The sequence below is a fragment of the Pseudophryne corroboree genome (assembly GCF_028390025.1).
Source record: "Pseudophryne corroboree isolate aPseCor3 chromosome 11 unlocalized genomic scaffold, aPseCor3.hap2 SUPER_11_unloc_3, whole genome shotgun sequence".
NCBI classification, from domain to species: domain Eukaryota; kingdom Metazoa; phylum Chordata; class Amphibia; order Anura; family Myobatrachidae; genus Pseudophryne; species Pseudophryne corroboree.
In genome coordinates this window covers 603,818-675,116 of record NW_026967479.1, presented here as the reverse complement: position 1 = coordinate 675,116, position 71,299 = coordinate 603,818, and the positions used below count along the sequence as shown (strand labels likewise).

Below are 71,299 nucleotides of genomic sequence, written 5' to 3'. Positions count from 1 at the left end.
CCAGCTTGAATTTCAATGATGCATTGGGGCAACAATTTTGTGAGAAACATCTTCACCCTTAAATAAAGATTTTCTTAATTCCTTACCTGTGTGCTAATTAGATATCACCTTGTTTTCACATTAAACAGACTTCCACATGAGAAAGCAGCAAGGATGCAGTGGCGTTAATGTTTCCTGGTGTCAACCTGTATTATTTCAGTAGACATTGAAATGAGGATGCATCTTGCTGCCTTTCCAATGAAGCAAGTTTAATTTAGTAATAGGTGAAAAACCATCCCTACAAAGGTGTTAATCAGAGACTTGGCTTTGTGGACACTTTTCAGAGAACAAATTTGTTAGCATAAAAATAAAGCCAGAAAATGAAGAGCTGTTTAATCACGCAATTTGATTTTTTTGCCAGCATATTTCTTTTTCTCTGCAACCCACTGCTAAATTGTGCTTCCTAGATGTTTTTATAAAATCACTGAATCAAATCTAACTCTGATTACATCAGAGAAGGCCAGGTACCCTACACCATAACAGGGGGTATGAAATTTGACTTGTCTACTTAAAGATCACCAAAATCTGATAACAAGGTCAATTAGGTCCCTGGGTGGGATTGAACCACCAACCTTTTGGTTAATAGCCATACATACTAACTGATTGCGCCACAGAGACACTTTGCAAAAGTCTATACTGACAAAGGCTAATAAGCATTCATCTAAAACGTTTCCTAGAAAAACTTTAAAAAGTCAATAATCTGGAGAGTTTTTGTAAGATGTTTCTTCCATCAACCAACGAAGAAACACATTGGTACTTTCCCATGATGAGTGAGTGCTTCAGGATCTCTTGAACTTACATGTGCAGCAGAGTACTGCAATGGAAGCATGCTGGGCCCATAACCCAGAGGTAGGCAGATTGAAACTATCCTCTGCTATATGCATTTTTTTTTGTTAATTAAAGTAATCCAAAACTGGGATTGATATTTTGTCTCTTTTATTTTTACTTAAAGTACAATAACTTTTACCATTTTAATTTGTTTTAATAGTATATTGACAGTATTGTTTTCTTTCAAAAATCCACTTCATTTTCTTTACCCTATTATTAAAATGGTAATTGACAAAAACAAACTACATTGTCACCAGAAGAGCAATACAAAATGTACAAGTGATATATTAAAATCATCTTTCCAGCTTGAATTTCAATGATGCATTGGGTCAACGATTTTGTGAGAAACATCTTCACCCTTAAATAAAGATTTTCTTAATTCCTTACCTGTGTGCTAATTAGATATCACCTTGTTTTCACATTAAACAGACTTCCACATGAGAAAGCAGCAAGGATGCAGTGGCGTTAATGTTTCCTGGTGTCAACCTGTATTATTTCAGTAGACATTGAAATGAGGATGCATCTTGCTGCCTTTCCAATGAAGCAAGTTTAATTTAGTAATAGGTGAAAAACCATCCCTACAAAGGTGTTAATCAGAGACTTGGCTTTGTGGACACTTTTCAGAGAACAAATTTGTTAGCATAAAAATAAAGCCAGAAAATGAAGAGCTGTTTAATCGCGCAATTTGATTTTTTTGCCAGCATATTTCTTTTTCTCTGCAACCCACTGCTAAATTGTGCTTCCTAGATGTTTTTATAAAATCACTGAATCAAATCTAACTCTGATTACATCAGAGAAGGCCAGGTACCCTACACCATAACAGGGGGTATGAAATTTGACTTGTCTACTTAAAGATCACCAAAATCTGATAACAAGGTCAATTAGGTCCCTGGGTGGGATTGAACCACCAACCTTTTGGTTAATAGCCATACATACTAACTGATTGCGCCACAGAGACACTTTGCAAAAGTTCATACTGACAAAGGCTAATAAGCATTCATCTAAAACATTTTCTAGAAAAACTTTAAAAAGTCAATAATCTGGAGAGTTTTTGTAAGATGTTTCTTCCATCAACCAACGAAGAAACACATTGGTACTTTCCCATGATGAGTGAGTGCTTCAGGATCTCTTGCACTTACATGTGCAGCAGAGTACTGCAATGGAAGCATGCTGGGCCCATAACCCAGAGGTAGGCAGATTGAAACTATCCTCTGCTATATGCATTTTTTTTTGTTAATTAAAGTAATCCAAAACTGGGATTGATATTTTGGCTCTTTTATTTTTACTTAAAGTACAATAACTTTTACCATTTTAATTTGTTTTAATAGTATATTGACAGTATTGTTTTCTTTCAAAAATCCACTTCATTTTCTTTACCCTATTATTAAAATGGTAATTGACAAAAACAAACTACATTGTCACCAGAAGAGCAATACAAAATGTACAAGTGATATATTAAAATCATCTTTCCAGCTTGAATTTCAATGATGCATTGGGGCAACGATTTTGTGAGAAACATCTTCACCCTTAAATAAAGATTTTCTTAATTCCTTACCTGTGTGCTAATTAGATATCACCTTGTTTTCATATTAAACAGACTTCCACATGAGAAAGCAGCAAGGATGCAGTGGCGTTAATGTTTCCTGGTGTCAACCTGTATTATTTCAGTAGACATTGAAATGAGGATACATCTTGCTGCCTTTCCAATGAAGCAAGTTTAATTTAGTAATAGGTGAAAAACCATCCTTACAAAGGTGTTAATCAGAGACTTGGCTTTGTGGACACTTTTCAGAGAACAAATTTGTTAGCATAAAAATAAAGCCAGAAAATGAAGAGCTGTTTAATCACGCAATTTGATTTTTTTGCCAGCATATTTCTTTTTCTCTGCAACCCACTGCTAAATTGTGCTTCCTAGATGTTTTTATAAAATCACTGAATCAAATCTAACTCTGATTACATCAGAGAAGGCCAGGTACCCTACACCATAACAGGGGGTATGAAATTTGACTTGTCTACTTAAAGATCACCAAAATCTGATAACAAGGTCAATTACGTCCCTGGGTGGGATTGAACCACCAACCTTTTGGTTAATAGCCGTACACACTAACTGATTGCGCCACAGAGACACTTTGCAAAAGTACTTACTGACAAATGCTAATAAGCATTCATCTAAAACGTTTCCTAGAAAAACTTAAAAAAGTCAATAATCTGGAGCGTTTTTGTAAGATGTTTCTTCTATCAACCAACGAAGAAACACATTGGTACTTTCCCATGATGAGTGAGTGCTTCAGGATCTCTTGCACTTACATGTGCAGCAGAGTACAGCAATGGAAGCATGCTGGGCCCATAACCCAGAGGTAGGCAGATTGAAACTATCCTCTGCTATATGCATTTTTTTGTTTGTTAATTAAAGTAATCTAAAACTGGGATTGATATTTTGTCTCTTTTATTTTTACTTAAAGTACAATAACTTTTACCATTTTAATTTGTTTTAATAGTATATTGACAGTATTGTTTTCTTTCAAAAATCCACTTCATTTTCTTTACCCTATTATTAAAATGGTAATTGACAAAAACAAACTACATTGTCACCAGAAGAGCAATACAAAATGTACAAGTGATATATTAAAATCATCTTTCCAGCTTGAATTTCAATGATGCATTGGGGCAACAATTTTGTGAGAAACATCTTCACCCTTAAATAAAGATTTTCTTAATTCCTTACCTGTGTGCTAATTAGATATCACCTTGTTTTCACATTAAACAGACTTCCACATGAGAAAGCAGCAAGGATGCAGTGGCGTTAATGTTTCCTGGTGTCAACCTGTATTATTTCAGTAGACATTGAAATGAGGATGCATCTTGCTGCCTTTCCAATGAAGCAAGTTTAATTTAGTAATAGGTGAAAAACCATCCTTACAAAGGTGTTAATCAGAGACTTGGCTTTGTGGACACTTTTCAGAGAACAAATTTGTTAGCATAAAAATAAAGCCAGAAAATGAAGAGCTGTTTAATCACTCAATTGGATTTTTTTTGCCAGCATATTTTTTTTCTCTGCAACCCACTGCTAAATTGTGCTTCCTAGATGTTTTTTTATAAAATCACTGAATCAAATCTAACTCTGATTACATCAGAGAAGGCCAGGTACCCTACACAATAAGAGGGGGTTTGAAATTTTGACTTGTCTACTTAAATATCACCAAAATCTGATCACAAGGTCAAATACGTTCCTGGGTGGGATTGAACCACCAACCTTTTGGTTAATAGCCTTACACACTAACCAATTGCACCACAGAGACACTTTGCAAAAAGTACATACTGACAAAGGCTAATAAGCATTCATCAAGAACGTTTCCTAGAAAAACTTTAAAAAGTCAATAATCTGGAGAGTTTTTGTAAGATGTTTCTTCCATCAACCAACGAAGAAACACATTGGTACTTTCCCATGATGAGTGAGTGCTTCAGGATCTCTTGCACTTACATGTGCAGCAGAGTACTGCAATGGAAGCATGCTGGGCCCATAACCCAGAGGTAGGCAGATTGAAACTATCCTCTGCTATATGCATTTTTTTTTGTTAATTAAAGTAATCCAAAACTGGGATTGATATTTTGTCTCTTTTATTTTTACTTAAAGTACAATAACTTTTACCATTTTAATTTGTTTTAATAGTATATTGACAGTATTGTTTTCTTTCAAAAATCCACTTCATTTTCTTTACCCTATTATTAAAATGGTAATTGACAAAAACAAACTACATTGTCACCAGAAGAGCAATACAAAATGTACAAGTGATATATTAAAATCATCTTTCCAGCTTGAATTTCAATGATGCATTGGGTCAACAAATTTGTGAGAAACATCTTCACCCTTAAATAAAGATTTTCTTAATTCCTTACCTGTGTGCTAATTAGATATCACCTTGTTTTCACATTAAACAGACTTCCACATGAGAAAGCAGCAAGGAAGCAGTGGCGTTAATGTTTCCTGGTGTCAACTTGTATTATTTCAGTAGACATTGAAATGAGGATGCATCTTGCTGCCTTTCCAATGAAGCAAGTTTAATTTAGTAATAGGTGAAAAAACATCCTTACAAAGGTGTTAATCAGAGACTTGGCTTTGTGGACACTTTTCAGAGAACAAATTTGTTAGCATAAAAATAAAGCCAGAAAATGAAGAGCTGTTTAATCACTCGATTGGATTTTTCTGCCAGCATATTTTTTTTCTCTGCAACCCACTGCTAAATTGTGCTTCCTAGCTGTTTTTTATAAAATCACTGAATCAAATCTAACTCTGATTACATCAGAGAAGGCCATGTACCCTACACCCTAAGAGGGGGTTTGAAATTTTGACTTGTCTACTTAAATATCACCAAAATCTGACCACAAGTTTAATTACGTCCCTGGGTGGGATTGAACCACCAAACTTTTGGTTAATAGCCGAACACACTAACCGATTGCGCCACCGAGACACTTTGCAAACAGTACATACTGACAAAGGCTAATAAGCATACATCTAGAACGTTTCCTAGAAAAACATTAAAAAATCAATAATCTGGAGAGTTTTTGTAAGATGTTTCTTCCATCAACCAATGAATAAACACATTGGTATTTTCCCATGATGAGTGAGTGCTTAAGGATCTCTTGCACTTACACGTGCAGCAGAGTACAGCAATGGAAGCATGCTGGACCAATAACCCAGAGGTAGGCAGATTGAAACTATCCTTTGCTATATGCATTTTTTTTTGTTAATTTAAGTAATCAAAACTGGGATTGATATTTTTGCTCTTTTATTTTTACTTAAAGTACAATAACTTTTACCATTTTAATTTGTTTTAATAGTATATTGACAGTATAGTTTTCTTTCAAAAATCCACTTAATTTTCTTTACCCTATTATTAAAATGGTAATTGACAAAAAAAACTACATTGTCACCAGAAGAGCAATACAAAATGTACAAGTGATATATTAAAATCATCTTTCCAGCTTGAATTTCAATGATGCATTGGGGCAACAATTTTGTGAGAAACATCTTCACCCTTAAATAAAGATTTTCTTAATTCCTTACCTGTGTGCTAATTAGATATCACCTTGTTTTCACATTAAACAGACTTCCACATGAGAAAGCAGCAAGGATGCAGTGGCGTTAATGTTTCCTGGTGTCAACCTGTATTATTTCAGTAGACATTGAAATGAGGATGCATCTTGCTGCCTTTCCAATGAAGCAAGTTTAATTTAGTAATAGGTGAAAAACCATCCCTACAAAGGTGTTAATCAGAGACTTGGCTTTGTGGACACTTTTCAGAGAACAAATTTGTTAGCATAAAAATAAAGCCAGAAAATGAAGAGCTGTTTAATCACGCAATTTGATTTTTTTTGCCAGCATATTTCTTTTTCTCTGCAACCCACTGCTAAATTGTGCTTCCTAGATGTTTTTATAAAATCACTGAATCAAATCTAACTCTGATTACATCAGAGAAGGCCAGGTACCCTACACCATAACAGGGGGTATGAAATTTGACTTGTCTACTTAAAGATCACCAAAATCTGATAACAAGGTCAATTAGGTCCCTGGGTGGGATTGAACCACCAACCTTTTGGTTAATAGCCATACATACTAACTGATTGCGCCACAGAGACACTTTGCAAAAGTCTATACTGACAAAGGCTAATAAGCATTCATCTAAAACATTTTCTAGAAAAACTTTAAAAAGTCAATAATCTGGAGAGTTTTTGTAAGATGTTTCTTCCATCAACCAACGAAGAAACACATTGGTACTTTCCCATGATGAGTGAGTGCTTCAGGATCTCTTGAACTTACATGTGCAGCAGAGTACTGCAATGGAAGCATGCTGGGCCCATAACCCAGAGGTAGGCAGATTGAAACTATCCTCTGCTATATGCATTTTTTTTTGTTAATTAAAGTAATCCAAAACTGGGATTGATATTTTGTCTCTTTTATTTTTACTTAAAGTACAATAACTTTTACCATTTTAATTTGTTTTAATAGTATATTGACAGTATTGTTTTCTTTCAAAAATCCACTTCATTTTCTTTACCCTATTATTAAAATGGTAATTGACAAAAACAAACTACATTGTCACCAGAAGAGCAATACAAAATGTACAAGTGATATATTAAAATCATCTTTCCAGCTTGAATTTCAATGATGCATTGGGGCAACAATTTTGTGAGAAACATCTTCACCCTTAAATAAAGATTTTCTTAATTCCTTACCTGTGTGCTAATTAGATATCACCTTGTTTTCACATTAAACAGACTTCCACATGAGAAAGCAGCAAGGATGCAGTGGCGTTAATGTTTCCTGGTGTCAACCTGTATTATTTCAGTAGACATTGAAATGAGGATGCATCTTGCTGCCTTTCCAATGAAGCAAGTTTAATTTAGTAATAGGTGAAAAACCATCCTTACAAAGGTGTTAATCAGAGACTTGGCTTTGTGGACACTTTTCAGAGAACAAATTTGTTAGCATAAAAATAAAGCCAGAAAATGAAGAGCTGTTTAATCACTCAATTGGATTTTTTTTGCCAGCATATTTTTTTTCTCTGCAACCCACTGCTAAATTGTGCTTCCTAGATGTTTTTTTATAAAATCACTGAATCAAATCTAACTCTGATTACATCAGAGAAGGCCAGGTACCCTACACAATAAGAGGGGGTTTGAAATTTTGACTTGTCTACTTAAATATCACCAAAATCTGATCACAAGGTCAAATACGTTCCTGGGTGGGATTGAACCACCAACCTTTTGGTTAATAGCCTTACACACTAACCAATTGCACCACAGAGACACTTTGCAAAAAGTACATACTGACAAAGGCTAATAAGCATTCATCAAGAACGTTTCCTAGAAAAACTTTAAAAAGTCAATAATCTGGAGAGTTTTTGTAAGATGTTTCTTCCATCAACCAACGAAGAAACACATTGGTACTTTCCCATGATGAGTGAGTGCTTCAGGATCTCTTGCACTTACATGTGCAGCAGAGTACTGCAATGGAAGCATGCTGGGCCCATAACCCAGAGGTAGGCAGATTGAAACTATCCTCTGCTATATGCATTTTTTTTTGTTAATTAAAGTAATCCAAAACTGGGATTGATATTTTGTCTCTTTTATTTTTACTTAAAGTACAATAACTTTTACCATTTTAATTTGTTTTAATAGTATATTGACAGTATTGTTTCTTTCAAAAATCCACTTCATTTTCTTTACCCTATTATTAAAATGGTAATTGACAAAAACAAACTACATTGTCACCAGAAGAGCAATACAAAATGTACAAGTGATATATTAAAATCATCTTTCCAGCTTGAATTTCAATGATGCATTGGGTCAACAAATTTGTGAGAAACATCTTCACCCTTAAATAAAGATTTTCTTAATTCCTTACCTGTGTGCTAATTAGATATCACCTTGTTTTCACATTAAACAGACTTCCACATGAGAAAGCAGCAAGGAAGCAGTGGCGTTAATGTTTCCTGGTGTCAACTTGTATTATTTCAGTAGACATTGAAATGAGGATGCATCTTGCTGCCTTTCCAATGAAGCAAGTTTAATTTAGTAATAGGTGAAAAAACATCCTTACAAAGGTGTTAATCAGAGACTTGGCTTTGTGGACACTTTTCAGAGAACAAATTTGTTAGCATAAAAATAAAGCCAGAAAATGAAGAGCTGTTTAATCACTCGATTGGATTTTTCTGCCAGCATATTTTTTTTCTCTGCAACCCACTGCTAAATTGTGCTTCCTAGCTGTTTTTTATAAAATCACTGAATCAAATCTAACTCTGATTACATCAGAGAAGGCCATGTACCCTACACCCTAAGAGGGGGTTTGAAATTTTGACTTGTCTACTTAAATATCACCAAAATCTGACCACAAGTTTAATTACGTCCCTGGGTGGGATTGAACCACCAAACTTTTGGTTAATAGCCGAACACACTAACCGATTGCGCCACCGAGACACTTTGCAAACAGTACATACTGACAAAGGCTAATAAGCATACATCTAGAACGTTTCCTAGAAAAACATTAAAAAATCAATAATCTGGAGAGTTTTTGTAAGATGTTTCTTCCATCAACCAATGAATAAACACATTGGTATTTTCCCATGATGAGTGAGTGCTTAAGGATCTCTTGCACTTACACGTGCAGCAGAGTACAGCAATGGAAGCATGCTGGACCAATAACCCAGAGGTAGGCAGATTGAAACTATCCTTTGCTATATGCATTTTTTTTTGTTAATTTAAGTAATCAAAACTGGGATTGATATTTTTGCTCTTTTATTTTTACTTAAAGTACAATAACTTTTACCATTTTAATTTGTTTTAATAGTATATTGACAGTATAGTTTTCTTTCAAAAATCCACTTAATTTTCTTTACCCTATTATTAAAATGGTAATTGACAAAAAAAACTACATTGTCACCAGAAGAGCAATACAAAATGTACAAGTGATATATTAAAATAATCTTTCCAGCTTGAATTTCAATGATGCATTGGGGCAACAATTTTGTGAGAAACATCTTCACCCTTAAATAAAGATTTTCTTAATTCCTTACCTGTGTGCTAATTAGATATCACCTTGTTTTCACATTAAACAGACTTCCACATGAGAAAGCAGCAAGGATGCAGTGGCGTTAATGTTTCCTGGTGTCAACCTGTATTATTTCAGTAGACATTGAAATGAGGATGCATCTTGCTGCCTTTCCAATGAAGCAAGTTTAATTTAGTAATAGGTGAAAAACCATCCCTACAAAGGTGTTAATCAGAGACTTGGCTTTGTGGACACTTTTCAGAGAACAAATTTGTTAGCATAAAAATAAAGCCAGAAAATGAAGAGCTGTTTAATCACGCAATTTGATTTTTTTGCCAGCATATTTCTTTTTCTCTGCAACCCACTGCTAAATTGTGCTTCCTAGATGTTTTTATAAAATCACTGAATCAAATCTAACTCTGATTACATCAGAGAAGGCCAGGTACCCTACACCATAACAGGGGGTATGAAATTTGACTTGTCTACTTAAAGATCACCAAAATCTGATAACAAGGTCAATTAGGTCCCTGGGTGGGATTGAACCACCAACCTTTTGGTTAATAGCCATACATACTAACTGATTGCGCCACAGAGACACTTTGCAAAAGTCTATACTGACAAAGGCTAATAAGCATTCATCTAAAACGTTTCCTAGAAAAACTTTAAAAAGTCAATAATCTGGAGAGTTTTTGTAAGATGTTTCTTCCATCAACCAACGAAGAAACACATTGGTACTTTCCCATGATGAGTGAGTGCTTCAGGATCTCTTGAACTTACATGTGCAGCAGAGTACTGCAATGGAAGCATGCTGGGCCCATAACCCAGAGGTAGGCAGATTGAAACTATCCTCTGCTATATGCATTTTTTTTTGTTAATTAAAGTAATCCAAAACTGGGATTGATATTTTGTCTCTTTTATTTTTACTTAAAGTACAATAACTTTTACCATTTTAATTTGTTTTAATAGTATATTGACAGTATTGTTTTCTTTCAAAAATCCACTTCATTTTCTTTACCCTATTATTAAAATGGTAATTGACAAAAACAAACTACATTGTCACCAGAAGAGCAATACAAAATGTACAAGTGATATATTAAAATCATCTTTCCAGCTTGAATTTCAATGATGCATTGGGTCAACGATTTTGTGAGAAACATCTTCACCCTTAAATAAAGATTTTCTTAATTCCTTACCTGTGTGCTAATTAGATATCACCTTGTTTTCACATTAAACAGACTTCCACATGAGAAAGCAGCAAGGATGCAGTGGCGTTAATGTTTCCTGGTGTCAACCTGTATTATTTCAGTAGACATTGAAATGAGGATGCATCTTGCTGCCTTTCCAATGAAGCAAGTTTAATTTTGTAATAGGTGAAAAACCATCCCTACAAAGGTGTTAATCAGAGACTTGGCTTTGTGGACACTTTTCAGAGAACAAATTTGTTAGCATAAAAATAAAGCCAGAAAATGAAGAGCTGTTTAATCGCGCAATTTGATTTTTTTGCCAGCATATTTCTTTTTCTCTGCAACCCACTGCTAAATTGTGCTTCCTAGATGTTTTTATAAAATCACTGAATCAAATCTAACTCTGATTACATCAGAGAAGGCCAGGTACCCTACACCATAACAGGGGGTATGAAATTTGACTTGTCTACTTAAAGATCACCAAAATCTGATAACAAGGTCAATTAGGTCCCTGGGTGGGATTGAACCACCAACCTTTTGGTTAATAGCCATACATACTAACTGATTGCGCCACAGAGACACTTTGCAAAAGTTCATACTGACAAAGGCTAATAAGCATTCATCTAAAACATTTTCTAGAAAAACTTTAAAAAGTCAATAATCTGGAGAGTTTTTGTAAGATGTTTCTTCCATCAACCAACGAAGAAACACATTGGTACTTTCCCATGATGAGTGAGTGCTTCAGGATCTCTTGCACTTACATGTGCAGCAGAGTACTGCAATGGAAGCATGCTGGGCCCATAACCCAGAGGTAGGCAGATTGAAACTATCCTCTGCTATATGCATTTTTTTTTGTTAATTAAAGTAATCCAAAACTGGGATTGATATTTTGGCTCTTTTATTTTTACTTAAAGTACAATAACTTTTACCATTTTAATTTGTTTTAATAGTATATTGACAGTATTGTTTTCTTTCAAAAATCCACTTCATTTTCTTTACCCTATTATTAAAATGGTAATTGACAAAAACAAACTACATTGTCACCAGAAGAGCAATACAAAATGTACAAGTGATATATTAAAATCATCTTTCCAGCTTGAATTTCAATGATGCATTGGGGCAACGATTTTGTGAGAAACATCTTCACCCTTAAATAAAGATTTTCTTAATTCCTTACCTGTGTGCTAATTAGATATCACCTTGTTTTCATATTAAACAGACTTCCACATGAGAAAGCAGCAAGGATGCAGTGGCGTTAATGTTTCCTGGTGTCAACCTGTATTATTTCAGTAGACATTGAAATGAGGATACATCTTGCTGCCTTTCCAATGAAGCAAGTTTAATTTAGTAATAGGTGAAAAACCATCCTTACAAAGGTGTTAATCAGAGACTTGGCTTTGTGGACACTTTTCAGAGAACAAATTTGTTAGCATAAAAATAAAGCCAGAAAATGAAGAGCTGTTTAATCACTCAATTGGATTTTTCTGCCAGCATATTTTTTTTCTCTGCAACCCACTGCTAAATTGTGCTTCCTAGCTGTTTTTTTATAAAATCACTGAATCAAATCTAACTCTGATTACATCAGAGAAGGCCAAGTACCCTACACCATAACAGGGGGTTTGAAATTTTGACTTGTCTACTTAAAGATCACCAAAATCTGATAACAAGGTCAATTAGGTCCCTGGGTGGGATTGAACCACCAACCTTTTGGTTAATAGCCGTACATACTAACTGATTGCGCCACAGAGACACTTTGCAAAAGTCCATACTGACAAAGGCTAATAAGCATTCATCTAAAACGTTTCCTAGCAAAACTTTAAAAAGTCAATAAACTGGAGAGTTTTTGTAAGATGTTTCTTCCATCAACCAACGAAGAAACACATTGGTACTTTCCCATGATGAGTGAGTGCTTCAGGATCTCTTGCACTTACATGTGCAGCAGAGTACTGCAATGGAAGCATGCTGGGCCCATAACCCAGAGGTAGGCAGATTGAAACTATCCTCTGCTATATGCATTTTTTTTTTGTTAATTAAAGTAATCCAAAACTGGGATTGATATTTTGTCTCTTTTATTTTTACTTAAAGTACAATAACTTTTACCATTTTAATTTGTTTTAATAGTATATTGACAGTATTGTTTTCTTTCAAAAATCCACTTCATTTTCTTTACCCTATTATTAAAATGGTAATTGACAAAAACAAACTACATTGTCACCAGAAGAGCAATACAAAATGTACAAGTGATATATTAAATTCATCTTTCCAGCTTGAATTTCAATGATGCATTGGGTCAACAATTTTGTGAGAAACATCTTCACCCTTAAATAAAGATTTTCTTAATTCCTTACCTGTGTGCTAATTAGATATCACCTTGTTTTCACATTAAACAGACTTCCACATGAGAAAGCAGCAAGGATGCAGTGGCGTTAATGTTTCCTGGTGTCAACTTGTATTATTTCAGTAGACATTGAAATGAGGATGCATCTTTCTGCCTTTCCAATGAAGCAAGTTTAATTTAGTAATAGGTGAAAAACCATCCTTACAAAGGTGTTAATCAGAGACTTGGCTTTGTGGACACTTTTCAGAGAACAAATTTGTTAGCATAAAAATAAAGCCAGAAAATGAAGAGCTGTTTAATCACTCAATTGGATTTTTCTGCCAGCATATTTTTTTTCTCTGCAACCCACTGCTAAATTGTGCTTCCTAGCTGTTTTTTATAAAATCACTGAATCAAATCTAACTCTGATTACATCAGAGAAGGCCAGGTACCCTACACAATAAGAGGGGGTTTGAAATTTTGACTTGTCTACTTAAATATCACCAAAATCTAATCACAAGGTCAATTACGTCCCTGGGTGGGATTGAACCACCAACCTTTTGGTTAATAGCCGAACACACTAACCGATTGCGCCACAGAGACACTTTGCAAACAGTACATACTGACAAAGGCTAATAAGCATACATCTAGAACGTTTCCTAGAAAAACATAAAAAAATCAATAATCTGGAGAGTTTTTGTAAGATGTTTCTTCCATCAACCAATGAATAAACACATTGGTACTTTCCCATGATGAGTGAGTGCTTCAGGATCTCTTGAACTTACATGTGCAGCAGAGTACTGCAATGGAAGCATGCTGGGCCCATAACCCAGAGGTAGGCAGATTGAAACTATCCTCTGCTATATGCATTTTTTTTTTGTTAATTAAAGTAATCCAAAACTGGGATTGATATTTTGTCTCTTTTATTTTTACTTAAAGTACAATAACTTTTACCATTTTAATTTGTTTTAATAGTATATTGACAGAATTGTTTTCTTTCAAAAATCCACTTCATTTTCTTTACCCTATTATTAAAATGGTAATTGACAAAAACAAACTACATTGTCACCAGAAGAGCAATACAAAATGTACAAGTGATATATTAAAATCATCTTTCCAGCTTGAATTTCAATGATGCATTGGGTCAACGATTTTGTGAGAAACATCTTCACCCTTAAATAAAGATTTTCTTAATTCCTTACCTGTGTGCTAATTAGATATCACCTTGTTTTCACATTAAACAGACTTCCACATGAGAAAGCAGCAAGGATGCAGTGGCGTTAATGTTTCCTGGTGTCAACCTGTATTATTTCAGTAGACATTGAAATGAGGATGCATCTTGCTGCCTTTCCAATGAAGCAAGTTTAATTTAGTAATAGGTGAAAAACCATCCCTACAAAGGTGTTAATCAGAGACTTGGCTTTGTGGACACTTTTCAGAGAACAAATTTGTTAGCATAAAAATAAAGCCAGAAAATGAAGAGCTGTTTAATCACGCAATTTGATTTTTTTGCCAGCATATTTCTTTTTCTCTGCAACCCACTGCTAAATTGTGCTTCCTAGATGTTTTTATAAAATCACTGAATCAAATCTAACTCTGATTACATCAGAGAAGGCCAGGTACCCTACACCATAACAGGGGGTATGAAATTTGACTTGTCTACTTAAAGATCACCAAAATCTGATAACAAGGTCAATTAGGTCCCTGGGTGGGATTGAACCACCAACCTTTTGGTTAATAGCCATACATACTAACTGATTGCGCCACAGAGACACTTTGCAAAAGTCTATACTGACAAAGGCTAATAAGCATTCATCTAAAACGTTTCCTAGAAAAACTTTAAAAAGTCAATAATCTGGAGAGTTTTTGTAAGATGTTTCTTCCATCAACCAACGAAGAAACACATTGGTACTTTCCCATGATGAGTGAGTGCTTCAGGATCTCTTGAACTTACATGTGCAGCAGAGTACTGCAATGGAAGCATGCTGGGCCCATAACCCAGAGGTAGGCAGATTGAAACTATCCTCTGCTATATGCATTTTTTTTTGTTAATTAAAGTAATCCAAAACTGGGATTGATATTTTGTCTCTTTTATTTTTACTTAAAGTACAATAACTTTTACCATTTTAATTTGTTTTAATAGTATATTGACAGTATTGTTTTCTTTCAAAAATCCACTTCATTTTCTTTACCCTATTATTAAAATGGTAATTGACAAAAACAAACTACATTGTCACCAGAAGAGCAATACAAAATGTACAAGTGATATATTAAAATCATCTTTCCAGCTTGAATTTCAATGATGCATTGGGTCAACGATTTTGTGAGAAACATCTTCACCCTTAAATAAAGATTTTCTTAATTCCTTACCTGTGTGCTAATTAGATATCACCTTGTTTTCACATTAAACAGACTTCCACATGAGAAAGCAGCAAGGATGCAGTGGCGTTAATGTTTCCTGGTGTCAACCTGTATTATTTCAGTAGACATTGAAATGAGGATGCATCTTGCTGCCTTTCCAATGAAGCAAGTTTAATTTTGTAATAGGTGAAAAACCATCCCTACAAAGGTGTTAATCAGAGACTTGGCTTTGTGGACACTTTTCAGAGAACAAATTTGTTAGCATAAAAATAAAGCCAGAAAATGAAGAGCTGTTTAATCGCGCAATTTGATTTTTTTGCCAGCATATTTCTTTTTCTCTGCAACCCACTGCTAAATTGTGCTTCCTAGATGTTTTTATAAAATCACTGAATCAAATCTAACTCTGATTACATCAGAGAAGGCCAGGTACCCTACACCATAACAGGGGGTATGAAATTTGACTTGTCTACTTAAAGATCACCAAAATCTGATAACAAGGTCAATTAGGTCCCTGGGTGGGATTGAACCACCAACCTTTTGGTTAATAGCCATACATACTAACTGATTGCGCCACAGAGACACTTTGCAAAAGTTCATACTGACAAAGGCTAATAAGCATTCATCTAAAACATTTTCTAGAAAAACTTTAAAAAGTCAATAATCTGGAGAGTTTTTGTAAGATGTTTCTTCCATCAACCAACGAAGAAACACATTGGTACTTTCCCATGATGAGTGAGTGCTTCAGGATCTCTTGCACTTACATGTGCAGCAGAGTACTGCAATGGAAGCATGCTGGGCCCATAACCCAGAGGTAGGCAGATTGAAACTATCCTCTGCTATATGCATTTTTTTTTGTTAATTAAAGTAATCCAAAACTGGGATTGATATTTTGGCTCTTTTATTTTTACTTAAAGTACAATAACTTTTACCATTTTAATTTGTTTTAATAGTATATTGACAGTATTGTTTTCTTTCAAAAATCCACTTCATTTTCTTTACCCTATTATTAAAATGGTAATTGACAAAAACAAACTACATTGTCACCAGAAGAGCAATACAAAATGTACAAGTGATATATTAAAATCATCTTTCCAGCTTGAATTTCAATGATGCATTGGGGCAACGATTTTGTGAGAAACATCTTCACCCTTAAATAAAGATTTTCTTAATTCCTTACCTGTGTGCTAATTAGATATCACCTTGTTTTCATATTAAACAGACTTCCACATGAGAAAGCAGCAAGGATGCAGTGGCGTTAATGTTTCCTGGTGTCAACCTGTATTATTTCAGTAGACATTGAAATGAGGATACATCTTGCTGCCTTTCCAATGAAGCAAGTTTAATTTAGTAATAGGTGAAAAACCATCCTTACAAAGGTGTTAATCAGAGACTTGGCTTTGTGGACACTTTTCAGAGAACAAATTTGTTAGCATAAAAATAAAGCCAGAAAATGAAGAGCTGTTTAATCACTCAATTGGATTTTTCTGCCAGCATATTTTTTTTCTCTGCAACCCACTGCTAAATTGTGCTTCCTAGCTGTTTTTTTATAAAATCACTGAATCAAATCTAACTCTGATTACATCAGAGAAGGCCAAGTACCCTACACCATAACAGGGGGTTTGAAATTTTGACTTGTCTACTTAAAGATCACCAAAATCTGATAACAAGGTCAATTAGGTCCCTGGGTGGGATTGAACCACCAACCTTTTGGTTAATAGCCGTACATACTAACTGATTGCGCCACAGAGACACTTTGCAAAAGTCCATACTGACAAAGGCTAATAAGCATTCATCTAAAACGTTTCCTAGCAAAACTTTAAAAAGTCAATAAACTGGAGAGTTTTTGTAAGATGTTTCTTCCATCAACCAACGAAGAAACACATTGGTACTTTCCCATGATGAGTGAGTGCTTCAGGATCTCTTGCACTTACATGTGCAGCAGAGTACTGCAATGGAAGCATGCTGGGCCCATAACCCAGAGGTAGGCAGATTGAAACTATCCTCTGCTATATGCATTTTTTTTTTGTTAATTAAAGTAATCCAAAACTGGGATTGATATTTTGTCTCTTTTATTTTTACTTAAAGTACAATAACTTTTACCATTTTAATTTGTTTTAATAGTATATTGACAGTATTGTTTTCTTTCAAAAATCCACTTCATTTTCTTTACCCTATTATTAAAATGGTAATTGACAAAAACAAACTACATTGTCACCAGAAGAGCAATACAAAATGTACAAGTGATATATTAAATTCATCTTTCCAGCTTGAATTTCAATGATGCATTGGGTCAACAATTTTGTGAGAAACATCTTCACCCTTAAATAAAGATTTTCTTAATTCCTTACCTGTGTGCTAATTAGATATCACCTTGTTTTCACATTAAACAGACTTCCACATGAGAAAGCAGCAAGGATGCAGTGGCGTTAATGTTTCCTGGTGTCAACTTGTATTATTTCAGTAGACATTGAAATGAGGATGCATCTTTCTGCCTTTCCAATGAAGCAAGTTTAATTTAGTAATAGGTGAAAAACCATCCTTACAAAGGTGTTAATCAGAGACTTGGCTTTGTGGACACTTTTCAGAGAACAAATTTGTTAGCATAAAAATAAAGCCAGAAAATGAAGAGCTGTTTAATCACTCAATTGGATTTTTCTGCCAGCATATTTTTTTTCTCTGCAACCCACTGCTAAATTGTGCTTCCTAGCTGTTTTTTATAAAATCACTGAATCAAATCTAACTCTGATTACATCAGAGAAGGCCAGGTACCCTACACAATAAGAGGGGGTTTGAAATTTTGACTTGTCTACTTAAATATCACCAAAATCTAATCACAAGGTCAATTACGTCCCTGGGTGGGATTGAACCACCAACCTTTTGGTTAATAGCCGAACACACTAACCGATTGCGCCACAGAGACACTTTGCAAACAGTACATACTGACAAAGGCTAATAAGCATACATCTAGAACGTTTCCTAGAAAAACATAAAAAAATCAATAATCTGGAGAGTTTTTGTAAGATGTTTCTTCCATCAACCAATGAATAAACACATTGGTACTTTCCCATGATGAGTGAGTGCTTCAGGATCTCTTGAACTTACATGTGCAGCAGAGTACTGCAATGGAAGCATGCTGGGCCCATAACCCAGAGGTAGGCAGATTGAAACTATCCTCTGCTATATGCATTTTTTTTTTGTTAATTAAAGTAATCCAAAACTGGGATTGATATTTTGTCTCTTTTATTTTTACTTAAAGTACAATAACTTTTACCATTTTAATTTGTTTTAATAGTATATTGACAGAATTGTTTTCTTTCAAAAATCCACTTCATTTTCTTTACCCTATTATTAAAATGGTAATTGACAAAAACAAACTACATTGTCACCAGAAGAGCAATACAAAATGTACAAGTGATATATTAAAATCATCTTTCCAGCTTGAATTTCAATGATGCATTGGGTCAACGATTTTGTGAGAAACATCTTCACCCTTAAATAAAGATTTTCTTAATTCCTTACCTGTGTGCTAATTAGATATCACCTTGTTTTCACATTAAACAGACTTCCACATGAGAAAGCAGCAAGGATGCAGTGGCGTTAATGTTTCCTGGTGTCAACCTGTATTATTTCAGTAGACATTGAAATGAGGATGCATCTTGCTGCCTTTCCAATGAAGCAAGTTTAATTTAGTAATAGGTGAAAAACCATCCCTACAAAGGTGTTAATCAGAGACTTGGCTTTGTGGACACTTTTCAGAGAACAAATTTGTTAGCATAAAAATAAAGCCAGAAAATGAAGAGCTGTTTAATCACGCAATTTGATTTTTTTGCCAGCATATTTCTTTTTCTCTGCAACCCACTGCTAAATTGTGCTTCCTAGATGTTTTTATAAAATCACTGAATCAAATCTAACTCTGATTACATCAGAGAAGGCCAGGTACCCTACACCATAACAGGGGGTATGAAATTTGACTTGTCTACTTAAAGATCACCAAAATCTGATAACAAGGTCAATTAGGTCCCTGGGTGGGATTGAACCACCAACCTTTTGGTTAATAGCCATACATACTAACTGATTGCGCCACAGAGACACTTTGCAAAAGTTCATACTGACAAAGGCTAATAAGCATTCATCTAAAACGTTTCCTAGAAAAACTATAAAAAGTCAATAATCTGGAGAGTTTTTGTAAGATGTTTCTTCCATCAACCAACGAAGAAACACATTGGTACTTTCCCATGATGAGTGAGTGCTTCAGGATCTCTTGCACTTACATGTGCAGCAGAGTACTGCAATGGAAGCATGCTGGGCCCATAACCCAGAGGTAGGCAGATTGAAACTATCCTCTGCTATATGCATTTTTTTTTTGTTAATTAAAGTAATCCAAAACTGGGATTGATATTTTGGCTCTTTTATTTTTACTTAAAGTACAATAACTTTTACCATTTTAATTTGTTTTAATAGTATATTGACAGTATTGTTTTCTTTCAAAAATCCACTTCATTTTCTTTACCCTATTATTAAAATGGTAATTGACAAAAACAAACTACATTGTCACCAGAAGAGCAATACAAAATGTACAAGTGATATATTAAAATCATCTTTCCAGCTTGAATTTCAATGATGCATTGGGGCAACGATTTTGTGAGAAACATCTTCACCCTTAAATAAAGATTTTCTTAATTCCTTACCTGTGTGCTAATTAGATATCACCTTGTTTTCATATTAAACAGACTTCCACATGAGAAAGCAGCAAGGATGCAGTGGCGTTAATGTTTCCTGGTGTCAACCTGTATTATTTCAGTAGACATTGAAATGAGGATGCATCTTGCTGCCTTTCCAATGAAGCAAGTTTAATTTAGTAATAGGTGAAAAACCATCCTTACAAAGGTGTTAATCAGAGACTTGGCTTTTTGGACACTTTTCAGAGAACAAATTTGTTAGCATAAAAATAAAGCCAGAAAATAAAGAGCTGTTTAATCACTCAATTGGATTTTTCTGCCAGCATATTTTTTTTCTCTGCAACCCACTGCTAAATTGTGCTTCCTAGCTGTTTTTATAAAATCACTGAATCAAATCTAACTCTGATTACATCAGAGAAGGCCAAGTACCCTACACCATAACAGGGGGTTTGAAATTTTGACTTGTCTACTTAAAGATCACCAAAATCTGATAACAAGGTCAATTAGGTCCCTGGGTGGGATTGAACCACCAACCTTTTGGTTAATAGCTGTACATACTAACTGATTGCGCCACAGAGACACTTTGCAAAAGCCCATACTGACAAAGGCTAATAAGCATTCATCTAAAACGTTTCCTAGCAAAACTTTAAAAAGTCAATAAACTGGAGAGTTTTTGTAAGATGTTTCTTCCATCAACCAATGAATAAACACATTGGTATTTTCCCATGATGAGTGAGTGCTTAAGGATCTCTTGCACTTACATGTGCAGCAGAGTACAGCAATGGAAGCATGCTGGACCCATAACCCAGAGGTAGGCAGATTGAAACTATCCTTTGCTATATGCATTTTTTTTTGTTAATTTAAGTAATCAAAACTGGGATTGATATTTTTGCTCTTTTATTTTTACTTAAAGTACAATAACTTTTACCATTTTAATTTGTTTTAATAGTATATTGACAGTATAGTTTTCTTTCAAAAATCCACTTAATTTTCTTTACCCTATTATTAAAATGGTAATTGACAAAAAAAACTACATTGTCACCAGAAGAGCAATACAAAATGTACAAGTGATATATTAAAATCATCTTTCCAGCTTGAATTTCAATGATGCATTGGGGCAACAATTTTGTGAGAAACATCTTCACCCTTAAATAAAGATTTTCTTAATTCCTTACCTGTGTGCTAATTAGATATCACCTTGTTTTCACATTAAACAGACTTCCACATGAGAAAGCAGCAAGGATGCAGTGGCGTTAATGTTTCCTGGTGTCAACCTGTATTATTTCAGTAGACATTGAAATGAGGATGCATCTTGCTGCCTTTCCAATGAAGCAAGTTTAATTTAGTAATAGGTGAAAAACCATCCCTACAAAGGTGTTAATCAGAGACTTGGCTTTGTGGACACTTTTCAGAGAACAAATTTGTTAGCATAAAAATAAAGCCAGAAAATGAAGAGCTGTTTAATCACGCAATTTGATTTTTTTGCCAGCATATTTCTTTTTCTCTGCAACCCACTGCTAAATTGTGCTTCCTAGATGTTTTTATAAAATCACTGAATCAAATCTAACTCTGATTACATCAGAGAAGGCCAGGTACCCTACACCATAACAGGGGGTATGAAATTTGACTTGTCTACTTAAAGATCACCAAAATCTGATAACAAGGTCAATTAGGTCCCTGGGTGGGATTGAACCACCAACCTTTTGGTTAATAGCCATACATACTAACTGATTGCGCCACAGAGACACTTTGCAAAAGTCTATACTGACAAAGGCTAATAAGCATTCATCTAAAACGTTTCCTAGAAAAACTTTAAAAAGTCAATAATCTGGAGAGTTTTTGTAAGATGTTTCTTCCATCAACCAACGAAGAAACACATTGGTACTTTCCCATGATGAGTGAGTGCTTCAGGATCTCTTGAACTTACATGTGCAGCAGAGTACTGCAATGGAAGCATGCTGGGCCCACAACCCAGAGGTAGGCAGATTGAAACTATCCTCTGCTATATGCATTTTTTTTTGTTAATTAAAGTAATCCAAAACTGGGATTGATATTTTGTCTCTTTTATTTTTACTTAAAGTACAATAACTTTTACCATTTTAATTTTTTAATAGTATATTGACAGTATTGTTTTCTTTCAAAAATCCACTTCATTTTCTTTACCCTATTATTAAAATGGTAATTGACAAAAACAAACTACATTGTCACCAGAAGAGCAATACAAAATGTACAAGTGATATATTAAAATCATCTTTCCAGCTTGAATTTCAATGATGCATTGGGGCAACGATTTTGTGAGAAACATCTTCACCCTTAAATAAAGATTTTCTTAATTCCTTACCTGTGTGCTAATTAGATATCACCTTGTTTTCATATTAAACAGACTTCCACATGAGAAAGCAGCAAGGATGCAGTGGCGTTAATGTTTCCTGGTGTCAACCTGTATTATTTCAGTAGACATTGAAATGAGGATGCATCTTGCTGCCTTTCCAATGAAGCAAGTTTAATTTAGTAATAGGTGAAAAACCATCCTTACAAAGGTGTTAATCAGAGACTTGGCTTTGTGGACACTTTTCAGAGAACAAATTTGTTAGCATAAAAATAAAGCCAGAAAATAAAGAGCTGTTTAATCACTCAATTGGATTTTTCTGCCAGCATATTTTTTTTCTCTGCAACCCACTGCTAAATTGTGCTTCCTAGCTGTTTTTTTATAAAATCACTGAATCAAATCTAACTCTGATTACATCAGAGAAGGCCAAGTACCCTACACCATAACAGGGGGTTTGAAATTTTGACTTGTCTACTTAAAGATCACCAAAATCTGATAACAAGGTCAATTAGGTCCCTGGGTGGGATTGAACCAACAACCTTTTGGTTAATAGCCGTACATACTAACTGATTGCGCCACAGAGACACTTTGCAAAAGTCCATACTGACAAAGGCTAATAAGCATTCATCTAAAACGTTTCCTAGCAAAACTTTAAAAAGTCAATAAACTGGAGAGTTTTTGTAAGATGTTTCTTCCATCAACCAACGAAGAAACACATTGGTACTTTCCCATGATGAGTGAGTGCTTCAGGATCTCTTGCACTTACATGTGCAGCAGAGTACTGCAATGGAAGCATGCTGGGCCCATAACCCAGAGGTAGGCAGATTGAAACTATCCTCTGCTATATGCATTTTTTTTTGTTAATTAAAGTAATCCAAAACTGGGATTGATATTTTGTCTCTTTTATTTTTACTTAAAGTACAATAACTTTTACCATTTTAATTTGTTTTAATAGTATATTGACAGTATTGTTTTCTTTCAAAAATCCACTTCATTTTCTTTACCCTATTATTAAAATGGTAATTGACAAAAACAAACTACATTGTCACCAGAAGAGCAATACAAAATGTACAAGTGATATATTAAATTCATCTTTCCAGCTTGAATTTCAATGATGCATTGGGTCAACAATTTTGTGAGAAACATCTTCACCCTTAAATAAAGATTTTCTTAATTCCTTACCTGTGTGCTAATTAGATATCACCTTGTTTTCACATTAAACAGACTTCCACATGAGAAAGCAGCAAGGATGCAGTGGCGTTAATGTTTCCTGGTGTCAACTTGTATTATTTCAGTAGACATTGAAATGAGGATGCATCTTGCTGCCTTTCCAATGAAGCAAGTTTAATTTAGTAATAGGTGAAAAACCATCCTTACAAAGGTGTTAATCAGAGACTTGGCTTTGTGGACACTTTTCAGAGAACAAATTTGTTAGCATAAAAATAAAGCCAGAAAATGAAGAGCTGTTTAATCACTCAATTGGATTTTTCTGCCAGCATATTTTTTTTCTCTGCAACCCACTGCTAAATTGTGCTTCCTAGCTGTTTTTTATAAAATCACTGAATCAAATCTAACTCTGATTACATCAGAGAAGGCCAGGTACCCTACACAATAAGAGGGGGTTTGAAATTTTGACTTGTCTACTTAAATATCACCAAAATCTGATCACAAGGTCAATTACGTCCCTGGGTGGGATTGAACCACCAACCTTTTGGTTAATATCCGAACACACTAACCGATTGCGCCACAGAGACACTTTGCAAACAGTACATACTGACAAAGGCTAATAAGCATACATCTAGAACGTTTCCTAGAAAAACATTAAAAAATCAATAATCTGGAGAGTTTTTGTAAGATGTTTCTTCCATCAACCAATGAATAAACACATTGGTACTTTCCCATGATGAGTGAGTGCTTCAGGATCTCTTGAACTTACATGTGCAGCAGAGTACTGCAATGGAAGCATGCTGGGCCCATAACCCAGAGGTAGGCAGATTGAAACTATCCTCTGCTATATGCATTTTTTTTTTGTTAATTAAAGTAATCCAAAACTGGGATTGATATTTTGTCTCTTTTATTTTTACTTAAAGTACAATAACTTTTACCATTTTAATTTGTTTTAATAGTATATTGACAGAATTGTTTTCTTTCAAAAATCCACTTCATTTTCTTTACCCTATTATTAAAATGGTAATTGACAAAAACAAACTACATTGTCACCAGAAGAGCAATACAAAATGTACAAGTGATATATTAAAATCATCTTTCCAGCTTGAATTTCAATGATGCATTGGGTCAACGATTTTGTGAGAAACATCTTCACCCTTAAATAAAGATTTTCTTAATTCCTTACCTGTGTGCTAATTAGATATCACCTTGTTTTCACATTAAACAGACTTCCACATGAGAAAGCAGCAAGGATGCAGTGGCGTTAATGTTTCCTGGTGTCAACCTGTATTATTTCAGTAGACATTGAAATGAGGATGCATCTTGCTGCCTTTCCAATGAAGCAAGTTTAATTTAGTAATAGGTGAAAAACCATCCCTACAAAGGTGTTAATCAGAGACTTGGCTTTGTGGACACTTTTCAGAGAACAAATTTGTTAGCATAAAAATAAAGCCAGAAAATGAAGAGCTGTTTAATCACGCAATTTGATTTTTTTGCCAGCATATTTCTTTTTCTCTGCAACCCACTGCTAAATTGTGCTTCCTAGATGTTTTTATAAAATCACTGAATCAAATCTAACTCTGATTACATCAGAGAAGGCCAGGTACCCTACACCATAACAGGGGGTATGAAATTTGACTTGTCTACTTAAAGATCACCAAAATCTGATAACAAGGTCAATGAGGTCCCTGGGTGGGATTGAACCACCAACCTTTTGGTTAATAGCCATACATACTAACTGATTGCGCCACAGAGACACTTTGCAAAAGTTCATACTGACAAAGGCTAATAAGCATTCATCTAAAACGTTTCCTAGAAAAACTATAAAAAGTCAATAATCTGGAGAGTTTTTGTAAGATGTTTCTTCCATCAACCAACGAAGAAACACATTGGTACTTTCCCATGATGAGTGAGTGCTTCAGGATCTCTTGCACTTACATGTGCAGCAGAGTACTGCAATGGAAGCATGCTGGGCCCATAACCCAGAGGTAGGCAGATTGAAACTATCCTCTGCTATATGCATTTTTTTTTTGTTAATTAAAGTAATCCAAAACTGGGATTGATATTTTGGCTCTTTTATTTTTACTTAAAGTACAATAACTTTTACCATTTTAATTTGTTTTAATAGTATATTGACAGTATTGTTTTCTTTCAAAAATCCACTTCATTTTCTTTACCTTATTATTAAAATGGTAATTGACAAAAACAAACTACATTGTCACCAGAAGAGCAATACAAAATGTACAAGTGATATATTAAAATCATCTTTCCAGCTTGAATTTCAATGATGCATTGGGGCAACGATTTTGTGAGAAACATCTTCACCCTTAAATAAAGATTTTCTTAATTCTTTACCTGTGTGCTAATTAGATATCACCTTGTTTTCATATTAAACAGACTTCCACATGAGAAAGCAGCAAGGATGCAGTGGCGTTAATGTTTCCTGGTGTCAACCTGTATTATTTCAGTAGACATTGAAATGAGGATGCATCTTGCTGCCTTTCCAATGAAGCAAGATTAATTTAGTAATAGGTGAAAAACCATCCTTACAAAGGTGTTAATCAGAGACTTGGCTTTTTGGACACTTTTCAGAGAACAAATTTGTTAGCATAAAAATAAAGCCAGAAAATAAAGAGCTGTTTAATCACTCAATTGGATTTTTCTGCCAGCATATTTTTTTTCTCTGCAACCCACTGCTAAATTGTGCTTCCTAGCTGTTTTTATAAAATCACTGAATCAAATCTAACTCTGATTACATCAGAGAAGGCCAAGTACCCTACACCATAACAGGGGGTTTGAAATTTTGACTTGTCTACTTAAAGATCACCAAAATCTGATAACAAGGTCAATTAGGTCCCTGGGTGGGATTGAACCACCAACCTTTTGGTTAATAGCCGTACATACTAACTGATTGCGCCACAGAGACACTTTGCAAACAGTACATACTGACAAAGGCTAATAAGCATACATCTAGAACGTTTCCTAGAAAAACATTAAAAAATCAATAATCTGGAGAGTTTTTGTAAGATGTTTCTTCCATCAACCAATGAATAAACACATTGGTACTTTCCCATGATGAGTGAGTGCTTCAGGATCTCTTGCACTTACATGTGCAGCAGAGTACTGCAATGGAAGCATGCTGGACCCATAACCCAGAGGTAGGCAGATTGAAACTATCCTTTGCTATATGCATTTTTTTTTTGTTAATTTAAGTAATCAAAACTGGGATTGATATTTTTGCTCTTTTATTTTTACTTAAAGTACAATAACTTTTACCATTTTAATTTGTTTTAATAGTATATTGAGAGTATAGTTTTCTTTCAAAAATCCACTTCATTTTCTTTACCCTATTATTAAAATGGTAATTGACAAAAACAAACTACATTGTCACCAGAAGAGCAATACAAAATGTACAAGTGATATATTAAAATCATCTTTCCAGCTTGAATTTCAATGATGCATTGGGTCAACAATTTTGTGAGAAACATCTTCACCCTTAAATAAAGATTTTCTTAATTCCTTACCTGTGTGCTAATTAGATATCACCTTGTTTTCACATTAAACAGACTTCCACATGAGAAAGCAGCAAGGATGCAGTGGCGTTAATGTTTCCTGGTGTCAACCTGTATTATTTCAGTAGACATTGAAATGAGGATGCATCTTGCTGCCTTTCCAATGAAGCAAGTTTAATTTAGTAATAGGTGAAAAACCATCCCTACAAAGGTGTTAATCAGAGACTTGGCTTTGTGGACACTTTTCAGAGAACAAATTTGTTAGCATAAAAATAAAGCCAGAAAATGAAGAGCTGTTTAATCACGCAATTTGATTTTTTTGCCAGCATATTTCTTTTTCTCTGCAACCCACTGCTAAATTGTGCTTCCTAGATGTTTTTATAAAATCACTGAATCAAATCTAACTCTGATTACATCAGAGAAGGCCAGGTACCCTACACCATAACAGGGGGTATGAAATTTGACTTGTCTACTTAAAGATCACCAAAATCTGATAACAAGATCAATTAGGTCCCTGGGTGGGATTGAACCACCAACCTTTTGGTTAATAGCCGTACATACTAACTGATTGCGCCACAGAGACCCTTTTACTTGCCTTACAGAGCAGCTCTGGAGCTGTTACAGTGCCCAGCTGCTGCAAGAAATCAGCTTGAATGCTTAAGCGGCTGGGGCATAGCCAACATGAGCCCCACACCGAAGGAGGGTGGAGGTGTTTAATGCGAACTAGGGGTCATCCAAGCGCCGCAAAAGGCCGCCATGCCCTGCACGCCCCTTTTCTCTTTTCATATGCAGACGACGGTTGAAGCCAACTTTGACCCACTGCTTGGATGACATCACCATATGCAAATCCATCTGCTGCAGGCCTTCCCCCAGGAATGCTTGCACTAGTTGTTGCATTTGGTTTGTTGTTTGGGGGTGCTTCAGTATTAGGCAGCCTTCTGCCCTCCCATGTTCATCTGAAAATATGTGTTCTCCCTGCAGTTGTTGTCCCCAGATGAGAGTTCCCTTGTGCTGCCTCAGTTGAATCTCCTTTACTTGACAGAGATGTGCCTGAGCAGCGGCCCTCCCCAGCTCTATCCCAAATCATACTTATTTTGCATAGGAGATACCATGGTCATGAAGATTGTTCTCCCAGGGTGAGGTTCATTCATTGCATTCTGGGTATGCTGACCCCTATGATTTCCCCAAATGTGGGAAACTCGACTGCATTATTTGTGGTAGTGGGGGACTGTGTTTGTGCTTTCCTCTGGTCAGCTCTGGTAAAAGTCAGATTTCTTTGTCTCAGATCTTCCTCTAGCCTTGTTCTTTTTTCTAGAGTTCCCTTGCGCTGCCTCAGTTGGATCTCCTTCACTTGACAGGGGGGTACCCGAGCAGCAACCCTCCCCAGCTCTAGCCCAACTCCTACTTACCTGCCAGGTGAGATACTATGATCATGAAGGTGCTTCTCCCAGGGCAAGGCTCACCCATTGCACTCTGGGTGTGCTGCTCCTGCGATTTCCCCAAATGTGGGAAACTTGACTGCATAATTTGTGTTTCCCCTGGTCGGCTCTCGTATAATTCAGATCTCTTTGTCTTAGGTCTCTCTCCAGCCTAGTTTGCTGTCTGTTTCCACTTCTCTTTTCTTGAGCCGCTCCCTTCTATGCCCTTGCGCACTATCCTGACTTCTCCCGTCTGCTTACTTTGTGCTTTCCAATGCACAATGCAAACTACAGGTAGTACTGCAGGGCCCACACCCTTTTACTTGCCTTACAGAGCAGCTCTGGGGCTGTTACAGTGCCCAGCTGCTGCAAGAAATCAGCTTGAATGCTTCAGGGGCTGGGGCATAGCCAACATGAGCCCCACACCGAAGGAGGGTGGAGGTGTTTAATGCGAACTAGGGGTCATCCAAGCGCCGCAAAAGGCCGCCATGCCCTGCACGCCCCTTTTCTTTTTTCATATGCAGACAAGGGTTGAAGCCAACTTTGACCCACTGCTTGGATGGCATTACCATATGCAAATCAATCTGCTGCAGGCCTTCCCCCAGGAATGCTTGCACTAGTTGTTGCATTTGGTTTGTTGTTTGGGGGTGCTTCAGTATTAGGCAGCCTTCTGCCCTCCCATGTTCATCTGAAAATATGTGTTCTCCCTGCAGTTGTTGTCCCCAGATGAGAGTTCCCTTGTGCTGCCTCAGTTGAATCTCCTTTACTTGACAGAGATGTGCCTGAGCAGCGGCCCTCCCCAGCCCTATCTCAAATCATACTTATTTTGCATAGGAGATACCATGGTCATGAAGATTGTTCTCCCAGGGTGAGGTTCATTCATTGCATTCTGGGTATGCTGACCCCTGTGATTTCCCCAAATGTGGGAAACTCGACTGCATTATTTGTGGTAGTGGGGGACTGTGTTTGTGCTTTCCTCTGGTCAGCTCTGGTAAAAGTCAGATTTCTTTGTCTCAGATCTTCCTCTAACCTTGTTCTTCTTTCGAGAGTTCCCTTGTGCTGCCTCAGTTGGATCTCCTTCACTTGACAGGGGGGTGCACGAGCAGCGACCCTCCCCAGCTCTAGCCCAACTCCTATTTACCTGCCAGGTGAGATACTATGATCAGGAAGGTGCTTCTCCCAGGGCAAGGCTCACCCATTGCACTCTGGGTGTGCTGCTCCTGCGATTTCCCCAAATGTGGGACACTTGACTGCATAATTTGTGTTTCCTCTGGTCGGCTCTCATATAATTCAGATCTCTTTGTCTCAGGTCTTTCTCCAGCCTAGTTTGCTGTCTGTTTCCACTTCTCTTTTCTTGAGCCGCTCCCTTCTATGCAGTTGCGCACTATCCTGACCTCTCCCGTCTGCTTACTTTGTGCCTTCCAACGCACAATGCATACTACAGGTAGTGCTGCAGGGCCCACACCCTTTTACATGCTTTACAGAGCAACTCTGGAGCTGTTACAGTGCCCAGCTGCTGCAAGAAATCATCTTGAATGCTTCAGGGGCTGGGGCATAGCCAACATGAGCCCCACACCGAAGGAGGGGTCATCCAAGCGCCACAAAAGGACACCATGCCCTGCACATCCCTTTTTTCTTTTCATATGCAGACGAGGGTTGAAGCCAACTTTGACCCACTGCTTGGATGACATCACCATATGCAAATCCATCTGCTGCAGGCCTTCCCCCAGGAATGCTTGCACTAGTTGTTGCATTTGGTTTGTTGTTTGGGGGTGCTTCAGTATTAGGCAGCCTTCTGCCCTCCCATGTTCATCTGAAAATATGTGTTCTCCCTGCAGTTGTTGTCCTCAGATGAGAGTTCCCTTGTGCTGCCTCAGTTGAATCTCCTTTACTTGACAGAGATGTGCCTGAGCAGCGGCCCTCCCCAGCCCTATCCCAAATCATACTTATTTTGCATAGGAGATACCATGGTCATGAAGATTGTTCTCCCAGGGTGAGGTTCATTCATTGCATTCTGGGTATGCTGACCCCTGTGATTTCCCCAAATGTGGGAAACTCGACTGCATTATTTGTGGTAGTGGGGGACTGTGTTTGTGCTTTCTTCTGGTCAACTCTGGTAAAAATCAGATTTCTTTGTCTCAGATCTTCCTCTAGCCTTGTTCCTCTTTCGAGAGTTCCCTTGTGCTGCCTCAGTTGGATCTCCTTCACTTGACAGGGGGGTACCCGAGCAGCGACCCTCCCCAGCTCTAGCCCAACTCCTACTTACCTGCCAGGTGAGAAACTATGATCATGTAGGTGCTTCTCCCAGGGCAAGGCTCACCCATTGCACTCTGGGTGTGCTGCCCCTGTGATTTCCCCAAATGTGGGAAACTTGACTGCATAATTTGTGTTTCCCCTGGTCGTCTCTCGTATAATTCAGATCTCTTTGTCTCAGGTCTCTCTCCAGCCTAGTTTGCTGTCTGTTTCCACTTCTCTTTTCTTGAGCCGCTCCCTTCTATGCCCTTGCGCACTATCCTGACTTCTCCCGTCTGCTTACTTTGTGCCTTCCAACACACAATGCAAACTACAGGTAGTGCTGCAGGGCCCACACCCTTTTACTTGCCTCACAGAGCAGCTCTGGAGCTGTTACAGTACCCAGCTGCTGCAAGAAATCAGCTTGAATGCTTCAGGGGCTGGGGCATTGCCAACATGAGCCCCACACCGAAGGAGGGTGGAGATGTTTAATGTGAACTAAGGGTCACCCAAGCGCCGCAAAAGGCCGCCATGCCCTGCACGCCCCTTTTCTCTTTTCATATGCAGACGAGGGTTGAAGCCAACTTTGACCCACTGCTTGGATGGCATTACCATATGCAAATCCATCTGCTGCAGGCCTTCCCCCAGGAATGCTTGCACTAGTTGTTGCATTTGGTTTGTTGTTTGGGGGTGCTTCAGTATTAGGCAGCCTTCTGCCCTCCCATGTTCATCTGAAAATATGTGTTCTCCCTGCAGTTGTTGTCCCCAGATGAGAGTTCCCTTGTGCTGCCTCAGTTGAATCTCCTTTACTTGTGGGAAACTTGACTGCATAATTTGTGTTTCCCCTGGTCGTCTCTCGTATAATTCAGATCTCTTTGTCTCAGGTCTCTCTCCAGCCTAGTTTGCTGTCTGTTTCCACTTCTCTTTTCTTGAGCCGCTCCCTTCTATGCCCTTGCGCACTATCCTGACTTCTCCCGTCTGCTTACTTTGTGCTTTCCAATGCACAATGCAAACTACAGGTAGTACTGCAGGGCCCACACCCTTTTACTTGCCTTACAGAGCAGCTCTGGGGCTGTTACAGTACCCAGCTGCTGCAAGAAATCAGCTTGAATGCTTCAGGGGCTGGGGCATAGCAAACATGAGCCCCACACCGAAGGAGGGTGGAGGTGTTTAATGCGAACTAGGGGTCATCCAAGCGCCGCAAAAGGCCGCCATGCCCTGCACACCCCTTTTCTCTTTTCATATGCAGACGAGGGTTGAAGCCAACTTTGACCCACTGCTTGGATGGCATTACCATATGCAAATCAATCTGCTGCAGGCCTTCCCCCAGGAATGCTTGCACTAGTTGTTGCATTTGGTTTGTTGTTTGGGGGTGCTTCAGTATTAGGCAGCCTTCTGCCCTCCCATGTTCATCTGAAAATATGTGTTCTCCCTGCAGTTGTTGTCCCCAGATGAGAGTTCCCTTGTGCTGCCTCAGTTGAATCTCCTTTACTTGACAGAGATGTGCCTAAGCAGCGGCCCTCCCCAGCCCTATCTCAAATCATACTTATTTTGCATAGGAGATACCATGGTCATGAAGATTGTTCTCCCAGGGTGAGGTTCATTCATTGCATTCTGGGTATGCTGACCCCTGTGATTTCCCCAAATGTGGGAAACTCGACTGCATTATTTGTGGTAGTGGGGGACTGTGTTTGTGCTTTCCTCTGGTCAGCTCTGGTAAAAGTCAGATTTCTTTGTCTCAGATCTTCCTCTAACCTTGTTCTTCTTTCGAGAGTTCCCTTGTGCTGCCTCAGTTGGATCTCCTTCACTTGACAGGGGGGTGCACGAGCAGCGACCCTCCCCAGCTCTAGCCCAACTCCTATTTACCTGCCAGGTGAGATACTATGATCAGGAAGGTTCTTCTCCCAGGGCAAGGCTCACCCATTGCACTCTGGGTGTGCTGCTCCTGCGATTTCCCCAAATGTGGGACACTTGACTGCATAATTTGTGTTTCCTCTGGTCGGCTCTCATATAATTCAGATCTCTTTGTCTCAGGTCTTTCTCCAGCCTAGTTTGCTGTCTGTTTCCACTTCTCTTTTCTTGAGCCGCTCCCTTCTATGCAGTTGCGCACTATCCTGACCTCTCCCGTCTGCTTACTTTGTGCCTTCCAACGCACAATGCATACTACAGGTAGTGCTGCAGGGCCCACACCCTTTTACATGCTTTACAGAGCAACTCTGGAGCTGTTACAGTGCCCAGCTGCTGCAAGAAATCATCTTGAATGCTTCAGGGGCTGGGGCATAGCCAACATGAGCCCCACACCGAAGGAGGGGTCATCCAAGCGCCACAAAAGGACACCATGCCCTGCACATCCCTTTTTTCTTTTCATATGCAGACGAGGGTTGAAGCCAACTTTGACCCACTGCTTGGATGACATCACCATATGCAAATCCATCTGCTGCAGGCCTTCCCCCAGGAATGCTTGCACTAGTTGTTGCATTTGGTTTGTTGTTTGGGGGTGCTTCAGTATTAGGCAGCCTTCTGCCCTCCCATGTTCATCTGAAAATATGTGTTCTCCCTGCAGTTGTTGTCCTCAGATGAGAGTTCCCTTGTGCTGCCTCAGTTGAATCTCCTTTACTTGACAGAGATGTGCCTGAGCAGCGGCCCTCCCCAGCCCTATCCCAAATCATACTTATTTTGCATAGGAGATACCATGGTCATGAAGATTGTTCTCCCAGGGTGAGGTTCATTCATTGCATTCTGGGTATGCTGACCCCTGTGATTTCCCCAAATGTGGGAAACTCGACTGCATTATTTGTGGTAGTGGGGGACTGTGTTTGTGCTTTCTTCTGGTCAACTCTGGTAAAAATCAGATTTCTTTGTCTCAGATCTTCCTCTAGCCTTGTTCCTCTTTCGAGAGTTCCCTTGTGCTGCCTCAGTTGGATCTCCTTCACTTGACAGGGGGGTACCCGAGCAGCGACCCTCCCCAGCTCTAGCCCAACTCCTACTTACCTGCCAGGTGAGATACTATGATCATGTAGGTGCTTCTCCCAGGGCAAGGCTCACCCATTGCACTCTGGGTGTGCTGCCCCTGTGATTTCCCCAAATGTGGGAAACTTGACTGCATAATTTGTGTTTCCCCTGGCCGTCTCTCGTATAATTCAGATCTCTTTGTCTCAGGTCTCTCTCCAGCCTAGTTTGCTGTCTGTTTCCACTTCTCTTTTCTTGAGCCGCTCCCTTCTATGCCCTTGCGCACTATCCTGACTTCTCCCGTCTGCTTACTTTGTGCCTTCCAACACACAATGCAAACTACAGGTAGTGCTGCAGGGCCCACACCCTTTTACTTGCCTCACAGAGCAGCTCTGGAGCTGTTACAGTACCCAGCTGCTGCAAGAAATCAGCTTGAATGCTTCAGGGGCTGGGGCATTGCCAACATGAGCCCCACACCGAAGGAGGGTGGAGATGTTTAATGCGAACTAAGGGTCACCCAAGCGCCGCAAAAGGCCGCCATGCCCTGCACGCCCCTTTTCTCTTTTCATATGCAGACGAGGGTTGAAGCCAACTTTGACCCACTGCTTGGATGGCATTACCATATGCAAATCAATCTGCTGCAGGCCTTCCCCCAGGAATGCTTGCACTAGTTGTTGCATTTGGTTTGTTGTTTGGGGGTGCTTCAGTATTAGGCAGCCTTCTGCCCTCCCATGTTCATCTGAAAATATGTGTTCTCCCTGCAGTTGTTGTCCCCAGATGAGAGTTCCCTTGTGCTGCCTCAGTTGAATCTCCTTTACTTGACAGAGATGTGCCTGAGCAGCGGCCCTCCCCAGCCCTATCCCAAATCATACTTATTTTGCATAGGAGATACCATGGTCATGAAGATTGTTCTCCCAGGGTGAGGTTCATTCATTGCATTCTGGGTATGCTGACCCCTGTGATTTCCCCAAATGTGGGAAACTCGACTGCATTATTTGTGGTAGTGGGGGACTGTGTTTGTGCTTTCCTCTGCTCAGCTCTGGTAAAAGTCAGATTTCTTTGTCTCAGATCTTCCTCTAGCCTTGTTCTTCTTTCGAGAGTTCCCTTGTGCTGGCTCAGTTGGATCTCCTTCACTTGACAGGGGGGTGCCCGAGCAGCGACCCTCCCCAGCTCTAGCCCAACTCCTACTTACCTGCCAGGTGAGATACTATGATCAGGAAGGTGCTTCTCCCAGGGCAAGGCTCACCCATTGCACTCTGGGTGTGCTGCTCCTGCGATTTCCCCAAATGTGGGAAACTTGACTGCATAATTTGTGTTTCCTCTGGTCGGCTCTCGTATAATTCAGATCTCTTTGTCCCAGGTCTTTCTCCAGCCTAGTTTGCTGTCTGTTTCCACTTCTCTTTTCTTGAGCCGCTCCCTTCTATGCCCTTGCGCACTATCCTGACCTCTCCCGTCTGCTTACTTTGTGCCTTCCAATGCACAATGCATACTACAGGTAGTGCTGCAGGGCCCACACCCTTTTACATGCTTTACAGAACAGCTCTGGAGCTGTTACAGTGCCCAGCTGCTGCAAGAAATCATCTTGAATGCTTCAGGGGCTGGGGAATAGCCAACATGAGCCCCACACCGAAGGAGGGTGGAGATGTTTAATGCGAATTAAGGGTCATCCAAGCGCCACAAAAGGACGCCATGTCCTGCACATCCCTTTTTTCTTTTCATATGCAGACGAGGGTTGAAGCCAACTTTGACCCACTGCTTGGATGACATCACCATATGCAAATCCATCTGCTGCAGGCCTTCCCCCAGGAATGCTTGTACTAGTTGTTGCATTTGGTTTGTTGTTTGGGGGTGCTTCAGTATTAGGCAGCCTTCTGCCCTCCCATGTTCATCTGAAAATATGTGTTCTCCCAGCAGTTGTTGTCCCCAGATGAGAGTTCCCTTGTGCTGCCTCAGTTGAATCGCCTTTACTTGACAGAGATGTGCCTGAGCAGCGGCCCTCCCCAGCCCTATCCCAAATCATACTTATTTTGCATAGGAGATATCATGGTCATGAAGATTGTTCTCCCAGGGTGAGGTTCATTCATTGCATTCTGGGTATGATGACCCCTGTGATTTCCCCAAATGTGGGAAACTCGACTGCATTATTTGTGGTAGAGAGGGACTGTGTTTGTGCTTTCCTCTGGTCAGCTCTGGTAAAAGTCAGATTTCTTTGTCTCAGATCTTCCTCTAGCCTTGTTCTTCTTTCGAGAGTTCCCTTGTGCTGCCTCAGTTGGATCTCCTTCACTTGACAGGGGGGTGCCCGAGCAGCGACCCTCCCCAGCTCTAGCTCAACTCCTACTTACCTGCCAGGTGAGAAACTATGATCAGGAAGGTGCTTCTCCCAGGGCAAGGCTCACCCATTGCACTCTGGGTGTGCTGCCCCTGTGATTTCCCCAAATGTGGGAAACTTGACTGCATTATTTGTGGTAGTGGGGGACTGTGTTTGTGCTTTCTTCTGGTCAACTCTGGTAAAAATCAGATTTCTTTGTCTCAGATCTTCCTCTAGCCTTGTTCCTCTTTCGAGAGTTCCCTTGTGCTGCCTCAGTTGGATCTCCTTCACTTGACAGGGGGGTACCCGAGCAGCGACCCTCCCCAGCTCTAGCCCAACTCCTACTTACCTGCCAGGTGAGATACTATGATCATGTAGGTGCTTCTCCCAGGGCAAGGCTCACCCATTGCACTCTGGGTGTGCTGCCCCTGTGATTTCCCCAAATGTGGGAAACTTGACTGCATAATTTGTGTTTCCCCTGGCCGTCTCTCGTATAATTCAGATCTCTTTGTCTCAGGTCTCTCTCCAGCCTAGTTTGCTGTCTGTTTCCACTTCTCTTTTCTTGAGCCGCTCCCTTCTATGCCCTTGCGCACTATCCTGACTTCTCCCGTCTGCTTACTTTGTTCCTTCCAACACACAATGCAAACTACAGGTAGTGCTGCAGGGCCCACACCCTTTTACTTGCCTCACAGAGCAGCTCTGGAGCTGTTACAGTTCCCAGCTGCTGCAAGAAATCAGCTTGAATGCTTCAGGGGCTGGGGCATTGCCAACATGAGCCCCACACCGAAGGAGGGTGGGGGTGTTTAATGCGAACTAAGGGTCATCTTGAACTTGAACCGTTTTATATACGTGTTCAAAGATTTAAAATGGGTCTCACCGAACCGTCCGGTTTCGGTACCACAAACATTGTGGAATAGTAACCCCTTCCTTGTTGAAGGAGGGGTACCTTGACTATCACCTGCTGCAAATACAGCTTGTGAATTTGCCTCTATCACAGCCTCCCTGTCCAAGGGAGATGTTGGCAAGGCAGATTTTAGGAAACGTCGAGGGGGAGACGTCTCGAATTCCAGCTTGAATCCCTGAGACACTACTTGTAGAATCCAGGGATCCACCAGTGAGCAAGCCCACTGATTGCTGAAGCACTTGAGACGGGCCCCCACCGCACCTGGCTCCACCAGTGGAGCCCCAGCGTCATGCTGTGGACTTAGCGGAAGCGGGGGAGGACTTTTGTTCCTTGGAACTGGCTGTATATATATATATGCACACACACTCATGTATATACATGTATACACAAATACACGTATGTACATGTTTATGTATGTATAATACACTGAGTACATTATATTTATGAATTAATTGCTTCCCGATTCTGCAGCAGCATCATCAGCACCATCAGTGTTACTCACAGTCACTTCACACTGACTGCTGCACAACACATCACTTAATTTCCGGGCCGCCCGCCACCTGGTGAAGAGACATGGGAGATGAAGGACCAGCAGTGCCACGTTGAGCGGAAGTATTGTGATTTAGTTACCCACACACTCCTTGTGACACCTGCTCCCCGTCTGCCCTCCCACCCGCCGCCTGCCATCCGGAACCCGCACTGACAAGTAAGTCTCAGCAGAATGTGTCTGCCGGCGGCTCCCAGTCCCCCCTAGAGGAACACTGCCAGTGGTGTGGCAGCCGCGGCACACTAGGACTGAGAGACCGCAGCGGGAGGAAAGCACGGGTGGGCGGGAGGAGAGCATAGGCGGACATCACCACGTCACATTGCAAGGTGACACCAGTCCCCCCAGTGAGGCCGCCGACGAATGCACTCAGCATAGTATTAGCAGCAGGCAGAGGGGGGGCGGGCGCAGCGGTGGTGGGAGGTACGGAAATGAGCTACAGGCTAGGCTCCACCGATCACACACTCAGCGATCACTGTGCCACAGCAAGCGTGGTGTGCAGCGGTGCTGGACATTAGGGAGTGCCTGTGCGCACCAGGCACCCCCTGTACGCACGCCTATGCGCTACCACCCCCCATATGCCACACTACATCACTATGCTATAGCCCTCCCATATGCTGCACTTCATAGTTACACTATACCCCCCATACAACATACTACATCACCACAGTACACTACTCACAATAAAATTAAAACATCCCAGTTCCTCATTCTTAATGAGCTCACGTGAGTTCTCTCCCCAACGGAGCTCCAGACCAAGTAACAATGAAGACACCAGCAGCGTGTAGGGGGCAGGCCTGGTCCACTTGTCAGGAGAGAGCAGTCACTGGAGGGTAAGAAGGGGACGGGGCCTAGTCCTACAGACGGGAGAGAGCACAGACAGGAGAGAGCAAGGTACAGGGGTAGAAGGGGACGGCTGATGTGAAGAAGGGGGCGGGGCCTATTCTTGCATCCTTTCAAAATTCGACTTTTTAAAATTCGACATTTGACAAATTCGACTTTTCTGCAATGGTACAAATGCGGCAATTCAACAAAAGTATATTCAATTGAAGTTTGTAAATTCGACAACAGTGCTTTTAAACAGTAAATTCGTCATTTTCAATCCGCCACACTTTGCAGGCGGAATCTAATAAAAAATAATATTTTTTTGGGGTAATAGCATATCTATTTATATTAGAAGGGATTAGGTACTTGGTTTGTCTTTTTTGGAGGCACAAGTATTATTTATATATTTTTTAAAAGATTATTATTATTATTATTTTTTTTTTAAATGGAATGTGAAAAACCCGGAAAAGAAAAATTGCGTGGGGTCCCCCCTCCAAAGCATAACCAGCCTCGGGCTCTTCGATCCGGTCCTGGTTCTAAAAATCCGGGGGAAAAACGGACAGGGGATCCCCCGTATTTTTAAAACCAGCTCCGGGCTCTGCGCCTGGTGCTGGTGCAAAAAATACGGGGGACAAAAAGAGTAGGGTCCCCCATTATTTTTACACCAGCATCGGGCTCCACTAGCTGGACAGATAATGCCACAGCCGGGGGTCACTTTTATACAGTGCCCTGCGGCCGTGGCATTAAATATCCAACTAGTCACCCCTGGCCGGGGTACCCTGGGGGAGTGGGGACCCCTTCAATCAAGGGGTCCCCCCCCAGCCACCCAAGGGCCAGGGGTGAAGCCCGAGGCTGTCCCCCCCATCCAAGGGCTGCGGATGGGAGGCTGATAGCCTTGAGAAAATTGAAAGAATATTGTTTTTTCCAGTAGTACTACAAGTCCCAGCAAGCCTCCCCCGCAATCTGGTACTTTGAGAACCACAAGTACCAGCATGCGGGAGAAAAAGGGAGAAAAACGGGCCCGCTGGTACCTGTAGTTCTACTGGGGGAAAAATACCCAAATAAAAAAAAGGACACAGACACCGTGAAAGTATAACTTTATTTCACACCTGCCGACACACACATACTTACCTATGTTGACACGAAGCAGTCGGTCCTCTTCTCCAAGTAGAATCCACGGGTACCTGAAAATAAAAGATAATTATACTCACCTGATCCAGGTTCCAGATTAACTCCACGTACTTGGCAAAACAACAAACCGAACACCCGGACCAGACGGACTGAAAGGGGTCCCATGTTTACACATGGGACCCCTTTCCACGAATGCAGACATCCGAATCTCGCGGGAATCCGACAGCGGGATGATGACGTTCGGGCGCGCTCGGGTTAGCCGAGCAAGGCGGGAAGGTTCGAACCTGCCTCGGACCCATGTAAAATGGGTGAAGTTCGGGGGGTCCGGATTCCGACGAACCGAACCCACTCATCACTAGTATGTACGTGTGTGTCAGGTGCCGTGCGCGTACGTACGTGTGTGTCAGGTGTCGTGCGTGTACGTGTGTGTGTGTGTGTGTGTGTGTGTGTCAGGTGGCGCGTACCTACATGTGTGTATGTCAGGTGCTGTGCATGTGTGTACGTACACGCGTGTATGTGTCAGGTGCCGCGTGTGTGTGTGCCAGTGTGCCAGGAGCCACGCGTGTACATGCGTGAGGGTGTCAGGAGCCGCACGTATACGTACATACGTGTAGGTTTCAGGTGCCGCGCGTATACATACGTGTGTGTGTCAGGAGCCGAGCGCGTACGTACATGTGTGTGTGTCAGGAGCAACGCGCGTGTGTGTCAGGAGCCACACGTGTGCATACGTGTGTGTGTCAGGTGCCACACATGTACGTACGTGTGTGTGTGTGTGTTTGTGTCAGGTGCCGCGCGTGTACGTGTGTGTGTCAAGTGCCGCGTGTGTACGTACGTATGTGTGTGCCTGGAGCCGCGCGTGTACATACATGTGTGTGTGTCTCAGGTGCTGTACATGTATGTGTGTGTCTCAGGTGCTGCACGTGTATATGTGTGTATTTCAGGTGCTGCATTTGTATGCGTCAGCTGCCACGTGGGTGTCAGGTGTTGAGCGTGTATGTGTTTGTGTCAGCTGTCGCATCTGTATGTGTGTGACTGTCAGGTGCTGCGCGTGTATGTGTGTTTCAGGTGCTGTTCATGTATGTGGGAGTGGCAGGTGCTGCATGTGTATATATGTGTGAGTGGCAGGTGCTGCGTGTGTATACGAGTGTGTGTGAGGTGCTGCGAGTGTATGTGTGTGTTAGGTGCTCTGAGTGTATATGATTGTGTGTCAGGTGCTGTGCGTGTGTGCGTTAAATGCCACATGTATATATGTGTGTCAGGTGCTGCGTGTGTGTGTGTGTGTGTGTGTGTGTGTGTGTCAGGTGCTGCATGTTTGTATGTGTGTGTGTGTGTCAGGTGCTGCATGTCTGTATGTGTGTGTGTGTCAGGCGCTGCATGTCTGTGTGTGTGTGTGTGTGTGTGTGTCAGGTGCTGCATGTCTGTATATGTGTGTGGGTGTGTCAGGTGATGCATGTCTGTGTGTGTGGGTGTGTCAGGTGATGCATGTGTGTGTGTGTGTGTGTGTGTGGGTGTGTCAGGTGCTGCATGTCTGTGTGTGTGTGTGGGTGTGTGTGTCTGTCAGGTGCTGCATGTGTGTGTCAGGTGCTGCATGTCTGCGTGTGTGTGTGTCAGGCGCTGTATGTCTGCGTGTGTGTGTCAGGCGCTGCATATCTGTGTCAGGTGCTGTGTGTGTGTGTGTGTGTGCGTGTCTGTCAGGTGCTGCGTGTCTGCGTGTGTGTCAGGCGCTGCGTGTCTGCGTGTGTGTCAGGCGCTGCGTGTCTGCGTGTGTGTCAGGCGCTGCGTGTCTGCGTGTGTGTCAGGCGCTGCGTGTGTGTCAGGCGCTGCGTGTGTGTCAGGCGCTGCGTGTGTGTCAGGCGCTGCGTGTCTGCGTGTGTGTCAGGCGCTGCGTGTGTGTCAGGCGCTGCGTGTCTGCGTGTGTGTCAGGCGCTGCGTGTCTGCGTGTGTGTCAGGCGCTGCGTGTGTGTCAGGCTCTGCGTGTGTCAGGCGCTGCGTGTGTGTCAGGCGCTGCGTGTCTGCGTGTGTGTCAGGCGCTGCGTGTCTGCGTGTGTGTCAGGCGCTGCGTGTCTGCGTGTGTGTCAGGCGCTGCGTGTCTGCGTGTTTGTGTGTCAGGTGCTGCGTGTGTGTGTCAGGTGCTGCGTGTGTGTGTGTCAGATGCTGCGTGTCTGCGTGTGTGTCAGGTGCTGCGTGTGAGTATGTCAGGTGCTGCGTGTGTCAGGAGCATGTGAGTGTCAGGTGCGTGTGTGTGTCAGGCACTGCGTGTGTCAGGCGCTGCGTGTGTCAGGCGCTGCCTGTGCGTGTGCGTGTGTGTCAGGCGCTGCCTGTGTGTCAGGCGCTGCGTGTCTGTGTGTGTCAGGCGCTGCGTGTCTGTGTGTGTCAGGCGCTGCGTGTCTGTGTGTGTCAGGCGCTGCGTGTGTGCCAGGCGCTGCCTGTGCGTGTGTGCCAGGCGCTGCCTGTGCGTGTGTGTCAGGCGCCGCGTGTCTGTCAGGCGCCGCGTGTCTGTCAGGCGCCGCGTGTGCGTCAGGCGCCGCGTGTGCGTCAGGCGCCGCGTGTCTATGTGCGTCAGGCGCCGCGTGTGTGCGTGTGTGTCAGGTCCGTGTGAGTGTCAGGTGCTGCGTCTGTGTGTGCGTGTGTCAGGTGCTGCGTGTGTGTCAGGTGCTGCGTGTGAGTGTATGCGCGTGTGTCAGGTCCGTGTTAGTGTCAGGTGCTGTGTGTGTGTGTGTCAGGTGCTGTGTGTGTGCGTGTGTGTCAGGTGCTGTGTGTGTGTGTGTGTGTGTCAGGTGCTGTGTGTGTGCGTGTGTCAGGCGCTGCATATGCGTATGCGTGTCAGGCGTTGCATGTCTGTGTGTGTCAGGCGCTGCGTGTCTGGGGGGGGTGGCCGGACACACAGCAGAGAGGGGGTGGGGGTGGCTGGACACACAGCAGAGAGGGGAGGGTGACCGGACACACGGCAGGGAGGGGAGGGGGTGGCCGAACACAGCAGGAAGAGGGGGGAGTTGCCGAACACACAGCAGGGGAGGGGAGGGGATGGTGGCCAGACAAACAGCAGGGGAGGGGAGAGGGGGGGAGGGTAGGCCGGACACACAGCAGGTGAGGGGGGGGGTGGCTGGACACACAGCAGGGAGGGGGGGTAGGCAGGACACACAGCAGGGGAGGGGAGGGTGGCCGGACAAACAGCAGGGAGAGAGGGGGGGGGGGTAGGCCGGACACACAGCAGGGGAGGGGGGGTGGCTGGACACACAGCAGGTGAGGGGGGGCTGGACACACAGCAGGTGAGGGGGGGGCTGGACACACAGCAGGTGAGGGGGGGGGCCTGGACACACAGCAGGTGAGGGGGGGGGCTGGACACACAGCAGGTGAGGGGGGGGGGCTGGACACACAGCAGGTGAGGGGGGGGGGCTGGACACGCAGCAGGTGAGGGGGGGGGCTGGACACGCAGCAGGTGAGGGGGGGTAGGCCGGACACACAGCAGGGGAGGGGAGGGTGGCCGGACACACAGCAGGGGAGGGGAGGGTGGCCGGACACACAGCAGGGGAGGGGAGGGTGGCCGGACAAACAGCAGGGGAGGGGAGGGTGGCCGGACAAACAGCAGGGAGGGGGGGGGTGGTAGGCCGGACACACAGCAGGGGAGGAGGGGGGGGCTGGACACACAGCAGGTGAGGGGGGGGGCTGGACACACAGCAGGTGAGGGGGGGGGTAGGCCGGACACACAGCAGGGAGGGGGGGGGGGTAGGCCGCCGGACACACAGCAGGGGAGGGGAGGGTGGCCGGACAAACAGCAGGGAGGGGGGGTAGGCCGGACACACAGCAGGTGAGGGGGGGGGTGGCTGGACACACAGCAGGTGAGGGGGGGGTCTGGACACACAGCAGGGAGGGGGGGGGGTAGGCCGGACAAACAGCAGGGAGGGGGGGGTAGGCCGGACACACAGCAGGGAGGGGGGGGGGCTGGACACAGCAGGGGGGGGGGTAGGCCAGACACACAGCAGGTGAGGGGGGGGGGTGGCTGGACACACAGCAGGGAGGGAAGGGGTAGGCCGGACACACAGCAGGTGAGGGGGGGGGGGGGGCTGGACACACAGCAGGTGAGGGGGGGGGGGCTGGACACACAGCAGGTGAGGGGGGGGGGTAGGCCGGACACACAGCAGGTGAGGGGGGTGGTGGCTGGACACACAGCAGGGAGGGAAGGGGGTAGGGGGGTGGCCTTATTATAATAACCGTGTGGGGGAGGAGTCTGCGGCGGTGGGTGAATGAGATGTGGGGGCAGGCTGCTAAGGGTGCAGGGGAGGAGGGGAAGGGAGCCGGATGGATCTGAATGTGAGCCGCACGTAAGGGACCATACTGATCCTCCCCACCTCAGCCCGCTGGTGCTGCTGCCTGACTTCTTCCGTGCAGCACAGCTGTCTTCTCCGGCTGCCGCTGCCGCTCCCGCACCCGCTTCAGGTGTGGGGGTACCACACCGCTCAGTAGGCAAGCGCTGTCAGTCAGGAGTCAGCGCTGCACCGGATGTCTCTTCTGGATGTCCTCTGACTTTCTCCTGCGGCGCAACTCCTGCTATTCCTCCCGCTGCGGCTCCCACTTCGGGTAAGGGGACCATATTGCTCAGTAGTGAGCACTTTCGGTAAGCCTGCGGCTGCTATGCCGCTACCCCTCTCCTCCACAGTCCTAATGGGTCGCTGCAGTCTGTAAGGGACCGCAGGTGCACACACCCAGGAACCGCTGGCTCTCCTCCCGCCGCCAGCAGCTACTTTTATAACCTCAGCCTGCACGAGACCCCTTCCCTCACTCACTCTCGCTCTCCTGGCGGCCACTGCGCAGCCGCAACAAATTGAAAAGCCCTATCTCTATAATGGGGCATATTTCTCTTAATTAAAAAAACCCTACATTCTGACACCTGGACATACACAGACGTACCCACACCTGCATCTATACATACACGCGTTGACACCTGGACGTACACTGACGTACACACACCTACATCTATATATGCATGGATGCAAATGTGGGTACGTCTGTATACGTCCAGGTGTTAGCATGTGTATGTATAGATGTTAGGTGTGGGTACATCAGTGTATGTCCAGGTGTCAGCACATGTATGTATAGATTCACATGTGGGTAAGCCGGTGTACGTCCACGTGTCAGCATGTGTAGGTATAGATGCAGGTGTGGGTACGTTGGTGTACGTTTAGGGGTCAGCGTGTTAATGTATAGATGTTGGTGTGTATGTCAGTGTACGTACAGATATAGGTGTGTGTGTGTGTGTGTGTGTGTGTATGTATGTATGTATGTATGTATATGTATAGAGGAAGGTGTGATACATACATATAACACATACATGATAGATATATACATATATCACACACACGATAGATAGATAGATAGATAGATAGATAGATAGATACATACAAGATAGATACATACATACATGATAGATACATATATATACACACACATACGATAGATAGATAGATAGATAGATACATATATATATATATATATATCACAAACATATATGATTCATACATATATCACACACACATACATGATACATACATGAGAAAGACCTGGGATGGTGATGAGGCCAGGGCCCCCTGCTGATGTTGCGTTGAGGAAGGCAGTGTTCCAGGGCGGATGCCAGTCGGGGAGAGCGCCGCGCAGCCCGGGAAAAATACTGCTGAGGAGCTACATCTGGAAGAGCCCCTGGGAGGGAGAGTGCCACATGCCCCATCCTGCGCGGCAGACTCTGCAGGCCTGCACATGGGAAGGGAGGTCTCTGGCCACACGTACTCACCCTTCTGCTGAAGCCCCGCTGCTGTCCCCATCAGCGCTCTCCAGCGGGGAGCGGGGCCAGGATGAACCTCAACCTGTGAGAACTATCTTCATGATCAAGAGATCTCATATGCAAGATAAGTATGTGTTGGGATAGGGCTGGGGAGGGTGGCTGCTCGGGCACACCCCCGTCAAGTTAAGGAGATTTAACTGAGGAAGCACAAGGGAACTCTCGTCTGGGGACAACAACTGCAGGGAGACCACATCTTTTCAGATGAACATGGGAGGGCGGAAGGCTGCCTAATACTGAAGCACCCTCAGACATTAAACCATATGCAACAACTATTGCAAGCATTCCTGGGGGAAGGTCTGCAGCAGACGGATTTGCATACGGTGATGTCATCCAAGCAGTGGGCCAAAGTTGGCTGGAACCCTCATCTGTATATGAAAAGAGAAAAGGGGCATGCAGGGCATGGCGGCCTTTTGCGGCGCTTGGATAACCCCAAGTTTGCATTAAACACCCCCACCCTCCTTCGGTGTGGGGCTCATGTTGGCCATGCCCAAGCCCCTGAAGCATTCAAGCTGATTTCTTGCAGCAGCTGGGCACTGTAACAGCTTCAGAGCTGCTCTACAAGACAAGTAAAAGGGTGTGGGCCCTGCAGCACCACCTGTAGTTTGCATACACACATATATAGGACAGCATCTCTTATATGCCCCAGGGTCAATAAAATAGTATCCTTGTCTAGGCTATCCATCCCCTCAGATAAGGTATTTGTCCATGCCGCTACAGCACTACACACCCAGGCCGACGCAATTGCCGGTCTGAGTAAGGTACCTGAATGTGTATAAATGGACTTCAGGGTAATCTCCTGTTTGCGGTCAGCACACTCTTTGAGGGTAGCCGTATCCTGGGACGGGAGGGCTACCTTCTTGGATAAGCATGTTAATGCTTTGTCCACCCTAGGGGAGGATTCCCATCGTAACCTATCCGTTGATGGGAAAGGATACGCCATAAGAATCCTTTTGAAAATCTGCAGTCTTTTATCTGGAGATTCCCAAGCTTTTTCACATAACTCGTTCAGCTCGTGTGAGGGGGGAAAGGTTACCTCAGGCTTCTTTCCCTTGTACATATGTACCCTCTTGTCAGCAACAGGGGGTTCCTCTGTGATGTGCAAAACATCTTTTATTGCCATAATCATAAATCGAATGGATTTTGCCAATTTTGGTTGTAACTTTGCATCATCGTAATTGACACTGGAGTCAGAATCCGTGTCGGTATCTGTGTCAACAATCTGGGATAGTGGGCGCTTATGAGACCCTGACAGTCCCTGCAACATAGGATCAGGCATGGGTTGAAACCCTGACTGTCCCAAAGCTTCTGCCTTGTCTAATCTTTTGTGCAATGAGTTTACACTAGCATTTAAAACATTCCACATATCCATCCAATCAGCTGTCGGCGGAGACACCACATTCATTTGCTCCCGCTCCTCTCTAATATAGCCTTCTTCCTCAGACATGTCGACACACGTGTACCGACACACTTCACACACAGGGAATGCTTTTTCTGAAGACAGTTTCCCCACAAGGCCCTTTGGAGAGACAGAGAGAGAGTATGCCAGCACACCCCCCAGCGCTATATAACCCAGGAATAAAACAGTAACTTAATGTTTGCCCAGTAGTGCTGCTGTATGTAATTTGCAAATTATGTGCCCCCCCCCCCCCCCCCCCTCTTTTCAACCCTCTTGTCTAACGTGGTATAAGCAGGGTAGAGTCCGGGGAGCTTCCTCTCAGCGGTGCTGTGGAGAAAAAATGGCGCTGGTGAGTGCTGAGGGAGAAGCCCCGCCACCTCGGAGGCGGGCTTCTGTCCCGCTTAAACTGTAAAATTGGTGGGGGCTTATACATATATAAAGTGCCCAGCTGTATATATGTTATATTTTTGCGAAAGAGGTTTATATTGCTGCCCAGGGCGCCCCCCCTGCGCCCTGCACCCTTACAGTGACCGGAGTATGTGAGGTGTATGGGAGCAAAGGCGCACAGCTGCAGTGCTGTGCGTTACCTCAGTGAAGATCATGAAGTCTTCTGCCGCCTCTGAAGTCTTCTTTTCTTCTCATACTCACCCGGCTTCTATCTTCCGGCTCTGCGAGGGGGACGGCGGCGCGGCTCTGGGACGGACGGCGAGGGTGAGATCCTGCGTACCAATCCCACTGGAGCTAATGGTGTCCAGTAGCCTAAGAAGCAGGACCTTGCAACTCAGAGAGTAGGGCTGCTTCTCTCCCCTCAGTCCCTCGATGAGGGAGTCTGTTGCCAGCAGTGCTCCCTGAAAATGAAAAACCTAACAAAATACTTTCTGTCAGAAAGCTCAGGAGAGCTCCAGAAAAGCACCCAGTCTCCACTGGGTACAGTATCAAACTGAGGTCTGGAGGAGGGGCATAGAGGGAGGAGCCAGTGCACACCCAGAACTAAAGTCTTTCTTAAAGTGCCCATGTCTCCTGCGGAGCCCGTCTATCCCCATGGTCCTTACGGAGTCCCCAGCATCCTCTAGGACGTTAGAGAAAATAGGATTTTAATACCTACCGGTAAATCCTTTTCTCTTAGTCCGTAGAGGATGCTGGGCACCCGTCCCAGTGCGTACTGTGTCTGCAGTTATTAAATGGCCCTTAACTCCAGAACATTTATGTGGAGATGAAAACATCCAAGGAAGACTTGACCATCTTCCTTGGATGTTTTCCCCCTGTGTGACTGCTCTCCAGCCTCAGAGGGTTGCATCCGTGGTCCCTAGGATCCCGTCCTGGATCCCGAACCATCGCCCCTCTAGGTGGTGAGAACTGTGCAGCCACCAATGGAGTGAGATTCTGGTCTTGGAAGACAGGATTATCCTCCGGTGCATGTGTAGGTGGGATCCGGACCACTTGTCCAACAGGTCCCACTGGAACACTCTGGCATGGAACCTGCCAAACTGAATGGCCTCGTAGGCCGCAACCATCTTCCCCAGCAACTGAATGCATTGATGGATTAACACTCTTGCTGGTTTCAGAATTTGTTTGACCAGACTCTGGATCTCCAGAGCCTTTCCACTAGAAGAAAACCTCTTCTGTGTCCAGTATCACTCCCAAAAACAACAACCGCGTCATTGGGACCAACTGCGATTTTGGCAAGTTTAGGAGCCAACCATGTTGTTGAAGAACTGTCAGGGAGAGTAGATGTTTTGCACCAACTGGTCCCTGGATCTCGCCTTTATCAGGAGATCATCCAAGTACGGGATAATTGTGACTCCTTGCTTGCGAAGGAGAACCATCATTTCCGCCATCACCCTGGTGAAAATCCTCGGAGCCGTGGACAGACCAAACGGCAACGTCTGAAATTGGTAATGACAATCCTGAATTGCAAACCTCAGGTAGCTTGATGCAGTGGCTAAATGGGAACATATAAGTAGGCATCCTTTATGTCTACCAAAACCATGAAATCTCCTTTATCCCCCGGACTGGAGATCACTACCCTGAGAGATTCCATCTTGAAATTGAATTTCTTTAGGTAGAAATTAAGGGATTTCAGATTTAAGATTGGTCTGACTGAGCCGTCCGGCTTCGGGACCACGAAGAGGCTTGAATAAAAACCTTCTCCCTGCTGACTAAGGCTGATTTGAACAATCGGTGAGGGGGAACGTCTTGAAACCCCAGTTTGTACCTTTGGGACACTATTTGTAAAGCCCACGAGTCCAGGTCCGAATGAATCCAGAACTGACTGAAGAGTTTTAGACGTGCCCCCCACTGGTGCGGGCTCCTGCAAGAGAGCCCCAGCGTCATGCAGTGGATTTGGCAAAAGCAGAGGACGATCTCTGCTCCTGCGATCTTGAAGAGGCTACAGACCTCTTCCCTCTTTTCCTTCCTCTACCTGCAAAGAAAGGGGAATCTTAACTTCTTGCATATCTATTGGGCCGAAATGACTGCGTCAGATAATGATGCGTCTTCATCCGTTGAGAGGGAACATAGGGCAAGAAGGATGACTTACCTGCGGGAGCTGCCGAGATCAAATTAACTAGGCCGTCGCCAAACAAGGCTTCACCTTCATAGGGAAGAGACTCCCTTTCTTCTTGGAGTCAGCATCAGCATTCCCTTGGTGAATCCACAATGCCCTCCTATCCGAGACTGCCATGAAATTGGCCCGTGAGCACTTGTGCCCGGTGTAGGATTTTTAAATATGTGTAGTTTACTGTATGCAAAGGTTTAAAACCTTTTAGGAACTGAGATCTAAGGTGTATTACATGTAGTTTAAAAAAAACCAAAAAGGTTTATTTTATGGCAGTAGTTTCCAAACTGGGGTTCTTGCACTGGTAGCATAGTTTGGTGGTCCAGGACCAATTAAAATTATTTATACTTTATTAAATTGGCAAAACCATTCCCTCACAACATAACTGAACCTGAGGATGACATGCTATAAACACAATTTACTTAATTTTATATTTTTTTCTGAATTTCTCAATAAAAAAAACTTTGGCCTAGGGGTGCCGTGAAACAAATTGTGATACTCTTGGGCAGGGGTGTCAAACCCATGGGCCGCATGCCGCCCCCAATGCATCCTTTTGTGGCCCACAGGCCGGGGTCCGACAGGGGTCCTTTTGTGGCCCGATCACCTTGCTTAGAGCGAGGGCAGGAGAGTGCAGCCAGAGTCTTTGCTTTCTATGTGCGGCACCATCTTCCCGAAGAGATCACCGGGAAGATAGTGCCCCTTCCACTGGCTACAGCACAGGTATACTGGGGTGGGGTAGCAAACTGGGGGCCCCAATGGGCCCCTCCAGCAGTCCCTCTACCAAAACACGTCTTTTGGTGGTTTTGCGGTGTTGTTATAACTACATGGTGACGATACTGTAGCACAGAGATTTTCAACCATTTACAACTCACGTCACACAGAACAAGATTTAAATATTGACAAGGCACACTGAAATATAATGGTGATGCATGGTGCAGTATCGTGTCCTAGGATGTCATGTCGCAGCTTCTCCATAGGTAACGCCTGAACAGGCCCGGTGACAGGGGGGACAAAGGGGACACTTGTTCAGGGCTCCAAGTATTAAGAACAGAAATAATGGGGCCACAGTGCCAATATTGCTTTTTAAAGTGTATCCACCAACTGCTCAATTTAAGCAGGAAAACAATTAACAGGCCAACTAAACCCTCCCCCCTCCTTTTACCCCATCACTTTGTCCAGTCCCTGTGGTCCATACTGTATTGCCATTATTATGCATGTTGCTGTGCTGGCCCTTTTCTGAATGTCCCTGCCACCGCCACCGAAGAGCTGGATAGCCCAGTATGAAAACCACCTGCCGGCCTCACTGACGGTCCGAGTCAAAGGCTCCATTTTTTTTAAAGATCCCTCTGCCAAGTTAAGGGGGGGTTGAGGGGGCCCCAGAGATATCAGTGTACTGGGCCCCGAGATTTCTGTTGCTGGCCCTGACCCTCAGGGGCGTATCTACCCCTTGGCCAGGATGGCACTTGCCAGGGGCACCATCCAGCTGTGCCAACCGTGGCTAAGGGATAGAGTTCTGCAGTCTCGAAAGGGCGCTATGGCAATCAGCGTGGGACTGACCAATTAGACGGTGAGGGAAGGATACTGAAATTGTCCCAACCCTGTTACAGTTTGAAACGCCCCTCAACTGCTGTCCACTGCTTCACTCCTAGCTCTGCCCCTTTGAAATTATTAATCCCTACCCCCCGGTAGGCGGAGTTCTCCAGGCCCATACTCAGGAGTCACCACTGCTGTACATTATGTGCCGGTTGTAGAGGCAGAGCGGGGAACATCAGAGAACGCCACAAATTACACAGTGGGCAAGGAGATGGCTGGAGACAGCTGCACAGCCATGCCTTGCAAGTTCGAGAGAGCTGTTGAATTTCAGCACTTCAAGTCAGAGCCTGCCCCCTGCTGCCCAAGCAGTCCGTGACAGTTAGTGTCGAGGAGGGGGGGATTTGTGCATGTGTGCTATCAGTGTGTGTGTGGGGGGGGTGGGGGGGTGGAGGATGTGTGTGACTGTGAGGGAGCTGTCAGTGTCAGTGGGGAGAGGAGCAGGAGGGAGTTGTCAGTGTGTGGAAGTGATGAGAGTTGTCAGTACTGGGGAAATGTGTGTGTGTGTGTACTAGATTTAGGAGTGTGTGTTTGTGAGAGGTTTCAGTTGGGGAATTAGAGTTCATACAGTAATTAAATGTTTTCATATTGAGAACTACATCTCCCAGCATATACAGTGTGCTGGGGATGCTAACAAGCTTTATTTAAAAGTTTAAAAAACATTGCTTTTATGACTGCAATGGTTAAAAAGGGAGAGCTATAAATCAATTTATCAGTGAATGATCGCAGTTTGAGCTGTTACATTTTACTGAACCACCTATCCCTCCACACTCACTACCTGTCCTCAGGATACATTTACCATCCCGGCAGACGGTATACCGGCGGTCATTTGACCGATGTTGGAATCCTGACACCACTTGGGAGACTGGTGCCGGCACACAGACAGCCAACATCCCGAAGGCGAGTATTGGAGGGAGGGTTAGGACCGGGGGAGCGGGTGTTAGGGAAGGCACTAGGAGGGGGGGGGGGGGGGGGTTAGTCCTAGCTGCCACCCCCTGAGGGTTAGCCCTATCCGCCACCCCCCCAGAGGATTAGGATTAGGTATCATGTGACTGCTGGAATCCCGACCGCCGGATGCCATACCCAACCCCCTTTACTTTTTCAGGCATTTCTATCTCTCCTCTCTCTATGGTGTTCCGATTGCCCACTTTCCCTTGTGCTTTTCTCTCTCTCTCTCTCTCTCTCCTTTGTTTAGAGCATCAGTTTCTGTAGTCCACTTTATCCTTATTTTTTCCAGTGTTTCACTATCTCTCTGATGTAATGAGGATGTATGGTCTAGAGGGATCAGTAATGCATTGTACTGTATAGAGGCGTCAGGGATGTAGCGTAGGGTATAGAGGCGTCAGGGATGTAGCGTAGGTTATAGAGGCATCAGGAATGTAGCGTAGGGTATAGAGGCGTCAGGGATGTAGCATAGGGAATAGAGGCGTCAGGGATGTAGCGTAGGGAATAGAGGCGTCAGGGATTTAGCTTAGGGAATATAGGCATCAGGAATGTACTAGCAGGTATATAGAGGTCAGTGTACTGTATAGAGGGGTCAGTAATGCAGTGATGGTTATAGAAAGGTCAGTGATGTAGTGTAGGGTATAGAGGGGTCAGTTATGTAGTGTGGGGTAAAGAGGGGTCAGTAAAGATACTAAGCTGAAGTACTTAGAACACTTCTTGAATTAAGACACAACCTGCAAGAAAAAGTATGCAATATGGGTGAAAAGGCAAATGTCAGAGGTCTGATACAAGTGACCAGCTCCACACCTTGCACCACATAGCGTTATGTTAAACTGGGATATGTTCTTTTTTGGTGTGTGTGTATGTATGTGTGTGTGTGTGGGGGGGGGGGGGGGTGCCAAAGGAAATTTTTGCCAGTGGCTCCTTTGGTCTAGAACCAGCCCTGATCACAAAATATTTTTGTCTGAGCAGACTGGACACTGATCAGCGTTGGCTCATTCTCAGCCCCCCGCCCAGCCTCTGCTGCCAACAGACTGCTATTAGCTAGTTAACCTTCTGCCTTCCCTATCTATGACACAGACTGCTGCTAATGCTACCAGACTGTTCCCAGTGGCTTCACACCAACAGTGAATCCCAGCCGATGATGTAGGGCAGCGTGTGGGGGAGGGGGTCAGTTGCTGTGGCTCCAACATGGTAACCGCCAATGGACTGCAATGCTTTATCGAAAGGGGGGGCGCCAGTCCCTTACTTTGCCAGGGGCGCTTGGACCCCTAGCTACACCTCTGTTGACCCTAACCGATACCCCTAAACTAACCATAATTCCTGCAGTAAAAATCCATGTTTCTATGTATATAGGGGGTCATTCCGAGTTGATCGCATGCTGCCGTTGTTCGCTGCGTAGCAATCAGTTGAAAAAAAATGGCTAATCTGTGCATGCGCATGCTCCGTAATGTGCATGCGCATCGTACGGGTACAAAGTCCATTGTGGTTTTGCACTAGTTCTAGCGATTATTCCAATCACAGAACAGGCCACAAGGAGATTGACAGAAAGAGGGCGTTTCTGGGTGTCAACTGACCGTTTTCAGGGAGTGCTTGGAAAAATGCAGGCGTGGCAGAAGAAATGCAGGCGTGGCTGGGCATTCGCTGGATGGGTGTGTGACATCAAAAGCCGTCCCTCGGTTGTTAGAATCAACGCACACGAAGTGTAACTACAGTGCTGGTCTTATTTTGAAACGATTTTGCAGGCGCTCTGCTGCTCAAGTGTTCGCACTTCTCCAAAGTGAATATACACTCTCCAGTGGGCAGCGACAATGCGTTTGCATGGCTGCTAAAAACTGCTAGCGAGCAATCAACTCAGAATGACCCCCATAGTGTATTGCAAGAAAATATCTGTAAATCCAATGGTACCGTAAGTGCGGTATATACTCGCACTTCTTTGCGGGGTGAGAACATCTCCCCTAAGTGAAGTCAGCCCTATGAATAGAGTTTGTGTGATCCCTGTGCAGCAGTCACAGAAAGGGTTCATCTCTGCAGTTTGTCACTCAAATTACATTGCTGCATTTTTTCTAGAAGTGGATCTGAGAGCTGTTACCCGCAGACCAGCTACAATAATTATCCTGGGTACTCACTAGACCAGTGGTTCTCAAACTGCACCCTGGGGTGCCTCAGGACACTTGCAGGGGTGCCTTGGATTGGTGGTCCAGGACCAATTCAAAATATTTATAGTTAGTGTTATAGGCAAAACCAGTGCTGTTGGCTGGCAATCATAACATATGTGCACAAGCAGAAGCAAATCCTGTCCCCTACCAAAGGGCCAGTGCTAGGGTGTTTGGCGCCTCCCTGCAAACTATTAATTTGGGCCCTCTCTCCAATACTTAATAAAGGGACAGTGCGCTCCTTAAAAAAAGAAGGTGTGGTATCACAAGGAAGGGGCATGGCCACACAATAGCACCCCAAATCAAAATACGCCACACAGTAGCACTATCTTATTGTCATTACACCGCATGTAATAATAATAATAATAATACCCACAGTCGCAGTGCCCTTTATACACATAACCACCATATCAGTGCAGCTTACACACATAATGCCAACAGTAGCAGTGCCCCTTCTACACATGCCCACGGTGGCAATCCTTTACATGGCAAATATCAACCTGGTTTTGCCATGTAAAGGATTGCCACTTTAAAAACAAACAATCAAACAAAAACAAAAAAAACAACAGGAAAAAACACAAAATCTCTCACTTTCTGATTCTCACACCCTATTACATTCCTCCCTATATATTTAAATGTTTCTATTACTGTATGTTCCCTCTTCCCTTCTCCAAACTATACACATCAACATTTTTTAGTATTTCCAGGTAAGTTTTGTGATGTAGGCCATGCACAATTTTAGTTGCCCTAATGTATTTACAGCCTTCTGGAGATATGGCTTCTGGAACTGAACACAGGATTCTAAATGTGGCTGTACCAAGGACCTATACAGTGGCATTACAGGTTGAGTATCCCTTATCCAAAATGCTTGGGACCAGAGGAATTTTGGATATCGGATTTTTCTGTATTTTGGAATAATTGCATACCATAACGAGATATTATGGTGATGGGACCTAAATCTAAGCGCAGAAGGCATTTATGTTTCATATACACCTTATACACACAGCCTGAAGGTCATTTTAGCCAATATTTTTTATAACTTTGTGCATTAAACAAAGTGTGTGTACATTCACAGAATTCATTTATGTTTCATATACACCTTATACACACAGTCTGAAGTTCATTTAATACAATATTTTTAATAACTTTGAGTATTAAACAAAGTTTGTGTACACTGAGCCATCAAAACACAAAGGTTTCACTATCTCAGTCTCACTCAAAAAAGTCCGTATTTCGGAATATTTGGATATGGGATACTCAACCTGTATTACTTTTTTCTGCTACTGGTTCTTTAACCTATGCAAACAAGCATCTGACTTGCCTTTCCTATTGCTTTGTTACATTGCTTACCTGAAATAGTAATACTTAGATAGCTTTCCTCTTGCCATTATAATGCCCTTAATATTATAGTTAGCCTTTGCATTTTTGAGACGTGTATGATTTTGCATTTTTTGGCATTAAATGTTGCCATGTTCTTGACCATTCCTCTAGTCCAGGGGCGGAACTGCCAGAGACAACGGAGTCAGTTGCCGCCGGGCTCCAGCCCTAAAGGGGCTTCCTCCATTGCCCCCCGGCTGTTACGTGCCCTTCCTACTAAATAGACAAAGGCGCTACCAGCAGGGTCTCGCAGTTTGTACATTCCATGCCGTAACACCCTTCTTTCCACCTTCACAATGAAGCTATTGGTACTTTGCAAAAAAAAAAATTATTAGCATTGCAACTCAGCAGATCAATGCAGTGTGCAGCCACACACTCCATATATCTGCTCAGCCACAAAGCTGATTATTTCTTCACAAAGTACAAGGTGAGCTCCAAATAGAATTCTCTAGCTTAGATTATACCTTTCTATGCAAGGGTAAATAGCTCAATTGTTTGACTGCAATGCCACAGGAAATGGTTTGGATCCAAGACAGTGTGACTGAATAATAAAGAAACCTTAAGATGAGTTCATGAATGTTGTATAAGTATTAGTGAGAGAAGGGGTCAGGAGCATGCTAGGCTGCAAAAAATAAGGTAGGCTGCAAGTGAAAGTAATGATCTCCTATATATTTTCCCAGATCTGTCACTCTGTGTGGCTAACTCTGGGGGAAGTCACAGCAATGGGCGGAGACGGCAACTGCAGGACGATACACCAGTGCCAGCAGCAGACCGTAACAAAGTGACAGATCAGGGAGAATATATAGGAGGTAGGGAGGTGGCCATGGTACATGGCTGGCCAAGGGACACTAGCTCATGTACACCTTTACCACTGAGGCTGGCCACCAAGGATGGACCTGTCACCAGTGCACATGCAATAACCTCTTCTGCTGCCCTCTTTGCAACTCAGATTGCCCAGTGCTCCCCTTCGCTAACAGTCCACAAAGTTTCCCCATCTCACGATCTGCCTCCTCACCCCCACTTTCATCTCTACAGCACACGCGCATATCATACAAGATCCCATCATGCGTACGTAGGTCTGAAATGCAAGAGGGAGGTTGGGGGGAGATTGGCATGCGCCAGCAACACCACACAGCTCACTGTGACCACAGTGGAGAGACGCTGCAACAGGACAATACACCAACCTCGGAGCAAGGAACTGCGTCGGTCAGGAGGAGAACTATTTCAATAGCATAAAAAGGTTAATGCGTCCCACCCTATGGACACCAGACTCATCAAGTCACTGTTGCCAGAGTCTCATACAATGACTCTGAACCTCTAAGCACACTATTTGACTGTCCACACCCTGCTGTGCCTATTACCCATCTCCTCCACCACCCTCAAAACTGACCCACACATCATTCACCCACAAAGATACAATAAAGGTAGTTTGGATAAATTAGCTAAATGAAATGGATTTAACCAATTTATCTAAATGACCATTTTTGGATGTTTTCCAGTGTTTGTGAGCAAATGGTCAATTGTCATTTGCTGCCACATATTAGCATAATTTTGTTTCAACTAGAAAAAAAAATTGGACAGATAATCTAAGTGTGGATCCAGTTTAAAGGTCCGTATTCACGGCCCGATTTTGGGGAGAGATGTGTGCTGAGCGAACTGCTCAGCACACATCTCTCCCCCCGCTCAGCACAGCGTGATGTGTGCTGAGCGTACGGGGGGTGGGGGGGGCGCTCATTTCACCCCCTGTGTAGGGCATTCTGTGTGTATCCAGCTTAACAGGTGTGAGCATCATACAACTACTGACTTGCGAGTAACTATACAGCAGCTCCATACCTTGTGACTTGAAGAAACACCAGTTAACCCCGGGAATGCTGCAGTCAAAGCAACAATTCCTCTTCTTACATTCCGCTGCACTTATTGTGGGGTAGCCGCAATCCCTTCTGCTGTACGGTTCCACATTACATTGTTTCTTGTCACTTCCTGTTGATGCAGTAAGGAAACATCCAGGAATTACAGCAGCTTAGTTTTTTTTTTTTTTTAACTGGGGCAATTTAGCTAGATCACAGGGCAATTTAGCTCCTTTGGTCCTTTTTTAGGACCAGTTAATCAGACAGTTGAGCAAACTGAAAAACAGCTAACAGGAAATTTCCACTTAAATGGTATTTTCTAATCTTATCTGACCATGACTAAGAATAAAGGATACACAAGATAAACTCTTAGAGCCATGGACCTTATCCATGTTTAAGCTCCATCAAATCTGTAATCAATAGCACTACATGCTCCCACTTTACCACTGTACTATATACTCTACCTGTGTTTTTAAGGTAAAAACACCATTTAACCCCAGTGACACTTGAATTAAAGCAGCAGCCTCTGGAATAGCATTCCTTAGCATTAATCCCAGGAAATCTGCAATCTTCACGCTCTTTGATAGCCATGCTACATTGCTGTTTACTTGGATGGAGCAGAGAGCATAACATCAGGACATAGGAAATATTACAATGCATGATAAGAAAGGTGTGAGCTCTACAGCAAGGCCTCTAACCCTTTGCCAGTGCCAAATACATAGGGCTTAACTCAGATCTGATCACAGCAGCAAATTTATTAGCTAAAACCATGTACACTGCAGGGGGGGGGGTGTATAATATGTGCAGAGAGAGTTAGATTTTGGTGCGGTGTGTTCAAACTGAAATCTAAATTGCAGTGTAAAAACAAAACAGCCAGTATTTACCCTGCACACAAACAATATAACCCACCTAAATCTCTCTGCAAATGTTATATCTGCCCCCCCCATCCCTGCAGTGCACATGGTTTTGCCCACTAGCTAACAAATTTGCTGCATCTGGGAATTACAGCAGCTTAATATTTCTTTTTACTGAAGGTTCAGCAAATTAAATTATTTAGTGAAATACTGTAATCATAACAGTTACAGGGATATTGTAGGTAGATTTATTGTCAGTGGATAAATGTAAAAATTAAACCCTTAGGCATAGTTCCAAAATGCTGTCATTGCAATCCAGATTTTAAGGATATCATGCTTGAGCACAGGTGACTTAATTAGAACTTCGGTCAATGTGAATTAACCATTGGACTCAACCATGGTTATCCTTAAAACCCAGGGGTCTATTTAAGATCGATCTTAATCGATGTTGGGCTTCCAGGTTGAAAAAAACACACACATTTACTAACATTTTAAAATTTATATAAAAAAATCATCTGTTCGTAAATGCAGTGCACATGGTTTTGCCCAACTGCTAACAAAAATCCTGCTGCGATCAACTCAGAATTACCCCCCATGGCCCTCATTCCGAGTTGTTCGCTCGCAAGCTGCTTTTAGCAGCATTGCACACGCTAAGCTGCCGCCTACTGGGAGTGAATCTTAGCATCTTAAAATTGCGAACGAAAGATTTGCAATATTGCGATAAGACATCTCTGTGCAGTTTCTGAGTAGCTCGAGACTTACTCTGCCAGTGCGATCAGTTCAGTGCTTGTCGTTCCTGGTTTGACGTCACAAACACACCCAGCGTTCGCCCAGACACTCCTCCGTTTCTCCAGCCACTCCCGCGTTTTTCCCAGAAACGGTAGCATTTTTTCCCACACGCCCCTAAAGCGGCCTGTTTCCGCCCAGAAACACCCACTTCCTGTCAATCACATTACGATCACCAGAACGATTAAAAAAACGTGAGTAATATTCCTAACTGCATAGCAAATTTACTTGGCGCAGTCGCAGTGTGAACATTGCGCATGCGCATTAAGCGGAAAATCGCTGCGATGCGAAGAAAATTACCGAGCGAACAACTCGGAATGACCACCTATGTGCACTGCAGGAAAGGCAGATTTAACATGTGCATAGAGAGTTAGATTTGGGTGTGGTGTGTTCAATCTGCAATCTAATTTGCAGTGTAAAAATAAAGCAGTCAGTATTTACCCTGCACAGAAACAAAATAACTCACCCAAATCTAACTCTTTCTGCACATGTTATATCTGCCTCCCCTGCAGTACACATGGTTTTGCCCAACTGCTAACAAAATTCCTGCTGCAATCATCTTGGAATTACCCCCATCGATTGATGTTTTCACACTGCTCGTGTATATAAGACATAGGGCCTAATTCAGTTTGGATCGTAATACGCGTTCCAACCGCAAAAACTATGAAGAGGATGGGGGCATATACGCAGGGTCCATCCTGTGCGTGTGCCTACATTTTCTCCGGGTGCCCCGCAGAAAATGCGAATGCCTCTGCCTGTCAATCAGTAGAGGGCGTACCTTCGCAGGTATATCGCGATCATGAGCCATGTCTCCCATTTTTGTCATTATAGGTGCTCTGTGAGCTGCTGGCCATGCCCCAGCCCCTCTGTCTCCCGTGAATAGACATTGAGGCTTATTCAGACCAGATCGCTTCAATTTATTTTCACCCAGCGGGCAATCTGGTCTGCACTGCACATGCGTATGCGCCACAATGCGTAAGTGCGACGGTCCGGAGATCACAAGAAGATTGACAAGAAGAGGGTGTTTGTGTGGGTGGCAACTGAATGTTTCTAGGGAGTGTCCGGAAAAACACTGGAGGGACCCGGCGTTTTGTGGGAGGATTTGTGACGTCACCTCAATGGCTGAGTAAGTGCTGAGCTGTGCAGCTCTTGTGCACATGTGATCACACACCTGCACAGCAAATTTTCCCTTCCGCTGTAGGCGGCAACTACCTGATTACAGGGATGCAAAAAACACACCCTAGCGATCAGGTCTGAATTACCCACAATGTGCATATTTGCAGAGCAACAAGCTACAGGGAGCCTTCCACCCCCCCCCCCCCTTCCCCATGGGAAGCGGGGGGGGGGTTGTTTGGGTTAGCTGGACATTCCCCAAAAAAGTGACTGTCCTGCAAAAATTGGGATAGTTGGGAGGTATGTTCAAATACAATTATTGTTTTGCATGCAGGGTAAATACTGGCTTCTTTGACATTTAGCCACAAATGCTGCACAGCTGAATTACAGTATTACACTGCAATTAACAGTTATGCTAGGACATTCCCCCTCCCAAATCTACCTCTCTCTGCATGTTACATCTGTCCCACAGTGGCGTGCGGTGAGGTCAGTGGCTAGTGAGGCACTACAGCCATAATGTCCGCCGAATCCTGCCGATGACCCTTAGCCAATGCCCGCTACTGCCTCTGAGCCGATACCCGCTGCCACCGCCAATGGCTTACAAACTCGCCCACAATCAACTGACCCAGCCCTCCACCACTAATTTCTATCTCAGTCCGATGCCGCCAATGCCCGCTGCCTGCCTGCTCATTGTTCTCGTTATATATTATAAATTTTTAAAGAAAAAAAAATGAGTGTTTGGGACTGGGAAGGGTGAGGGAGGAGGACATGAATGCAATTTTGTTGTCCAGGGCTTCCATTAACTTAAAGGAGAAGGGTCTGAATGGGTTAAAAAAAATGCGTGAGGTCCCCCCTCCTTAGTATAACCAGCCTCGGGCTCTTTGAGCCGGTCCTGGTTATTTAAATACTGGGGGAAAAATTGGACAGGGGTTCCCCGTATTTAGACAACTAGCACCGGGCTCTTAGACCGGTCCAGGTTCCAAAAATACGTGGGACAATAGATGTAGGGGTCCCCCATATTTTTAAAACCAGCACCGGGCTCCACTAGCCAGAGAGATAATGCCACAGCCGGGGGACACTTTTATGTAGGTCCCTGCGGCCCTGGCATTACCCCTCCAACTAGTCACCCCTGGCCGGGGTTCCCTGGAGGAGTGGGGACCCCTTAAATCAAGAGGTTCCTCCCCTCGAGGCACCCAAGGGCCAGGGGTGAAGCCCGAGGCTGTCCCCAGCACCCCTGGGTGGTGGGTGCCGGGCTGATAGCCATGTGTGTAAAAAAAGAATATTGTTTTTTCGTTGTGGAACTACAAGGCCCAGCAAGCCTCCCCCGCTTGCTGGTACTTGGAGAACCTCAAGTACCAGCAGGCGGGGAAATAACGGGCTTGCTGGTACCTGTAGTTCTACAACAACAAAAAATACCCAAATAAAAACACAAACACACACAGCGTGACAGTAAAATTATTGAGACAGGCTGTAGCATGTGGGTGCATGTAACCCTATAAAAGTGATGGATTGGGTGACTATTACAATACCCACTGTTGCTGTCTGAAAAATGATGGATTTATAGATTGCTCTGCCGAGACATGTTTTTTTCTAAAATGCACCACAGGTATGGATGGATAGTATACTTGACGACACAGAGGTAGGTAGAGCAGTGGCCTACTGTACCGTACTGCTATATATTATATTATTTATTATTATTATTATTATCCTTTATTTCTCTGACGTCCTAAGTGGATGCTGGGGACTCCGTCAGGACCATGGGGATTAGCGGCTCCGCAGGAGACAGGGCACAAAAGTAAAAGCTTTAGGATCAGGTGGTGTGCACTGGCTCCTCCCCCTATGACCCTCCTCCAAGCCTCAGTTAGATTTTTGTGCCCGGCCGAGAAGGGTGCAATCTAGGTGGCTCTCCTAAAGAGCTGCTTAGAGTAAAAGTTTTGTTAGGTTTTTTATTTTCAGTGAGTCCTGCTGGCAGCAGGCTCACTGCTACGAGGGACTTAGGGGAGAAGAAGTGAACTCACCTGCGTGCAGGATGGATTGGCTTCTTAGGCTACTGGACACCATTAGCTCCAGAGGGATCGAACACAGGCCCAGCCATGGAGTCCGGTCCCAGAGCCGCGCCGCCGACCCCCTTGCAGATGCCGAAGAGTGAAGAGGTCCAGAAACCGGCGGCAGAAGACTTTTCAGTCTTCATGAGGTAGCGCACAGCACTGCAGCTGTGCGCCATTGTTGTCAGCACACTTCACACCAGCGGTCACTGAGGGTGCAGGGCGCTGGGGGGGCGCCCTGGGCAGCAATGAAATACCTATACTGGCTAAAAGATACATCACATATAGCCCCTGGGGCTATATGGATGTATTTAACCCCTGCCAGGTCTCAGAAAAACGGGAGAAGAAGCCCGCCGAAAAGGGGGCGGGGCCTATTCTCCTCAGCACACAGCGCCATTTTCCCTCACAGAAATGCTGGTGGGAAGGCTCCCAGGCTCTCCCCTGCACTGCACTACAGAAACAGGGTTAAAACAGAGAGGGGGGGCACTTATTTGGCGATATGATTATATATATTAAGATGCTATAAGGGAAAAACACTTATATAAAGGTTGTCCCTGTATAATTATAGCGTTTTGGTGTGTGCTGGCAAACTCTCCCTCTGTCTCTCCAAAGGGCTAGTGGGGTCCTGTCCTCTATCAGAGCATTCCCTGTGTGTGTGCTGTGTGTCGGTACGTGTGTGTCGACATGTATGAGGACGATGTTGGTGAGGAGGCGGAGCAATTGCCTGTAATGGTGATGTCACTCTCTAGGGAGTCGACACCGGAATGGATGGCTTATTTAAGGAATTACGTGATAATGTCAACACGCTGCAAGGTCGGTTGACGACATGAGACGGCCGGCAAACCAATTAGTACCTGTCCAGGCGTCTCAAACACCGTCAGGGGAGTTAAAACGTCCTTTTACCTCAGTCGGTCGACACAGACACGGACACTGACTCCAGTGTCGACGGTGAAGAAACAAACGTATTTTCCTTTAGGGCCACACGTTACTTGTTAAGGGCAATGAAGGAGGTGTTACATATTTCTGATACTACAAGTACCACAAAAAAGGGTATTATGTGGAGTGTGAAAAAACTACCTGTAGTTTTTCCTGAATCAGATAAATTAAATGAAGTGTGTGATGATGCGTGGGTTTCCCCCGATAGAAAATTATTGGCGGTATACCCTTTCCCGCCAGAAGTTAGGGCGCGTTGGGAAACACCCCTTAGGGTGGATAAGGCGCTCACACGCTTATCAAAACAAGTGGCGGTACCGTCTCCAGATACGGCCGCCCTCAAGGAGCCAGCTGATAGGAGGCTGGAAAATATCCTAAAAAGTATATACACACATACTGGTGTTATACTGCGACCAGCGATCGCCTCAGCCTGGATGTGCAGCGCTGGGGTGGCTTGGTCGGATTCCCTGACTGAAAATATTGATACCCTTGACAGGGACAGTATTTTATTGACTATAGAGCATTTAAAGGATGCATTTCTATATATGCGAGATGCACAGAGGGATATTTGCACTCTGGCATCAAGAGTAAGTGCGATGTCCATATCTGCCAGAAGATGTTTATGGACACGACAGTGGTCAGGTGATGCAGATTCCAAACGGCACATGGAAGTATTGCCGTATAAAGGGGAGGAGTTATTTGGGATCGGTCCATCGGACCTGGTGGCCACGGCAACAGCTGGAAAATCCACCTTTTTTACCCCAAGTCACATCTCAGCAGAAAAAGACACAGTCTTTTCAGCCTCAGTCCTTTCGTCCCCATAAGGGCAAGCGGGCAAAAGGCCAGTCATATCTGCCCAGGGATAGAGGAAAGGGAAGAAGACTGCAGCAGGCAGCCCATTCCCAGGAACAGAAGCCCTCCACCGCTTCTGCCAAGTCCTCAGCATGACGCTGGGGCCGTACAAGCGGACTCAGGTGCGGTGGGGGGTCGTCTGAAGAGTTTCAGCGCGTAGTGGGCTCACTCGCAAGTGGACCCCTGGATCCTACAAGTAGTATCCCAGGGGTACAGATTGGAAATTCGAGACGTCTCCCCCTCGCAGGCTCCTGAAGTCTGCTTTACCAACGTCTCCCTCCGACAGGGAGGCAGTATTGGAAACAATTCACAAGCTGTATTCCCAGCAGGTGATAATCAAAGTACCCCTCCTACAACAAGGAAAGGGGTATTATTCCACACTATATTGTGGTACTGAAGCCAGACGGCTCGGTGAGACCTATTCTAAATCTGTAATCTTTGAACACTTACATACAAAGGTTCAAATCAAGATGGAGTCACTCAGAGCAGTGATAGCGAACCAGGAAGAAGGGGACTATATGGTGTCCCTGGACATCAAGGATGCTTACCTCCATGTCCCAAATTGCCCTTCTCACCAAGGGTACCTCAGGTTCGTGGTACAGAACTGTCACTATCAGTTTCAGACGCTGCTGTTTGGATTGTCCACGGCACCCCGGGTCTCTACCAAGGTAATGGCCGAAATGATGATTCTTCTTCAAAGAAAAGGCGTCTTAATTATCCCTTACTTGGACGATCTCCTGATAAGGGCAAGGTCCAGAGAACAGTTGGAGGTCGGAGTAGCACTATCTCAAGTAGTTCTACGACAGCACGGGTGGATTCTAAAAATCGCAGCCGTTTCCGACGACACGTCTGCTGTTCCTAGGGATGATTCTGGACACAGTCCAGAAAAAGGTTTTCTCCCGGAGGAGAAAGCCAGGGAGTTATCCGAGCTAGTCAGGAACCTCCTAAAACCAGGAAAAGTGTCAGTGCATCATTGCACAAGGGTCCTGGGAAAAATGGTGGCTTCTTACGAAGCGATTCCATTCGGCAGATTCCACGCAAGAACTTTTCAGTGGGATCTGCTGGACAAATGGTCCGGATCGCATCTTCAGATGCATCAGCGGATAACCCTATCTCCAAGGACAAGGGTGTCTCTCCTGTGGTGGTTACAGAGTGCTCATCTTCTAGAGGGCCGCAGATTCGGCATTCAGGATTGGATGCTGGTGACCACGGATGCCAGCCTGGAAGGCTGGGGAGCAGTCACACAAGGAAAAAATTTCCAGGGAGTGTGATCAAGTCTGGAGACTTCTCTCCACATAAATATACTGGAGCTAAGGGCAATTTACAATGCTCTAAGCTTAGCAAGACCTCTGCTTCAAGGTCAGCCGGTATTGATCCAGTCAGACAACATCACGGCAGTCGCCCACGTAAACAGACAGGGCGGCACAAGAAGCAGGAGGGCAATGGCAGAAACTGCAAGGATTCTTTGCTGGGCGGAAAATCATGTGATAGCACTGTCAGCAGTGTTCATTCCGGGAGTGGACAACTGGGAAGCAGACTTCCTCAGCAGGCACGGCCTCCACCCGGGAGAGTGGGGACTTCATCGGGAAGTCTTCCACATGATTGTGAACCGTTGGGAAAGACCAAAGGTGGACATGATGGCGTCCCGCCTGAACAAAAAACTGGACAGGTATTGCGCCAGGTCAAGAGACCCTCAGGCAATAACTGTGGACGTTCTGATAACACCGTGGGTGTACCAGTCGGTGTATGTGTTCCCTCCTCTGCTTCTCATACCCAAGGTATTGAGAATTATAAGACGTAGAGGAGTAAGAACTATACTCGTGGCTCCGGATTGGCCAAGAAGGACTTGGTACCCGGAACTTCAAGAGATGCTCACAGAGGACTCATGGCCTCTGCCGCTAAGAAGGGACTTGCTTCAACAAGTACCATGTCTGTTCCAAGACTTACCGCGGCTGCGTTTGACGGCATGGTGGGGGAACGCCGGATCCTAAGGGAAAAAGGCATTCCGGAAGAGGTCATTCCTACCCTGGTCAAAGCCAGGAAGGAGGTGACCGCACAACATTATCACCACATGTGGCGAAAATATGTTGCGTGGTGTGAGGCCAGGAAGGCCCCACGAAGAGATTTCAACTCGGTCGATTCCTGCATTTCCTGCAAACAGGAGTGTCTATGGGCCTCAAATTGGGGTCCATTAAGGTTCAAATTTCGGCCCTGTCGATTTTCTTCCAGAAAGAATTGGCTTCAGTTCCTGAAGTCCAGAAGTTTGTCAAGGGAGTACTGCATATACAACCCCCTTTTGTGCCTCCAGTGGCACTGTGGGATCTCAACGTAGTTCTGGGATTCCTCAAATCACATTGGTTTAAACCGCTCAAATCTGTGGATTTGAAATATCTCACATGGAAAGTGACCATGCTGTTGGCCCTGGCCTCGGCCAGGCGAGTGTCAGAATTGGCGGCTTTGTCTCGCAAAAGCTCATATCTGATTGTCCATTCGGACAGGGCAGAGCTGCGGACTCGTTCCCAGTTTCTCCCTAAGGTGGTGTCAGTGTTTCACCTGAACCAGCTTATTGTGGTACCTGCGGCTACTAGGAACTTGGAGGACTCCAAGTTGCTAGATGTTGTCAGGGCCCTGAAAATATAGGTTTCCAGGACGGCTGGAGTCAGGAAAACTGACTTGCTGTTATCCTGTATGCACCCAACAAACTGGGTGCTCTTGCTTCTAAGCAAACGATTGCTAGTTGGATGTGTAGTACAATTCAGCTTGCACATTCTGTGGCAGGCCTGCCACAGCCAAAATATGTAAATGCCCATTCCACAAGGAAGGTGGGCTCATCTTGGGCGGCTGCCCGAGGGGTCTTGGCTTTACAACTTTGCCGAGCTGCTACTTGGTCAGGGGCACACCCTGACTGAGGAGGACCTGGAGTTCTCTCATTCGGTGCTGCAGAGTCATCCGCACTCTCCCGCCCGTTTGGGAGCTTTGGTATAATCCCCATGGTCCTGACGGAGTCCCCAGCATCCACTTAGGACATCAGAGAAAATAAGAATTTACTTACCGATAATTCTATTTCTCGTAGTCCGTAGTGGATGCTGGGCGCCCATCCCAAGTGCGGATTGTCTGCAATACTTGTACATAGTTATTGTTACAAAAATCGGGTTATTATTGTTGTGAGCCATCTTTTCAGAGGCTCCGCTGTTATCATGCTGTTAACTGGGTTCAGATCACAGGTTGTACAGTGTGATTGGTGTGGCTGGTATGAGTCTTACCCGGGATTCAAAATCCTTCCTTATTGTGTACGCTCGTCCGGGCACAGTATCCTAACTGAGGCTTGGAGGAGGGTCATAGGGGGAGGAGCCAGTGCACACCACCTGATCCTAAAGCTTTTACTTTTGTGCCCTGTCTCCTGCGGAGCCGCTAATCCCCATGGTCCTGACGGAGTCCCCAGCATCCACTACGGACTACGAGAAATAGAATTATCGGTAAGTAAATTCTTATTTTATATGGCGCCACAAGGGTTCCGCAGTGCCCAATTACAGAGTACATAAACAAATAATCAAACAGGAAAACAGCAACTTACAGTTGACGACAATATAGGACAAGTACAGGGTAAATAAACATAGCTACATCAGCAGATGACACTGGAATAAGTATCAGGTGGCAGAAGACTGCTGGATTTGGTGCAGCTGAAGATTATTAAAGTAAGAAAAGAGTAAGCACATGAGGGAAGAGGGCCCTGCTCGTGAGAGCTTACATTCTAAAAGGGAGGGGTAGACAGACAGGGGTGAGACAGATGGGGTACATAGAGAGCATGGAACAGAGGTTTAGGATGAGATTTGGCTGGGTTTGGTGAAGAAGTGGGTCTTGAGAGCCCGTTTGAAGTTTTGTAGAGAGGTGGAGAGTCTGAGGGGGAGAGGTAGGGAATTCCAGAGAAGTGGTGCAGCACGTGAAAAATCTTGGAGGTAGGAGTGGGAGGAAGTAATCCGTAGGCAGGAGAGTCGGTGTGCATTAGCAGAGCGAAGAGGACGGGTGGGAGTGTAAAGCGAGATAAGATCAGAGATGTAGATGGGAGAGGAGTGGGTGAGGGCTTTGTAAGCAAGTGTGAGAAGCTTGAAATGGATTCTGAAAGGGAAGGGGAGCCAGTGAAGGACTAGTAAGAGAGGAGAGGTGGACGTAGTGCGTTTGGTGAGGAAAATGAGCCGGGCAGCAGCATTGAGGATAGATTGGAGTGGAGAGAGGTATTTGTCAGGAATGCCAGTCAGGAAGAGATTACAGCAGTCCAGTCTGGAGATGACCAGTGAGTGGATAAGAGTCTTAGTAGCATCCTGGGTCAGAAAGGGTCTGATCCTGGAAATATTTTTTAGATGAAAACGGCAGGTTTGTGAGAGGTGCTGAATGTGTGGTTTGAAGGAGAGGGAGGAGTCAAGGATTACTCCAAGACAGCGCGCTTGGGGGGTAGAGGAGATAGTAGTGCGATTGTAGGAGGTGAGATTATGCGGGAGGGAGGGAAGATGATCAGCTCGGTCTTAGACATGTTAAGTTTAAGAAAGCGCTGGGACATCCAGGAAGAGATAGCAGAGAGACAGTTGGAGATACGAGTGAGGAGAGTAGGGGAGAGGTCTGGAGAGGAAAGATAGATTTGAGTGTCATCAGCATAGAGATGATATTGGAAACCAAAAGAACTAATGAGCTTACCTAGTGAGGACGTATAGAGAGAGAAGAGAAGAGGACCAAGGACAGAACCTTGGGGTACCCCTACAGTTAGTGGAAGTGAGGGGGAGGTGGAGTCATGAGAGGAGACAGAGAATGAACGGTCAGAAAGGTAGGACGACAACCAAGAGAGGGCAGTGTTACGCAGACCAATGGAGTGAAGGATTTGCAGTAGGAGAGGATGGTCCACAGTGTCAAAAGCAGCAGAGAGATCAAGTAGAATAAGTAGAGAGTAGTGTCCCTTAGATTTAGCAGCATGGAGGTCATTGCATACTTTTGTAAGGGCAGTTTCAGTGGAGTGGAGAGGACCGAAGCCAGACTGGAATGGGTCAAGCAGTGAGTGTGAGGAAAGAAAGGAAGTAAGGCGGTTGTAGACAATACGCTCAAGGAGTTTGGAGGCAAAAGGGAGGAGAGAGATGGGTCGGTAGTTGGAGAGAGTGTTTGGATCAAGGGTAGGTTTTTTAAGAATAGGAGAGATGAGAGCGTGCTTGAAGGCAGAGGGGACAGTGCCTGATGAGAGGGAGAGATTGAGAAGGTGGGAAAGATGGGAACAAGCAGAAGAAGAGAGGTGGCAAAGGAGGCGGGAGGGGATAGGGTCAAGTGGGGAGGTGGTTGTGGGCGGAAAGGAACGAATGAGGGCCATGACTTCCTCTCCAGATGCATGGGAGAAAGATGACAGAGTTGGTACGAGGGATGGGGAGGGTTGGTAAGGGATGGGAGAAGGCTGGTTACTGATAGTCTGGTGTGATGTGATGTCCTGACGTATGGAGTCAATTTTGGATGTGAAGTAAGTGGCAAAGTCAAGAGCAGAGAGTGAGGAAGGGAGACGAGGTGGAGGTGGGCAGAGGAGTGAGTTGAGAGTGGCAAAGAGGCGCCGGGGGTTGGAAGACTGGGAGGAGATGAGGTTCTTGAAGTATGACTGTTTAGCAAGAGAAAGGGCAGCACTGAAGGATGAGAGCATAAGTTTGAAATGGAGGAAGTCTGCCTTAGAGCGTGATTTCCTCCAGTGTCGCTCAGCAGTACATGAGCATTTTTGCAGATATCTGGTGCATTTGGTGTGCCAGGGTTGAGGTGTTAATTTGCAAGGGTGAATAGTGGTTGGTGGAGCAACAGAGTCAAGAGCAGAAGTAAGGGAAGCATTGTATGTGGAAGTGGCTTGTTCAGGGCATGAGAGAGAGAGAATAGGAGAGAGAAGTGAGTCAAACAGGGAGGAAAGGAATGTGGTGTCAATAGCTTCAATGTTACGCTTAGTGATGGTAGCCTTAGGAGGTAGAGATGGGGAAGTCGAGAGAGATAGGTTGAAGGAGAGCAGGTGGTGGTCAGAGAGGGGAAATGGGGAGTTGGAAAAATCAGAAATATCACAGCGGTGAGTGAAGACCAGATCCAGTGAGCTCCCATTCACATGGGAGGGTGAGGAGGTCCACTGGGAGAGACCAAGTGAAGAGGTGAGGTTAAGGAGTTTAGAGGCAGGGGATTGTGTGGGGATGTCAATAGGGATGTTGAAATTGCCTAGGATAATGGTGGGAATGTCAGAAGAGAGGAAGTGAGGAAGCCAGGAAGCAAAGTTGTCGATGAATTTGGAAGCAGTGCCAGGGGGGCGGTAAATGACAGCAACTCTAAGATGGACTGGTTGGAAGAGGCATATGGCGTGGACCTCAAATGTAGAGAATATAAGGGATGGTTCTGGTGGTATGAGTTGGTAGGAGTAACTAGAAGGTAAAAGGACCCCAACACCACCCCCATGGCGACCCCCAGGTCGGGGTGTGTGTGTGAATGTAAGGCCCCCAGCAGAGAGAGCAGCAGCAGAAGTAGTGTCAGAGGGCGTAATCCAAGTTTCAGTAATGGCTAGTAGGTGTAGGGAGTTGGAAATGAAAAGGTCATGAGTGGGGACCAGTTTGTTACAAACAGATCTGGCATTCCAGAGGGCACAGGATAGGGGGTATGAGTTTGTGGGAGAGATGTGAATTAGATTTTCAGGGTTGCTGTAGCGATGAGGTGGGATTAACTTTGAGGGCAGGGATGATGAGAGAGTAGTGATGGTACGGGTGCCTAAGCTAGGAGGGGAAACTGCAGGAGGTGGGCAGGGAGGGAGGTCAGTGTGATGTGGATGGGGGTGTGGGGAGGTGACAGGGAAGGGAGAGAGGGAGCAGGGCTGAGTTGTGGGGTAGCAGGACCATGGGGCAAAGGTGAATGAAAGTGGGGTAACAGGAAAGGTGGGGGAAGGAAACAGAGGGATGGAGGGGAGACAGAGGAGGGGAGAGAGGAGGAGGTGGAGGAGACTAGTGGGGAAGGATAAAGATACATTATTAGGTAGACACTGAGTGATGTGGGGAGTATAAGAAAACCTTGACATAGTGTTAAGTAGGTAAATAGGTTGAAGTAGTGGAAGTAGGAGAGGAGACTGTAAGGCAATCCGAGCAGAAGAATTGCAGAAATGCAGGTGAGAAAAGCAGTGTAGGCTCAAGGGGTGTAGATTTAGTATGAAATGAGTCAAAAGCGTAGATAAAGTGGGTGCACAAATGTATTTGGAGTGTAAGAAATGAAAGGATTGTGAGAGGTTTAAGAAGCAATGGTAATTATGTTAGATGTTTTAAGTGTTTGCAGGTAAAATTGCATTGGTGCAGCTGTGCTTAAAAAACAAAATTACAATAATACAGATACAGGCATTTGTAGGTGAAATGGATGGTTTATGAAATGTCCAAGTAAGGTAGTTCTGTGCTATGTAATCAGATGCAACAATCAGGAGGTGAGTGATCTGAGGAGTAAGTGACTCACATTTGTTATTAGTTCTTCAGTTTTCTTTGTTTTGTTAGATTGGTGTGCTTCTGTTTTCCTTCTTTTTCACTTCGATTGAACGCTGATTGAACACTGCTATGTGTCAATTTTATCACGCTTTGATAAAAATGCACGCTTAGATCAATAAATGCACAGCCAAATGGCTTTGCACAGCCTACACCATTGGACTTAAGTAGAAGACTATTACAAGTGAAACCAATAATTGAAATCTGTAACCACACCCCACCCCCTCAAATG

The 71,299-nt window shown here is 44.0% G+C and overlaps 13 non-coding genes and 2 pseudogenes across 13 annotated transcripts; all 15 read left to right on the top strand.

Annotated features, from left to right (window-relative positions):
- Positions 1-28,049: 28,049 nt before the first annotated feature.
- On the top strand, positions 28,050-28,213 carry LOC134982182 (U1 spliceosomal RNA). Its single transcript, XR_010190961.1, has one exon. It is a non-coding gene; the product is annotated as a U1 spliceosomal RNA (small nuclear RNA).
- Positions 28,214-28,365: 152 nt separating this feature from the next.
- Positions 28,366-28,528, top strand: LOC134982189 (U1 spliceosomal RNA). Its single transcript, XR_010190967.1, has one exon. It is a non-coding gene; the product is annotated as a U1 spliceosomal RNA (small nuclear RNA).
- Positions 28,529-29,199: 671 nt separating this feature from the next.
- Positions 29,200-29,363, top strand: LOC134982181 (U1 spliceosomal RNA). The gene has a single exon (XR_010190960.1). It is a non-coding gene; the product is annotated as a U1 spliceosomal RNA (small nuclear RNA).
- Positions 29,364-29,515: 152 nt separating this feature from the next.
- LOC134982191 (U1 spliceosomal RNA) lies at positions 29,516-29,678 on the top strand. Its single transcript, XR_010190968.1, has one exon. It is a non-coding gene; the product is annotated as a U1 spliceosomal RNA (small nuclear RNA).
- Positions 29,679-30,324: 646 nt separating this feature from the next.
- Positions 30,325-30,488, top strand: LOC134982185 (U1 spliceosomal RNA). The gene has a single exon (XR_010190963.1). It is a non-coding gene; the product is annotated as a U1 spliceosomal RNA (small nuclear RNA).
- A 152-nt stretch (positions 30,489-30,640) lies between these two features.
- LOC134982192 (U1 spliceosomal RNA) lies at positions 30,641-30,803 on the top strand. The gene has a single exon (XR_010190969.1). It is a non-coding gene; the product is annotated as a U1 spliceosomal RNA (small nuclear RNA).
- A 1,353-nt stretch (positions 30,804-32,156) lies between these two features.
- Positions 32,157-32,320, top strand: LOC134982180 (U1 spliceosomal RNA). The gene has a single exon (XR_010190959.1). It is a non-coding gene; the product is annotated as a U1 spliceosomal RNA (small nuclear RNA).
- Positions 32,321-32,472: 152 nt separating this feature from the next.
- Positions 32,473-32,635, top strand: LOC134982176 (U1 spliceosomal RNA). The gene has a single exon (XR_010190957.1). It is a non-coding gene; the product is annotated as a U1 spliceosomal RNA (small nuclear RNA).
- Positions 32,636-33,281: 646 nt separating this feature from the next.
- Positions 33,282-33,445, top strand: LOC134982183 (U1 spliceosomal RNA). The gene has a single exon (XR_010190962.1). It is a non-coding gene; the product is annotated as a U1 spliceosomal RNA (small nuclear RNA).
- Positions 33,446-33,597: 152 nt separating this feature from the next.
- Positions 33,598-33,739, top strand: LOC134982178 (U1 spliceosomal RNA; annotated as a pseudogene).
- Positions 33,740-34,431: 692 nt separating this feature from the next.
- On the top strand, positions 34,432-34,595 carry LOC134982179 (U1 spliceosomal RNA). The gene has a single exon (XR_010190958.1). It is a non-coding gene; the product is annotated as a U1 spliceosomal RNA (small nuclear RNA).
- A 152-nt stretch (positions 34,596-34,747) lies between these two features.
- LOC134982188 (U1 spliceosomal RNA) lies at positions 34,748-34,910 on the top strand. The gene has a single exon (XR_010190966.1). It is a non-coding gene; the product is annotated as a U1 spliceosomal RNA (small nuclear RNA).
- Positions 34,911-35,581: 671 nt separating this feature from the next.
- LOC134982187 (U1 spliceosomal RNA) lies at positions 35,582-35,745 on the top strand. Its single transcript, XR_010190965.1, has one exon. It is a non-coding gene; the product is annotated as a U1 spliceosomal RNA (small nuclear RNA).
- Positions 35,746-35,897: 152 nt separating this feature from the next.
- On the top strand, positions 35,898-36,060 carry LOC134982186 (U1 spliceosomal RNA). Its single transcript, XR_010190964.1, has one exon. It is a non-coding gene; the product is annotated as a U1 spliceosomal RNA (small nuclear RNA).
- A 152-nt stretch (positions 36,061-36,212) lies between these two features.
- On the top strand, positions 36,213-36,354 carry LOC134982177 (U1 spliceosomal RNA; annotated as a pseudogene).
- Positions 36,355-71,299: the final 34,945 nt, after the last annotated feature.